The 71,205-nt window shown below is 46.8% G+C and overlaps 2 protein-coding genes across 11 annotated transcripts in view; one reads left to right on the forward strand and one right to left on the reverse strand.

The window, feature by feature from the left end:
- Nucleotides 1-30,256: 30,256 nt before the first annotated feature.
- STEAP3 (STEAP3 metalloreductase) lies at nucleotides 30,257-55,890 on the forward strand. 5 transcript variants are annotated; one of them, XM_054829155.1, is made up of 6 exons: nucleotides 30,979-30,993; nucleotides 38,483-38,566; nucleotides 43,128-43,611; nucleotides 44,075-44,602; nucleotides 46,149-46,313; nucleotides 52,435-55,890. In XM_054829155.1, exons 2-6 carry the CDS (start codon nucleotides 38,487-38,489, stop codon nucleotides 52,723-52,725), a joined length of 1,548 nt encoding a protein of 515 aa, XP_054685130.1. In that variant the 5' UTR covers nucleotides 30,979-30,993; nucleotides 38,483-38,486; the 3' UTR covers nucleotides 52,726-55,890. The 5 variants fall into 5 exon arrangements, with proteins under 5 accessions (XP_054685129.1, XP_054685132.1, XP_054685130.1 ...); XM_054829154.1 differs by lacking the exons at nucleotides 30,979-30,993; nucleotides 38,483-38,566 and adding an exon at nucleotides 30,257-30,408; XM_054829157.1 differs by lacking the exon at nucleotides 38,483-38,566 and having other exon boundaries at nucleotides 30,875-30,993.
- A 4,839-nt stretch (nucleotides 55,891-60,729) lies between these two features.
- Nucleotides 60,730-71,205, reverse strand: part of C6H2orf76 (chromosome 6 C2orf76 homolog) — a 13,793-nt gene continuing 3,317 nt past the window's right edge. For all 6 annotated transcript variants that reach the window (XM_054829160.1, XM_054829161.1, XM_054829164.1 and 3 more), the window contains exons 3-6: nucleotides 70,155-70,205; nucleotides 66,742-66,779; nucleotides 66,547-66,628; nucleotides 60,730-63,545 (exon numbers count right to left, since the gene is read on the reverse strand). In XM_054829160.1, the coding sequence (XP_054685135.1) occupies nucleotides 63,469-63,545; nucleotides 66,547-66,628; nucleotides 66,742-66,779; nucleotides 70,155-70,205 (248 nt within the window). In that variant the 3' untranslated portion in view covers nucleotides 60,730-63,468. The remainder of the gene's footprint in view (nucleotides 63,546-66,546; nucleotides 66,629-66,741; nucleotides 66,780-70,154; nucleotides 70,206-71,205) is intronic.

A 71,205-nucleotide genomic window follows, 5' to 3' on the forward strand; every position in this document is an offset into this window, starting at 1 on the left:
AGGCTGCAGCTGGCCATCTGTATTTCACAGGGAGGTTGTCAGCAGGGTGACAAGGAGGAGATCTGGGTTCAGCTCAATTTGCTGCCTGAGAAATCCCAACCTGTGTTCCCTGGGAGGCTGCCGCAATCCTCCAGGGTGCAAGCTACCCAGGGGAGATGAGAGAGCAGGGAGGAGAGCACCGCACACTCTTATGATGAATCTGCTCCTCTTTGCATAAAAGGAATTAAAGATTCATTGAGCTAGAAGGAGAGGAAGACCAAAGGTGAGTATAATTTTTAGTTTAGCGGTGAGGGCACCTACCTGATCTGGAGTTTCGCTCTTCCTCCAAGAGCTGTTTGTGAATTCCAGCCAGGAAGGTGAGGTACAAATGCAATGAGAAAGAGAGCGAGTGGCTCTGGCATGCACAATTCCCCTTACTGAAGGACCATCCCAAGTGCTGAGCTAAAGAGTCTTCTGCACTGTGTCACTTTTCTCTCAGAAGATTTGGGTTTTTCTCCCCTTTCTGAGCTCCTCAGCACAACCTTAGCTCATAACTGAAGCATGTGGTTTTCTCCACAGTCAACAAGAGCTGGACCATCCCCTGATCAAATCTGTAACGCAGGCAGGACCCACTGAGGTGGTGGGGTTTCTGGGCACATGTGCAAGTTGACTACTGTACATTTGAGGTTCTTGGCAGTTGAAGGTAGGTATCTCCCCAGTTACATGCATCTAGGGTTGGACAGCAGCTGAGGGAACATTTTTATTTCAAATTTAGGTGCTTAAATTCTTCCTTAATCCCTTCTTTCAGTTCCTTTTTGGATTTGGCCCTTAACTTGAAAATGTAAGAAGAGCCGTACCAGCTCAGACATCTTATTTAGCAAAAATGTCAAGATCAAAGTAAGTCTATGGTGACACTTCCCTGGTATTTTCTCTTGACCTTCAGCAATCCATGGCTTAAGGACTTCCTGAGCCATAGTAAAATACTTTTAAGAAGCTGAAATCAAGATTACTGTGAGTAAAGGCACATACCTTGGGTCAGTACCCTCACTCATCCCAGTGAGTAGCTTTGGTTTACTATCTTTTGTCATGATTGATGGAAGTTATGGATAACATTACCTTCTGATCTTCCAAAGTGCTTCATTCATCGCCTTTCTCACATCACAAGACTCACAGATATTTTTCATTGCTAGAATTAACTATCTGGAACTCCCCGTATTCAACAGCTAGTAAAACATAATAAATATAGTCCTTATGCTAAAATGTTCACATTTCTTGTTGAAAGCAAATTTGACTCTGTTAATGTTCAGAATGCATATAATATTATTTCCATTCACAAAATATAAAAGATAATGATACTGATTATTTTCGCTTAATGAGGGGAAAAGTTTAGAAATGGTTAGGCTTATTGTATTAACTGCCATCATTCCCCGCAAACACTGTGCACTTCTTCTTGACCTGAGCTGGGATTCCCAACAGTACTTGTCTTAACAGCACAATGCTGAATTTACTCCCACTTGATGGACCCAGTGGGTACATGGAGTCCTGCACAGAAGAAAAAGCATTTTATTACATAGAACAAGGACAGGAGCTGGCTCTTGTCTTACTGTCTGTAAGGCAGAGTTGCGATAGCCCACAGAAGCTTGTGCTGCTGTAGCAATACATCAAATTTGGTCCATACAGCCAGAATCAGCCCCCTTGTACTGAGATAGTATGTATTACAGATCTTGCACAGGAGGAGTTTGCGTACAATCCAAACAGACATTGCGGTTGGATAGGCTTTATTGTATGTATTGATCACTGTGAACTGCTCCTATTTGTACTTTACCATATCCACTTGCTGTACATGGAAGACAAAATCTGCTGGCTCTCTCTTTTCAAGGGGGTGGTTCGGCAAATACGTTTAGCTGTTTACCTGAGAGTGGTTCACAAACCCCAGACCTGCCTTCAGGGTGCTGCTTGCAGAAACACCGAAAGGCGTGGAGAGAATCAGTGAAAGCCAAATAAAGCCCTTGCATCTCCCAAACAGGTGCTGTTCAGCAAACTCAGGAGAACTCAACCTATGTTTTCTGGAAAAGATCAGAGTGACTGAACCTTGCTTCTCACTTTTGAGCCAATGGGACTTTTGCCCTTCCCTTCTCTCAGAGCAGGGTCACACCCTGGAGTGAATTTATCAAAGCTTAGATAAATTCTGTGGGACCAGAGAAACCTCACACACTGACTGAAGCTGGTGCTGAAGATGCCTGATCCAAACGTACGTGGCTGCTCACGTGCCCAAGAAACTGTTAGGAACAGTATGGGAGCAGCAGCTGCTACCTGGCCCCGGCAGCCGGGGTGATGGAGGAAATGATACAGGAGCTCAGGGCTGTTTGGGAGCTCCCCGTACCCAGAGCAGGTCTTTGACTGGACCTGAAGTAGGTTTAGAGAGAAACAAAACTGTCCTTAACAAAAGGCAGGATCTAAGCAACATCACCTATCAAACTATCAGGTTTGAATGACATCTTGCTTAAAAACGGTAAATTAAAATGAAGCGAGAGGCCAAGTTTGCTTGCCCTTAACCAGCTGAAGGCTGGAATTTGGGTCACAGTGAGAGCAAATTCAACTTTCCTTTCCTAATTCTCTGCTTCTCAGTATGTGTTTACAAACTGCTTGAGGAGAAACAGGTTGGCCCTAGATTTGTCTTGTTCAATTTGTCTCCTTAGATAACTAATGCTTTTCCAGTGTGACTGCTGGAATAACTCTGTGCTATCTATACAACCAAGCATCTGCTTTTTTAATTGAGCTAGGGCTTTTCGTACAAAATATAAATAATGAAATAATAATTTAGCACATTTACGGTAAACATAAGAGTAACCTGAATTTGGAGGTCTAGTAGAAGAAAGAGATCCTCCCCTTGCCTTCTGAATATAACACATGTGCGCTTGGCCAAGCTGCTCAGCAATGTGTGTGTGTATAAACCAGCTGAAAGTCACCCATCTCCCTTCCGAACTCTCTGACATGCCCGGCAGGACTCAACTCTCAAGCCTTCATGACTTCAGAAGAGGGAAAGAGGAGGGTGGAAGGTCAGAGAGCTAAAATCAGTCCATTTATGCAGATCCTTTGTCTTAATTTAGCAAAAATTCCACACCCAACCATGAGGCTGATTATTTCTATTCTGTGAAGGGAAAAATTGCTGCAGGGAATTGATGTGCATGGGCAGCTGGTTTCACCAGGATGAAAGACACACATTAAAAATTCTTTTGAAGTGCATTTGGGCTTCCCTCTGGGAGTTTACTAAACCTGCAGTCAGGTACCAGAGAGAATTTGTTCCCAGAAGGCAAAGACAAGAATAAAATTAGTAAGAAATAATAGCCAAACCCACAGGTGTGACAGATGGCACTGAATGGACATCTGTTGGAATAGCATTCAGTTACCATGATAAACTTTCACCCTGCATTCCCCAGAATGAAATATGTTCCTCTGTTAATCATATAGCATGAAGAGGAAGGTGTGAGGATTGGAGATCCAAAGCTAAGGACGTTAGGAATTGGCTTTACACCTCCATCGGGTGTAGGAAACACACAGCAAGGAGGGTGTAAAAGCCGGAGGAAAGCATATGGACGAGGTGGGGCAGATTGTCCGGCTTCATAATGCTTTGCTGTGGTTTACTGGTGCCCAGTGGAGAGGAGTTGTTCCGCTGAGCAGAGGCAGCTGTAAGGTTTGTGCAGAGACAAGTTGCTTTGTTGTGTTCAGACAAATAGCCCCAGATTAAGAGGTGTGACTGCCACTTCTAGAGTAAGGGTAATTTGGGGTATTGCTAGAGAGGAGACAGAGAGCTGGAGACAAAGGTCAAGGAGAACCAGTCCCGGCGCAGTGGCACGGATCAGCCGGACAAGGTCACGTACCTCTGGGATACTCAGGGAACTAATAACCAGACTAACTCTGACAATTCTTTTTTAAAAAGCCTGGTTAAGCTGAAAGAAAGAGTAACCATGAGAGAAAAAACACAGATTTCTGTAGAAACGAAGCTTCAAATAAGCACCAAACAAAAGTAGGCAAGATGGCTTTGTGAGATTAAAAAAAAAGTTTGATTAAAACGTGGTGAAATTGTCCCAAAATATGTAGCCATCTATGATGACTTTTGAATATAAACCCAAATTAAAAGCCTGACAATAGGCTTTATTTAGAAACATCCTGACCTTTCTCGTATGACTCTTGTCCTGCCTTCTCATTACTTGTCATTCTCAGTCACTGTATCTTGCTTAAATGAAAAGTGTAAGCTCTCCAGGGCATAGGACTACATCTCTTTTTTTTCATCCGCTCTGTACAACAATACACACAGGATGGAGACTCTTAAAACTGTTAAATAAGACACAAATAAAACATTTAATCTCCCATTTTGCAACTTTACTGAATTTCTTTGCAAGAAAAAAAAAACCCTCTAGTGTGGATATTAGTAAGAAGTTATTTGCTCACGTAAGTGAAAGTTAGGCTAAATAATAATCACGGAAAAGCAGTGCTCTCCTTGGTAATGATGTTTATTAAATCGCAGAACGGTTCCTGGGGGACAGCAGTGGAAGCCCATTGCTTGGGATTTTGAGAGCAAGGTTGGGCAAAGCCAGAGACCGCACTGCAGGGCTCGGTGCCCCGCTGGCAGGAAGACGAATGAGAAGCCCTAACAGTCTTCTCTATTTTGTTCTTCTATGATCTTTATAAGAGAGATTGATGCTGACAGCATCCAGGTGGTGCGTCCATGACTCAGCTGTCACGTCACTGCTTACGGCTTAAAGCCAGTGAGTCAAGGAATGAAAAACAGGTGGAAGGAGGAGGAGAGCCCTCCCGAAGTGCTCACCTCCAGCCATCTCTCGCTAAGCGAGTGGGGCCAATTGCAGACCACAGGGACACGGAAGAAGGAGAGGCAATGACAGAAGGAACGGCTGGTCACCCTCCTCCAAGGGCAGCAGGGTAGCAAGCTATTCTCCACGCCTTACGTGGTGTGGAAGAAAAGCCTGGTGTGAGTTAATGGACTTCTGCGAGGCAGGAGTGTCCACGCTGTGTGGTAGGTCTGAGGCCTGCTGACTCTTGTAACTGTGCTCTGTAGGCAAAGCTGTAGATGGAGTAAATATTAAATCCATCTAGTTTAGTTCATGCTAGACAGAAAAGGTAACATCACAGATGTCTGGCCACGTATTTCCATCAATACAAAGTTCAGTATTATGGATCTCATTTCAACTGACACTGTAAATCCTGTTCTGAGAATGGGTCCTCAATGTGCTAGTGACTGTGACAACAGACACTATTTCTCTGAAGAGTCAAGAAGTCCTAGAAGACAGAAACAAGACTCCTTGGAGGCAGACTCCTAGGTTCAGGTGGCTTCTGAGACACTGCTGCCTGTCTGGAAAGGTTAACAAAAGAAATCTGCCACACCTCAGATCTAAACCTGAATCTAATTTTTTTGCCACTGCCTTGATTGCAAGGCCAGCCTCTTGTACTTCACAATAGCAGAAGGTCAATGGCATCTGTATAAGGTAGGTACTCCACTTCTGTCTCTGCCTTTGGGCATGATCAATGTCTAACACATGGAAATCTCTCCAGGGATGGAAGCTTCATAACCTTCTGTCATGGTTTAACCCCAGCCAGCAGCTAAGCACCATGCAGCCAAAACCACCATGTCTCCCCAAGAAACCTATTGCAATGCTTCATAATCTCTACCACTCACAAAAACATTTTTCAGCATCTGATTTTAATTTCTCTGCTGCAGTTTAAGCCTCTAATTCCTTGTCTTATCCATCACAGTCAGAGAGAGCAGGTGATTCCCTCCCTTTTGGTGGCAGCCTTTCACACACTCGACAATTGCTGCCTTGCTTCCCTGGTCAGTCTGTCCTTCAGAAGGACTTCTTCCTTAGAAGTTTTTTTCTAGAGCTCTGGTCATTCCCACTGCTCCCCCTGGATTTTCTCCCTCCCATGATCCAAGTGTTTTTTGATGTGCAGCGCTCAAGCCTGGCACAGGAGTCTTTGGCCAAACCTTTCCATTCATCTATTTCATGACAGCACGTCACTGTTGACTTGTATCCAGCTTGTGATCCCTATCAGCCACAAATCCTTCTCCAAAGAGCAGTCAGCGCCCTGTACATCCCTGACTGTGTCACCTCCCGCTTGTCCCTGCTGAATGACATTCTGGTCTCCTTCCCATGTGCTCTTTGATTTGCCACTATTATTTGGAGTTCTCAGCCTCTCCTTCAGCCTGCCAGCTGTCACCACCTGCTTGTAAGTTTAATAAGTGTTCCCTCTCCCATCGCTGGTGTCTTTACTAGTGATGTAAGTAGTACCAGTCCCCTAGAGTGTCCCATCTTCCCTTTTGGCAATGACCAGCTGACACCTTCTCTGTCCAGCTCAGTTTTGTAGCCATCCTACAATGTTTTGGATGTTCCTGCAATGTGAGGGACAATCTTCCCTAGTTCCCTTACAAGAATATCCTGTGTAACAGTGTTAAAAGCTTTTTAAAGGTTGAGATATGTGATACTGCTTTGCTACTCACACAAAGAAGAAAATTATATTGGCGTGACGCAATCAATTCTTGCCAAAAAGAGAAGTGTGCTGGCTATCATTTATCCCTTTATTATATGAGTATTGCATGTTTTGGTAGCTGCCAGGAAGCTCATCATGCATCAGGCCCCTCTTGTGCAAAGTGCTATGCAAAGTCAGAACCAAAAAATGGATCCTGTACCAAGAAATTCACAATCTAATTAATCTTAATTTTTTCCCCAAAAGAAAATGCCAGCTCCTTCCTTAGTAGACTTCACATTGAAACATCTAGGAAAAGGAGAGTATTCATTCCGAAAAAAAAACAAAGCAAAACAAAAAATACCCCAAAGCCCACAAGATGACGGCTTCTTTCCAAGGAGTCCCAAACAAGTAGTTATTACTGGCATCATCAAGACTCATCTCTAAGGCTTGATTTTAACTGCATTAAGCCTTGCTTAAGGCTAAAAGACATCATCTGTCTGCATCCCCCTCACTTTGCTCACTCACTGTCTGCTCCACCTAGGATGCAAGTCAGGCAGTTCTTCGGTTTTCAAACCTGACTGCTTCCAGTGTGAGTGACACATCTTATGGTGACACAAGTGCTGCAGGGTCTGCAGGAATTGTCTGAAAGCCAAGAGCTCTGTCCAAAGGAAGGAAAAATGGCAAGGATATAGTTATGTGAAGTGAATGAGTAAAAGGCATCAACTGCAAGACTGCAAGGCACAGTAGCCGAAAATGTGGCATTTTGCAACTGCCCCTGCTGTGCAGAGTAAACCAATTTTTAAAAGTGCTAAATCATGGCACTGGTTGTGGCGAGCAATGAAACTTCATCTTATTTTATGGAGTTTTGATCTTCACAGACACAAGGAAGACCATTATCAAGCTAAAGTATTCCAGCCAGATAGTCTCTGACTGTATGTTTGCAGATCACCTGTGACAGAAAAACGTGGGCTCTGCTGTTGCTGCTGGAACCAAAGAGTTAGTAACAACTAATGTTTTTTTATACGTGCAAAGCATTTGGAATTAATTACAGGTTTGTGCTCTATTTAAGTGTACTTTTAATTATCTTTGATTAGGATAAAGAGGATCATTTTCTTTTACCAATTCGCAGGATATTCAGAACATCTGGAAACTAAAGTAATTCTTTGCATACCAGTTTATTAGCATAAACTTCAACACTTCCACAGAAAATGCCTTGTGAGTGGGGAATGGCTGAGGCATCTGGCATGATGTGTATGACCTGGGACCTTGGTGCCATGGAAATGGATGGACATGCAAACCTTTCCCTACTGTAGACAGACAGGTCTGTTGCTCCACCACACACATTTGTCCAGCTTCTAGGTGTTTAGAGGCCAGAGTGCCAAAAAGTCCAAATTGGAAGCACTTACGTTACCCATCCATCTTGCCTTCTCCCAAGCAGCAGCTTTCTGAGATGAAGTGCTCATGAGGCTGCTGTCAGGCCTGGCTGGTACCAGCAGGGAATGGGGGTCTGTTCTGGCTTGGCATAGCAGGTGCCCGTGCAAGGCAGCTCACTCTCCATCTGCCTCGCAGCTCTATTAAATCACACCTTCAAAGGCTGCTGTTCAGGGCGCTCTGCTCGTTTTGGTGGGGACTTCGCTGAGGTAGACCCCAGCCTGCCTGAAGATGGAGCTCACTGCTTTAGCAGCTGGCAAAACCCAGCTCCCGAGAAGAGGCGGAGGTTATCAGCCCAGAAACTGGCCAGTGTGGGTGGTCCCACAGTGCGTTGCTCAGCTTTGCTGTCACATCTACAGCTCTAAAACTTCTCCTCTAGCCAGGCCTTTGTGGCACATGAAGCACACACTTCCATAAATAACACTAAAACAATTCTACTTCTCTGTGGGATGGAGAGGAGAGGAGAGGAGAGGAGAGGAGAGGAGAGGAGAGGAGAGGAGAGGAGAGGAGAGGAGAGGAGAGGAGAGGGGAAGGGAAGGGAAGGGAAGGGAAGGGAAGGGAAGGGAAGGGAAGGGAAGGGAAGAGAAGAGAAGAGAAGAGAAGAGAAGAGAAGAGGAGAGGAGAGGAGAGGAGAGGAGAGGAGAGGAGAGGAGAGGAGAGGAGAGGAGAGGAGAGGAGAGGAGAGGAGAAGAGAAGAGAAGAGAAGAGAAGAGAAGAGAAGAGAAGAGAAGAGAAGAGAAGAGAAGAGAAGAGAAGAGAAGAGAAGAGAAGAGAAGAGAAGAGAAGAGAAGAGAGGAGAAGGCAAAGCCAGGACAATGAGTCCAGCATCTTTGTCATGGGATCACAGCAAGTATATTATCTTTTATCATGGAAGGACCGCACTACAGCCAGGGACGAAGCCCAGGCAGGCTGATTTTGCAGCTGAATGCAGCTCTGAGGCTCCACGCGGGACCTCTCACCACCACGCTGCCCCAGCAGGTCCATGCTGATGGAATCGGGAAGCAGGCATGGATGCCGGTGATTTACTGGGAGTGCAGGAGGCTGCTCACTTTAATATATGGCACATATGGCATGAGAGTGTTAATGGAATTTATACTGTAAAAAAATTATCTCCGCACAAAGTATGGAATTACTTGGGAGGATTTATGCAACAGACATAAAATCCAGTGGAAACAGTCTAACCTTTCTGAGGCTTATTAAGTTTTGTCTTTATTTATGGAAATGTCTTAATTTATGCAAGGTCAATGCCAGAAAAAATGCTATAGATTAGTCAGAACCTAGTTCTTGCTATTTATAGACTTTCACAGATATATTCTGCTCTTGTTTACATCAGGAGTAAAGTTATTTGAAGTCACTGGGCCCAATCCAAAAACATCTACATAACTCTGTTGAATGGGTACCAGCACTATGCTATCAGTTGCCCCCCAAAAGATGCTAATAAAAAACAAAAAGTGTGAAGAAAAAAATGTCAGTAACCAAGAATATTAAAAAAAATTGCTTTGTATCCTGCTTACCCTTGTTGTATAAGTTATATTAAATATACATCAAAGTAACACTCTTCCATCCTTGCCTGTGTGCAGGCAGTTAAGATGCAGGACTCCCTCAGGACAACAGGGTTTCCCTGGAGCCCTGAGGACAGGATGGTACTTACTCCTTGGTGTGAGGAGGATCTTTAGCCAGGTTACTAAAGATGACACTTCAGTAACCATGCTGTCTCTCCGTTAGTGCTTACCCCATATCCACAGTTTCAACCAAACTGTGACAATGTCCTTCAAAAACTTGTGTTCCTACAAGTGTCATGAAAATCAGAGAGACGTAAATCGGTGCTCGGTGAGAGGTGACAGAGTCTCCCCAAGGGTTACACCACCTCTGGTAGGGCTGGCCAGCCAGGTAGGACACTTTCAGCCAGACACCAGGAGTGCCACACACACAGGGCAGTGTTTGTGGTACAGAAGGAGGAGGTGGATGGAGGGGAAAAAACTGCACAAATCCATCGGAAAACAGGCTTCTGTCCTTCATCAGTCAACACATCTTACTCATTGCATCTAAATCCTGCACAAATTTCATCCTGTACTTTTCCACAGCTGTATCACTGAAGCATCTTAATTTCTTACAGACACTAACGAATGCGACCTTAAAATACCCGCCCTGAGGTCTGCTGGGGTTATTAACTGGAGGTGGCAATAAATGAGCTCCAGCAAATCTTGCTCCGGTGGCTTCCAACGCCATCACCCCACTCATCTGCTTCAACTTCTCCCCAGAGCCACCAACAGAATCGGGGCTGGCTTCTCAGCGCCTCCAGTTCCCAGCCCTCATCCCAAAACCAGGCAAAACAGCACCGATGGGGGCTGGTGTCTTGTAAAAGAAACTTGTAAGTCAGCATCCCCAAAGCCCAGGAGGAAATCAAATGACATTGGGCAGAGAGTTTCTGGCCTGGCCTTTGGAGACCTTGCCCCTAGAAATGAGTTTGAAGTGAAGCAGTGTGTCTTTTCTTTTGATTTTTAAAAGTAAAGGATTTTTAAAGCTCCCTGATGAGGAACTGTCCTTGCCCCATGGGGCAGGGGAGAGTCCAGGGTGGGGCAGCCAGCAGGAGGGGGAATTTGGACCTCAGAGCCCAGATTTTGCCACTCTGGGTGATGGTGAGTGCTCCAGTGTATCCTGCTGGAGAGCCAGTCCCTAGAAGGAGGCATAGACCCAGGCTTTCTCAGCGGGTTTCCCTGTTCTCTCCAGACAAGGCAAATTAAGGTCAGCTCCAGGCTTTGGAGGAGCATTCTCTACCAGGCTTTTGGACCACCTCCTCCACCCTCACCAGCACCACTTCTGCTTTCTTTGTTGCTGCCCTCCATCTGGTGCCATTTTGCTCACCTGAGCTGCGTCTCTTGTCCTCCCTTCTCCATCCTCTGCTCCACCTCCAACTCGGTTCTCTCATACCCCAGTTCCCACCCCCATTCTTCAGGCTCCGCACCTTTCCCTACTGTGTGCAAATTCACTGAGGTCTGTCCCCAACGCCAAATCTAACCCGCAACTCTGATTTAACACTGTCATCCCTCCACTCCACACACCTTCCTACGGCAGCATCCCAGCATGGTCCATCCCTCCTGCATCCACCCCGGCAGCAGAGAGAGCACCAGGAGACAGTTCCCAGGCTGTGCCCAGCATCCCAGAGGGACGGACAGGGTGAGTAAAGGTCTGTCCCATCACCCTCCAGAGCTGTGCACACAACGTACAGGGGCTGTGCTGGGCACTGGCAGAATCCCTGGGGAAAGGAGCTGCTGGGCCCCCCGTATGTCTCTGCTACGCACATGTCAACCGAGACTTCTCAGGCTTATCACTTCACCCAGTCTGGGGTTTTAAATAGGGGTGATACAGCCCAGAGAGCATCTCTGCCATCAAACTTGGAGCTTCTACTCCAAAGCGTGGAGTTTCTTCTAGGCAAAACACCCATAGCAATTTCTATAATATAGTTAAATTGCCTGATTTTCTCTAAATTTATTCCCAAGAATAACTGCGTGCTGTTAGCTGGAAATTTGTATTGCTACAGACAAGCAAATAGAATATGACCACGTGTATGTATCACTCGCAAGCTGAAAAACTTCTCTGGAAAGAGCTAATGTCTGATAAAGTTATAATCAAATCAAAACCAGAATTTTATCAGGAAAAATGTTTAGAAGTCTTAACTGTAGCCATCACAGTCTGAATTACAACAGGATAAGGACTAATTTCTACATCATTCTGTATCACAGAGAAATCTGGAAACAATGTTCATATTTTGTTTATTCTTCGCTCCACTGAAACTCCCTTTCAAATCAAATCAAAGTCAGCTGAAAGTAATGTTTTGCCACAAAAAAAGGTTCTTCAGATTTGTTCTGTTTCCATCATTTCAGTTATACTTTTCACATTTTTTTGGACGATGCCCTGCAGATCCTACCCTGTGCTACAAAACTACCTCAGCATCTCCCATCTCCTGTCTCTCTGAGCTCATCTGTTTGCTCTTTGCTGTTATCTCATCAAACTGTGCAACGTCGTCATCTGTGCCTCTTCTACGCCACATATTGACCCAGAATAAATAGGGGCAAAATATTAGTAAATGTGATTCTTTTAAGTAGGATCTTACACATGCTCTCTAAACAATATCCGATGTGGTGCGTATGTAGATCTGCCTTTGAAAGCATCATTTAGGGGATGATGCCTGGAGGATTCCCATCCTCCAAGTTTGCCAACACCACGGGCATTTCACTACAAACACATTTAGACAGATGGGTGGGCAAACGCTGGGAGTGTTTTACAAGTGGAGAGTTTTACAAACTCCCAGCCAGGATTTCTGCAAAAGCTGTGTTTGCCTGCTTAACAGTTATAAAAATGGAAAAGAAGAGGGTGAAAAATAATAAGGGATCCATCTGCGTTACTGAGCAGTTTTAATTGCTTGCGCATTGCAGCTGGCGCGGTGGTACAGCCCCGTGCGGGGACAGAGGGGGCTGGTTACTGCAGAAGCACCGTCACTGAGCCCCACAGAGCCACCACAAAATCCCACTTCAATTCCCATCCCCATTAACAGCAAAATATGTAGAACAATGGTCCTGAAAGGATATAGTGGGCTTTTCTTGCTGACCTGTCAGAGGGGTTGTGTACTACACGGTGTAAAAATGACGTTCAGCCATTTCAAGGACGTGGGATCAGATCCTCACATCAAGTCCATCTTGTCCCAGCTGCTCTGCTCCCAGGTTCACTTGACGTCTTGCTCATTTGGTGACAGCCCAGTGGGGTCCATGGAGACCTCTTGGCTGGTTTCAGTGTCATCCTTGTTATTCATTATACACAGTTTTAGTCCTGGGCAGTGTTTTACAGTACAATTAAGCCAGGGCAGGGGGCCTGCCCCAGTTAAGGCAGGGGCTGTGGCCCTGTGAACGCCGAACCCCATCGCTCAGTGGCTCCAGCGAGGAGACAGGGAGGTGGCACTTTGGGTATAGGCTCTATGGCACAAGGACCTGACGCCCTGACTCCTCACATTCCTATTGTATATTCATATATATTGTATGAAAATACATATTGTGTATTCATATTGTCTTATTCTCCCATGCATGAGTTACCCAGCCCACTTCTGCCTCCATGGCAAGGCATGTCTCCTGCCTCCAGTGCCAGGGCTCCCAGTGCCGGTGTTGATGCAGCCATCTCCCAAAAATAACAAGCCAGAACTCTCTTCTGACTCAGTGTGGAGTTTCCCAAGGAACTAGAGGGGGAAAAGTATCAATGCAAAACCTAAGCATGGCAGCAGGGTTTGCACCAGCAGCCGTAATCGCACCGAAGGGCACAAATGAGGAGCAATTCAGCACAGCCAGAAGAATAACAAAGCGCAGGACAACACCGCGCTGCCAGCAGCAGCTCACAGAGGGATGTAACCGGTGCCTTCGGCTCCTTCCAATCCCCAGGCTCTGCTTTGCGCTCCGCTGCAATTTGCTGCTCTTGGGTTATTCAGCTCCCTCCCTGCGAGCATCCCAGCTACCGGACTGCGTTGAGATCCCGCTGCGGCTGCTTGCTCGTAGGTACTGTAACACGAAGGGGCAAAACCTCAGTGTTTAGTTCTTCCACATGCATTGCTTGTGGGTTTGGAGTGGTGAAGGTATGATGGGTGAAATTCCCCTTGTCCTCAGGGCAAACAAAGATCCAACTCTAGTTACAGTTCTCCAGGCAGGGGGATGTACGTGCTTGACAAATCTTGGTTTAGGCCCCTCAACATCAAAGTGAGAAATAGCTTTAATCAATCACCTCAAGTAATGATGGAGAAATGGGAAAAATTAAAAAGACGCCCCAAATTTGAGAGTATTTATTTCCAAGGCAGTATTTTAAAATAAGGATCTGAAGGTTTAAGCACCTGATCATTTAGATAGCCACTCTCTTTGCAAATCTCTTGCAACAATAAAAAATAGGAAGTTGAAATAAAATAATTAAAAAATCCCACAAACAAATAAATGCTGCTGCAGTGACAAGCCACTTCACTGGGCACTTTAGTTTTGTGAGCTCATGCTCAGCCCCACGACCAGGCAGACACAGGAGACACAGCTGGGACTCAGCCAACAGGAGGACCCTGAGGAACAAAGGAAAGGAGGTTTTGTGGTCCAAACCCCCCATATTTTGGCCTCCTGGCACACCGTTTGTCAGCGAGGTGGCTGAGGGGCACAGGGCACATGAAAGCTGCTCCAGTGGGAAGGGAGCTGGGCACAGGTAAGCACGATTCACCGGTGGTGGTTGCAAGGTGCCACAGAAAGACAACATCCTGCTGTTGAGCCGGCACTGGAGAACAACTCCTGGACTTGAATGTTGTTTGAAGAAAGCAAAACCCCTGTATGGCTGCTCAGGAGACCGCGACGTGTCTGAATGCTGGCAGTGGCACTGGTTGCACGTCACTCAGCCCGTACGCGGAGCCGCGCGAGGCTCCCTTTGAACAACAGCTCTGCAGCGGGAGCCGAGCTCCACAACCCGTCCTCGACACAGACACAAAAAGAGAAACACAGTGCTTCAAATTTGTCATTGCCTGTTCTTCATCGGTGCAATCCGGCTTGTGCTTTGCTTTAGCACAGCAATATCCTCCAGGTCTCCTTATAAACCTCCGCAGGGACCACGTGCACCGTGGTTGTTCCCACCCCTCGTCCCCAGCGCTTGTGGCAGGGCCACTGCGGGGACCCTGGCCCCAAATCCCCCTCTCCTTCTCCCCATTTCCCATATGAGATGTTTGCCTTAAATCAATGCTGACTTAAATGTTTTAATCATCGTACGGCATTCCTCCTCCAGGTTTTAATTCATCGACAATTTGGGAAGCTTTGCATATTAGCATCAGCACAACCTTACACAGTGGCCATCAGAGGTTGAATTTGTCACAGCTGCATCCCAGTGTCACACCAGTAATCCTTTTCCAAGTTAATTGGCCCAGGCATGCTGCACACACCATTGCATAAAGCTCTGGTTTTACCTCTCCGGCAGCATGGACCAGAAGCCAGCTTCGCTCCTGGGCTGATGTCCTTACTCTGGCAGCGTGGAGCCTCCTAAGCTCGTGTCAGACCCCCTGACACGCTCACGCCAACCAAGCCCGACATGGCATGGGCAGCCCGGAGGGCTGGGTATCAGGATGAGTGCACACAGCTAAAAAGAGTTCAGAAACTGCGAAACCAGGGCATCCACCTGGACACCAAAGAAACGACTTCCTTCCTTCCAGGGATCACATGCAACCAGTGTCTCTGCCGAGTCTTGGGGAGAAGCAGGATAATTCAGAGCACCCGCATCGCTGCTGTGCTCTGGGGGAACATCTCTCTCCATCACCTATAGAGAGACTCAGAAACCAAGCCTTTAAATCAGGCGCCTGAAATCAGACAGCATGAATAGCCCCTATGTATTTATTTACTGTCTGCCACTTTGTTATTCAGTAAATAATTTTATTTAGTAGCTCATATTAGAGAAAAAGAGTTTTATACAAAAATAGAGCCAGAACACCTCTTTACACGTCAGGCTACATTGCATGACAAATTTGGCTGGCCAAGCCTTCGCCTCCAGCTACAGAGAGACCCCAGCCCACACACGGCCTTGCTGTGGGGCCCCTTGGGGTTTGCCCAGGGGAACTGCTCCCCCCCCCGCCCCGGGGTGGGCTGCCAGGGTCCTCACTGCCCAATGAGATGCCCCTGGCATCACACACAAGTGCTGTACTTTGATGTCACACCTCTCACCAAATCATGCTCAATTTCCTCAGTGTCCCCAAATCCCTATAGTACCAGGCAAGCTAATTTAAGCTTTAAAGTGTCTGCCAGAGATGGTTTCCTCCTTCCTGCCCTCAGCTTTGCACCCCATATAAAGGCACAAAATTTTGAACACACTGATGCACATCTATAGGTGAACTGTATATTATCCTATAAATTGGGAATTAAAGATCTCTAACTCTAACCCAATAGCTCCAAGACAGCAAATCCACGGAGATGCATCCTCTTTTCTGTTTCTCAGTGCATTATGCTTGCTTAAATCCAAGACAATGCCTGGTAGTCCCCCCAGCCATGTTTCCAGTGGTACCAGCACGTACAACGTGGCCATACAAACCCGCAGAGCTGAGCTCTCCAGAGCTCCAGACGTCTGCAGAAGGCCTGACGGACTCCCCTGCCGCTTGGCCAAGCAGCGACGTGACCCAGCGACTCTGCCAGGGCTGTGGTGGGAAGGAGGGGAGCTGCACGACAGGGCTGGAAAGGGCTGCATCGCATCCCATCCCTTCCAAACCCATCAGGACTTCGAGTGAATCCCCTGATCCCCATCGGTGCTGTGAGAGCCGACGCAGGCAGCTGATACCCATAAGGGCGGCTTCAGCTGCTCCGTGCTCTTGATGCTCAGCCATGGAGATCCCAGACAGCACATGTTAATGGGCTGCCCACATTTCCTAATCCTCACGAGCAAACTCTGCCAGGAATGATTACTAGTCCCCGACAAAGGTCACGCTCTATCAGGGCTCCCTGCTCGATGCATTGGGATGGATTTTCTTTACACTTGCATGTAGCTGCCGAGGCCCCGTTATTGCCATGCATTTTATTTCTGACAAAGCATTTCTGTTGGTAAAGACCCACTGCTTGCTGCTGAGCATGGTTTTCAACCACCCTCCCTGCAGCCATGGGAGAGGAGAGGAGGGAAGAGGAGAGGAATCAGCTAAATCCACATCCAGCCACCTGACCGAGTGGTTTCCATAGACATTGGGGACCCCTGGACCTCAGAGGAAAGGACCCTCAGGAGCTCAGCCCGTTCTCAGACACAGCATCCAATACAGGCAGCACACGCTTGGACTGTTTGCTTGATCTAGTGCTGGGAAGAGGAATTCATCAGTGAATACACTGAGTGGTTTTGGTTCTGAGCAGACAAGGCTTAATACAAGCAATCAGGAGGAGAAACAATCCTTTACAACTGCAAGCAAAGATGAAGAAATGAGTGCTTTTAAGTTGCAGCCTGCAAAGCCCCGTGCTGGGGTGCCAGGGCACCCCGGGGACCAGGACGGCTCCTCTCCTCGCACCCATGCAGCTCCATGAGCAAGCAGGGCATCTCCCACCTGACCTGCCGCTGCCCTCACCTTCTCTGCAATCATGTTTTGAGGAATCGCCGTTTCCTCCCTTATCATCTTCCCATCAAGTCTCTTCCCCATCCTTTGATCCTCTTTCTCGCTCTCCCAGCCGTGGGATGTGATGCTTTCCCTCTTTGCAGCACAGAGGCCCCGTTCTCCGGCAGTAGCGGAGCTGCTTGTGTGGAGTGCTGGTGACATATTGTGGCTGGGCTGGTTAATCACATGTGTTCCGAAGAGCTATCAAAGCTGGCTGGATCTGAGATATGATCTAACACAAAATATTCATACTGCCCCCCAAAACCTACACAAGCCAGCGAGGGCTGTGGTTATCCACGTGCTATAGGCTCAGCCTTTCTGCCCAATATGGTTACAGGTTGAAGTCCAAAGGCTCCTACGCTATTGATGTATAATTACAGACATGCACGGAGTATTATTTAACACACTACCTTGACTTCAAAAAATATTCGGATTTAAGCTTGAACCTGATGATATTTACATATAAAATTCTCAGCTTACCACTGCTGGCAGGCCCTACAGTTCAGTAACACTCTTAATTAAGGCCCTAATGGGGCTTGATGTTTAAGGCTATGCTTAAATCTATTGACTTAATAAAATTAAATATGCATAATTATTTACTGCAATTAGTGCAGACACGTGTGCATAACCTATTCCATTCACACTCACCCTATGCACTTCTGGCTTTGTGTTTAATTTGTGTATCATCATACGGAATGCTGGGGCCAGGCTCTTAGGCACTAGAAGCAAGATAATCGTTTAACCGACATCATTATACTGAATTAAGGCAAAAGGATTTCTTGCATGCTAAAGCACGTGCATAAATTGTTATCAATTTATTTATTAGTTGTTATCAATTGTTCAAGCCTGTGTATGAATTTTACCAACCCAGAGCATAAATACACCCCGTGTCAGCAGGTCGAGGGTAGTTGCAGCACCTGCGAGTGCTTCCAGCAGAACGTATTCAGGCTATGGTACAGCTGCACAGCGGTACCCACAAAACATTCAAGTCCTTCCTTGTCCCCTCATGCCAAACTGATGTTTCAGAACTGTGATATCAAGTCATTTAAATACTGCCAGTTTATGCAGCATCTCAATTATCCTTTAATAGTATACTTACTTTTTTCTCAGAAGAGAGTGGTGTCTAATCACGTCAGGATTTTCTTAAGTAATTCTGCCTCAGGGTAAAGAGTATTTTTTAATACAACAGCAATGGATCTATATGGCTTTAAGAGGCAGATTCTCCTAACACTCAGGGCCTGGCTTAGAGGAGGCTCCTGAACTGATTCTGTCAAAAAGCGTTTGCATTTTCTTCAGGGCGAGTTAGAAAAGGGAAAAAACCTAAATGCGTTTTGACATTTGCATTTCGAGTGCTATCTGTCAAATACGCCAGGACCAGATCACAAATTTCCAAAGATTGTCGTGGCTATCCAGCCTATCAATAGCAATCTGGAGCTCATATATGTTCCAGGCAGAAAGGCACACTGATAGAGTGCAGTGACAGATTCTGCATTAGGACAGAGGAGGAATAGGGGGCAGCTAACGGCACCTTTAAAATTGCACATGGGTCGTCTCGGTAAGTGAGGTCTGACAGGCCAGTTTGCAAAAACCAGAGAGGAAACAGAAACCAGAAGCTTGCCCGAGGCCATGGCCGCACCACCTGGAGCTGATCAGTGGCTTCGTCACTCGAGTCTTTCATCCCTTACGTTTTCTGCTGCTGTGGGCAAAATTACTCTGTAGGAAGCCTTGACCCTTCACTTCCTATTTATATGTTATTCTGGAGCAATGGATGTCTTCCAGTCCCCGTTTCTCTGAAACCAGCCAGGGGCAGAGGGACTATGCAGGGAAAGGCAAGCAGTGCCACCGGGGGCTGAGGGATGCTGAGGTGCGGAGCCGTCCCAGGACGGGCATCCCCACCTCCTGCAGAGCCCCGGCCCTGGGACCGGCTGCATCATCGCCCTGGGTACCCGCTCCGGCAGGACAAACAGCACTTACAGAGGGCATCCAAGAGCAGCCTTGCATATGCCCGTTCAAAATCAGTGGCAGCAGAGGACAGAGGCTGCTTAGATTTTACATTGCTTCATCATTTAGTCTCCCAGGTTCATTATCGATTCCACCTGTGACACTACACAAAAGCCCCCATCGACTACAGGACGATTTAGGATGATTTCTGATACTCCAGCAGCATCAAATTAGATCTGCTTCAAGGTGATCTGCCAGCTCCGCCTCTCCATCACACAGCGCACGGCTGTTTCCAAAGCACCCTATTCTAATACTCCGTTTTAATACCGTGCGGAGAGGAGATCTGCAGGTCTTGTTATCATATGAAATTAAAATTCATTGTGCTGATTACATTTCTAGGTTTAACGTATTGGCACCGCCAGCAAAACAGCGAGAGCCCACCGAACGCAAGGTGCCACGCATTGTATTAGCTACATTGATTTGCAGACGAGGAATGCACAAATTGATGGCACACTGTACTCTAACATTATAAATAAAACACCAATGAAATGTAATGCTCTGTACAGAGACGTGAGTTGTTCCCGTGTGTATTAATAGTCAGGCTGAACTGGGGGAAAAGGTGTTGGCGTGTTTGTTGCTGAATGTACTTGAGATCCCGTGCGGTAAAGCGATGCTGATCTGTTTGACCACGGGCAACATTGTCCTTACTCAGAGCATGCTTGTCCCAAGGTTTTCCAGGGATTGTCAATACCCTGAGTCCTGCTACAGATGCTGTCAACCTTTTAATTATGGATGCTTAATCACTGGTGGTGGATTAGCCCCCGGTCTCCTCCAAACACAAGCACGTACATGCAGCAAAACCTGAGGTTCAGAGCTCAGGCAGCAAGTTCCCAGGTAGCTTCAATTTCCCGCAAGGTTGTCCCTGCACTATGAACACCCTTCAGTCACATCCAGGTGGATGGGAACAAGCTGCAGCAGGTCTTTGCTTCTCACATAGTGAACCCTTCTTCAGACCCAGGACGGGGCCTGGCCCGCAGGAAATATTCTGCAGCGGACTGCATTTTTGCAGGGTTTGAGAGATCACTTGAGTATGCGATGTGCTGAGGGACCAGTTCCACATGCAATATTGCAGGAGGCACCACAATTCCCCTTGTACCATATGACATGGAACGTATGTGCCATAGGCATCTCGCCTCCTCCAAGGCTTCCAGAGGGATGCTCTGCAAAGCACCGAATCTTAAAACCAGTCGACGCTGAGCACCAACCTCTCTTTTCCCTCCCAGTTTAATTCCAACCTGGTCCTGGTAGCTCCTGCCCCCACAGCCTCCAACTTACACTGCACACAAACACTAAGCTTTTGTAATCCTTCCTCTCCAGTGGGTCAAGATATTAATCACTGACACCGCAAACAGGAATCATTGGCCACTACAAGATTGATGGAGTCCCTGGAGAGTAGGTGGGATGGCAAGATGGTGCGCAGAATGACTCTTAAAATATAGCTACCATCTATTTCATAGTATTGATAGATTTGAATATCAGCTGTGTACCTGTTATGAATAGTTTACAAAATTTAAGGGACTTTTAATACCCACGTTTTAGCTGTAATTCCACTTCCCTACCAAAATCTAATGTCTTCTGAATCCTGTGTCACTGCTGACATAAACAGCTCCTGTTTCTCCATTCAAAAGAGGCAAAAATAACCCATCAATAGTAAGGGATATAAAGGGTAGATTCATTTTTTAGCATCATCAGGATGCCAGAGCCAGGATATAGGAACAGATGTGAGTGCTATGGCACAGCCCCATCACCTGTGCTGCTGGGAGGCATCGCTGCAGAGGAGAATAGAAACATTTCTCCTTCTTTTTATTTATTTACTTTGGAATCAGAGGGTTTTACAAGCATCATAACCACTAGGAATAAATCATACGGGGCAGTAATGCGCAGTTTGGTGACTTAGCAGGAGCAGCCCTGGAGAGCAGCAGGGATGCTTGCTGGAGCAGTAAGCCAGATCACCCTGGGCAGGAGCAGCCTGAGCACTCAGCCTTGGAACAAAAATCAGCGCTCCTGCTCCAAAAAGGCTCCCAACTCATCCCAGCACAGTCAGAAACCCCCAGTCACCCCTGCACCTCCCAGGGCTGCCCTGATATCAGCCCAGCACCGGCCTCTGGGCTCACCCAAATGTCCCCACAAGATGTGTGCTGACCTCCAGAACACATTTCCAGAAAGGAAAAATCAGGGCCAGGGCTGAGCATTTTGGGACATCTCACTGTCACCGTACCAAAATACCATCTTCTCCCAGCTGCGGAAATGTCCCCTTGCCTGAGATCCCAGAGTGCAAGCCCTAAGGAGCAGGACCGATCCCATAAGTTCAGGAACTCCCCTCCATCAGAGCACCAACCAGGCAGAAAACAATGCTGACCACCATAAACACTCCGGGTGTCCTTCTGTCCAGCTGCAAATGCATAATGCCAGTTCCCTTTGGAGATGAAATCACGTGAATAAGACAACTCGGAAATCCTCAGCAAGGTCATCCCAGGACACACCATAACCACCTCCAGTGCCTTGCTAATGGGTTGGATAAATACGTAAATCACATATTGGCTTTCTCCCTAGCTACTTGCAAAGCACCCGGATCAGCGGGAAATTTGGGCTCTGCAGCCCACCAGGGAGATGTCAAGCGCTGGGCAGCACAGAGCTCGTTCCTGATGGTGAATAGGAAGAACAGACACCACAGGGGACGAAGGGATGTCCAGCAATGAGCTGGGTGCTCAGCATCTTGTGCCGGTACAGGACCAGCCTCGTGGGCTGGGACATGGTCCCGGTCTGCTCTGCCACTGCTGAGCTGAGCCTTTGACTTGGAGAGGTACTTCAGTATCTGCTTGAAAATACATGAAAGCCCTCCCTCTTGATGGACACATTTGCAGTATAAATAGTTATGTCCTCTTTATTTCACTCTGAGGTTTAATTAATATATAAATCAAACGCTTATAAAACTCACAAATGCTTGGGAAGATGTAAAATTTAATTAGTTTGCCCACACAACTCCATATGTCAACTGTTAGCTCAATTACTCTTCGCCATGAAATACTGACTGCACTTTCCCATATTAGTAATTTCCCTCTATCTTGGAGTCACGGTTAATCAACACCCTGAACTCAACACACACACTTGTGTTAAATTAAATATTGAGCACAAGGAGCAAGAGCCTCCTTAATGAAATCACAGCTGGATTTTGCTCAGAAATGAGATCCTCATGCAATACTGGGGCAGAGGATAATCTCCAGGGTGCGGGGCGGGTTATTGCCCTGCTCCAGGATGTTACCGGACCAGCTCGCAGGAGGTGCACCACCACACTCATGCTATCACATCGAGGGCTGGAGGAAATACATCTCTGTATGGGTTTTCTCGGGGTAGGAGAGGGATGGGGCAGATGCCGGCCAGGCAGGGACTGGAGGAGCCGAGGGGAGGCTGGGGATGAAGCACACGGCAGCGATGGGTGCAAGGGGCAGGCAATAGCTACGCTGCAATCAGCTCATGCACATGCGAAGCGCAGGTGTGCGGCAGTTAAAGACGGCGACAAGCTACCAGTGTATATATTAAATACACATTAAAAACACATTTAGGTCAGCCCCAGTCTGGCAGTGAGAGTCAGTACAAATGAGCACCACCGCTGCATTTATTCCTATTTCAAAATTTTCAAGTGACGACAAAATGTCAAAATTACCATCTAGAAAAGGGACCACAAACACCACGCCCCCGAGGTCTCCCTCCTCCCCGTCCCCATCCCTGGCATGAGGGCTCCGAAAGCCCCTTGGCTCGCGCACCCATGGCTTTCTCCCCGGCCAGGCGTGCCGTGGGGTGACTTGGAAGGGACCTTTGCTGGCTCAGCCGCGGCACCCGGCACGCTTGGCCGCTCCCGGCACAATAGCCGGCCCGTGGCATCACGTGGGCTCCTGGCCGGGCCTGTCCCGATCACGCCGGATCCTGCCCACTCGTGGGAAGCGAGGGGACGTGGCCGTGACCAACGGGACCGTTTGGTGGGGAGGAGATGCCAGGGCTGGTTATGCTGTAGCAGAGGGTTCAGCAGCCAAGAGGAAATTAAGAAAGCTGGAGGATTTGCGCTAAACCATTTCGCCGCCTTCGGGAGAACTCCCTTGGAATAAAGATGTCTCTAACTCTAGAAAATACTTTAAATTAAGCTCTTATTCTTCCCATTTGTGCCGCTTGCCTGTACATAATTTTCCCATTTGTGCTGTGAATACAGACTATTCATTTTTCCCTAAAACTATTTCCTTACCCATTTTGCTTTGAAAACCTGGTGGCAGGAGCAGAGCCCGGCCACGGCCACCGTGCATGAGCCACCAGCGCTGCCTGTCCCCATGGCTTCTGCTTGGAGCCGGACTTTTACAGTCCTGGAAACGTTCCCACCCGTTCTCCTTCCCAAGGCAAGACCCTGCTTGTCACTAACTCCTTGGTTTGCCCCCAGGGTTTGGGTTTTGCTCCCCTCCCTGTAAGAGCCGCAGACCTCGCTGAGACGATGCCGTTAGCCTTGGATCAAGCCCTCCCATAGTTCAAATCTCCCCTAAGCCCATGAGATCAGATGAGAGCCCCACTTCCCCGCACACTGTGACTGTCTCCAAAAAAAATTATAATTTCAAGTGTAAAACTACTTTGGCAGGGTGGTTGTTGGGGGTTTTTTTAAGTTTTCCTGATATAAACAGAACTGGAACCCAGATGCAAAATAAAATCATTTTCATCCTCTTCTTTCTTCAGGCAATCAGCTTGTTTCTTTAATTCAAATTAGCTCTTCATATTCAAGTCTCATTTTATTTAATCTTCTTTTTCAATTAAATTCAATTGTCTGTGATCTTCTTAACTTCCTATGCTTTCCTGCATGGCTAATACAGACAAATTTTGCATTTGTTCCTTTCACTTTCTTTTTTTTTTTTTTCTAAGCTGGTGACGTTTTACTTAACAAAACCGTCTTCCGGCAGAGAGAAGGAGGTAGAAGCAGACCCATGGCTCGCTCCAATCCTTAAGCTCGTCTGCGTTGCCCAAACACAAGCAATGACTACTAAAAACCTCTACTGAGAGGGGGAATATGTTTTCCACTGGCCGGCTGCCTCTGCTGGATGTCAGAGCATTCGTGCTCCCCGTGGCAGGGAGGGCGCTGGGGCAGCATTGGTTAGAGGAAAAGGAGCATCCCTCTGCTTTTTGAAGTGTCCCTTCAAAACCCAGCCTTTATTTCTTTAGCCTTTTAGAGGGATAAAAGGAAGCGCTTCATGAAAAGCATGGTGTTAACGATGGGTTACAAGCACCTGGGGAGTTCAGACCAAGTTGGACTCCTGATTTCAAGTGTCCAATATTCAATGCATCGCAATGCCTGCCATGGAGCCGCAGCGTAGCTCCAAGCTACATATAAGATGTTTCTTTCTTAATGAACCCTTTCACAGAGCTTTCCCCAGGACACCCAGCACTCCAGACACACGAGCACAGCCCACCGCCCCAGACTGGGTCCAAACTCATCTCTCCTGCAAGCCATGCACCAAGTCTGAAGTCCCACCCAGGTTGCTGCAGCCAGAACCTACCCCTGGTCAGGATGGGGGAAACTGAGGAAAATTGGGGCCATTCAACAGAGAGGGAAAGCAGCTGTCAGAAGGAAGGAGAATTTTTGGGATGGTTTTGTCCACGGCTATGAAGCACCCAGGGAGCAGAGTGAGGAGGCGATGCTGGGATGCCCTTCCCTTGGAGGTGGTGAAGCTACCACCCATCAAGCAAATGGTTGGCAGCAGGTAGACTTGGGATAACACCTGGGTAAGGGATGAAGTCAGGAAAGCTGCAGCAGCCAAAGGATAAACCTCAACATATACAAAGGTGCTGTAAATTGTCAGCCACATCTTTATCCAGCCACTTCTCCAATGCAAGAGTGTGAAAGGCAGCTGGGAGCACCCTGCCCTGCCCTGTGGCCACCAGACCTGGCGTTTGCAGGGAAGACACTCCTGTGGGATTTGCTCGGTTATTGCATTAGGGGTGTTTTGCTGCTTTTGCGCTGTAGCAAAGCCTGGCTGTTTCACCATCGGTGTCGTCACGATGCTTTCAGCGCTTCTGGAAAGGTTACAGGAACCAGAGGACCAGTGCTCAGGTGAGAAATTCAGTTTCCACCGTCTTTTTTAAATACTAATAAATGCTTAGTCTCTCTGGTTATGATAAAAAGCTAGAAGCAGCCCCCAAGTGTATTTCAAAGACAGAAAGACCAGAAGGCAAAGAAAAAAAGGCCCCAAATTTTATTATTTTGTATAATTGGAGAGCAGACGCTGTCTGTAGCACGCTGCCATTGGGGACTCTGGATTTCTAATAAGAAATCCAGGGGGGAATTAGATGCTGTTTCAGTGGTGGTGTGGCTGATTTACAGGGATGCACCTGGAGCCAGAATCCATGCCCCAAGTCATTGTACTTCACTGAAAGCAAAAAATTTAGGTGCCGTTTGTAAATCCCTGCAAAAACTGGGTCTGCAGTGGAAACAGCGATAGTCCCTTAATTATAGCAGTGCTTGTGGGAGCTGTGATAATTAGGAGTTTCTGGTGTTCTGGAAATCAAAGTGGTTTCTATCCTCTTTTTTAATTAATTCAGGCTTTTATCTATAAAAGTGGAAATGAATTAAGGTTCTGCTCTGTGCAAAGTGCAACGATGCTAGTGCTGTCCCTGGCAGGGTGAAGCCACCGGACCCCAGGACTTGGGCGATGTTCCTCGTGCTGCAGCACCCCCGGCCTCCGGTTCTCAATATTTCAGAAAAATGAAGGGGAAAAGCCAGAGGGAGACGTGCCCCAAGCAGGACTCACCATGTCACACACATATTGCAGGGACCTGCTGCACAGGGATGTGTGTCCGTGTATCCATGGCAGAGGAGAGACCGCCTGCCAGCGGGAATTCATGCACGGCAGATAACAGACACCCAGCATTATCACCTCCCCACACTGGAAAGGGTGAGGCAAGCTGCGTAAAAATCATAGGATTGGTATAAAATCATGATTTTTTTGTTGTTGTTTTTTGTTTAAAGCAAATTAATGTTATAGGTCCTTTTTATTTTGCCCTGGGAATGGCTGATTTTGGGACGTTTTCTCTTGCAAACCCCTAGGGATGGGAAATCACACTGAAAATTCATGTGACTTAAAAGATAATGATAGCAGTATGGGATCTGTGGTAAAATCATGCGATATGACCAAAGCGGATGCCTTCATGACATGAAATCGCAAATGCATGGATGACAGAAAGAAGTTTGAAGCTGTAAGTAAAGCCTCCGGCTGATGGGATGACCTCGGTGCTGGAAACAGGAGCATCTGCCACCCACCAGAGCTGAAGGCAGCAGTCCAAGCCAGTATATTGCAATTAACCCACACAGCTAATTAATCAAATCCAGTCCTGACGACGTTATCAAGAACCTGCCTGGAAATGATCCTTTATGTCAAAGTCTCTTTTTATATCCAATAAAGCAGGACCCATCCTGGACAAGCCGGGCTCCAGTTTGGGGCATCTCCACGCCTCATCATTTCCCATGCAGCGAATTGTGCTGCGGGTTCCCAAACCACAGGCTCGGCACTAGAGCCGTGCCCCAGAGCAGCTTTGTGTTGGATTAAACTCTTCCCCCCCCGGAAAGAAACTGCATTTCAACATCCACTTTGTTTTATTTTTGGTCTGTTTCTCCTTTTCCTACTAGATGGCGCCTGCATGACAGGCGGAAACCAGCTCCAGCAGCACCAGCGCAGAGCATCTCTACCAGGTCTTCTCCGTGAAGGGCTGATAAATGACAATTTTCTCCGAAAAGCCAGGCAGCTGCGAAAGCGATAACCTGCCGGGAGCTGATTAGCAGCAGGAAGCCGTTTTCTGGTAGGGCTGCGTTAAACCGTACTTTCCAACCAACTTCCCCAGGGGATGCTGCCAGACCCCTGAGGGGGTGGGGGGCATGGGGCCCAGCCAGAAGCTGAATCTGGGGTACTCCGTGTGTGTGTAAACCCTGTACGGACACTTTCAGCCCGAGCATCCTCCTGAGCACCCTGGCAGCACGGCCGTGCTGCCAGGGTGCTCAGGAGGATGTTCGGGCTGAAAGTGTCCGGCATGGCTGTGCAGTCACCCACACTCAGCCACATCTCACCTCAACAGACTGGTCCAAAATCCAAAATCCACTGATACTTCTGGATCATCCATGGAAGACATACAGTTGACGGCAGGGAGTGGGCAATGGGCGTGGGTGTGGACTTCAATCAACTTTTAGCACCGTACAGCCACTATCACACACACACACACAGAGCCCCCGGGTGGGAGAAGGGTTGTGGGGGTACGGCACATCCCTCCCCACCTGGGATACTCTGGGAGGGACATGACAGCTCTTTGTCCTGCCTGCAACCTGCCCGCAAGGTGCTCCCCTCTGCCTGCTCCCTCCTTGCAGTTCCATGAGGATACAACCAGGTCCCCAGCACCGTCAGGATTCAGCATCACCCCCAATACTTCCAGATAACCTTAGCAGAGTCGAAGGACAACATGAGCTACTACTTCTCCACCCAATAAAGACGCTGTTTGCCCAACTCCAGCTTCACAGAGCCATTGCAGCTCCCCCTGCACCCATTTTTGCAGCCCCCAGCTCATTCCCCCTGCACGTGCTCTCTGTTTCACAACCACGCCACACTCATTTCTGGCCTCCGCTCACTGGCAATAATTAACCACATGTTATCAATTCCACCTCGCCTGCATTGTACGTGCACCTTTCCAGCCTCTTGGCTCCTTTCTGGGCTCGGCGGTTTCAGCACCGCTGGGCTACGTGCCAGCCCAGAGCTCTGTGCCGGGAAACCTGCGTGACACTCCTGTTGTGCTTGTAACCCAATTTCCGAATCTAAATGGTATCACTGGACCCCAAGAAAGCAGCTTCCAGCCCAAAATGCAGCTCTGGAAAGGCCGGAGGAGGAGCTACATTTACCAACCACCCTGCCAGATAGGAGTGGTTTGCAAACAGTAACTTTGCCGCTGACTGTCCCTGGATTTCAGGGGAAAGCGGAGCCATTCCTTTGCTGTGACATCGTGGGTGGCAGGGTGAGACAGTGCTCCCGAGTTCTGCTTTTGTCATGGTATTTCCTCAGGTGCCGGCCTCCGGTGCACACCAGCCCTGGGACCGGCATGTACACCTCTGTGATGCACCCAAGGGAGCTGGCAAGGGGGAAGCAGCACAGAGGGGCTAGGAGACCACCGCCTTGGTGTCAGGGTACAGCGAAGCCTGGGCATGTCCTGGAACAGGGGAGGGCCACCCACGTGTGGGGCAGGAAATGAGCTGGCCTGGTTCTCCCCTCCACGTGGCCACCTCAGATGTCTCGAGCATCCCAGCAAGGGTCTTGAGACACAGTGTGGGAGGTGGGGGCTCCCCACGGCTCCCTGGCCCCGCAGCCAGAGCTGCCGAAGTTCATCTGCTCGCCCGTGCCACGCTGTGCCGGCACATGGGCACTGGTGGAGCCTGCCAGCCCCAGCCCTGAGCAGATCCATAGCAACTGTCCATCCCCATGGTGAGGAAGGACAGGGAGGAGGGGGTGCAGGTGGCACCACGGCTGAGAGGACGGTGGGGGCATGGCCAGATGGGCACAGGGACGCAGATGGTGCTGCCAGAGAGCTGTGGCTCTGACCACCGAGTGACGGGCCAGCAAAGATCGCTGCTGGGAGAAGAAGGGTCCATCTGACACAGGGAAAACCCTTGCTCAGGACCAGCAAGGAGAAAGGTGGAAAAAACCCCCAGATAAATACACAGAAACACTGGACAAGTCCAGCACAAGCCTGGCACATTGGGTATCTTTGGGTAGAAGAGAGATGAAGCCACCTTGCAAGCCCACATCAGGTCACCTCATCAGAAAGACAGATCCCAAGGGCATTTCTTGAGCAACCAATGAAACCAGCCAAGGACCAGCAGCTGGGGAGGCTTTAGCTACCTACTGACATGGCTGCAGGAAAAATGGAGCTGTGGGACTCAAAGCATCCAGCAAATTGGTGGCCTGGACAGGTTTGAGAAAAGGGAGACAGATATAAAGTGTGTGTTCATTTTGAGGTGCTTCTTTGTGACAGAAAGGTGGAAAAGCAGAGGGATAAAGGAACCCCAGAGGGCTGGCCATTACCCAAGGAAATGATCATAAACCTATAACAGTAGCCTTGCCTTGTGCAAGGGAAAGCTACAGAGAGAGACCCACACAGTGCAACCGCGGCTTTATAGACACCTGAAAGATCAAAGAGGAATCATGTAAAATGAATCACCATGACCAAGGCAACAAGGCAATAACTAGGGGTTCTATAAGTAAATTAAAAGGCAAAATTTGTCCTTGACATAATGCGGGAGTGCAGGTAACAAGATACAGAAAGCATAGGAATGTTCAACCATTTCTTTCCTTCAGTCTCCACAAAGGGCTGATTGTGGCAAATAAATTAAGTATCACTGAGATATGCATGAGGAGGCAGGGGCCACAACTGGGAAGAAGGGGGTAAGGAGTAATCTGCGTCTCTCGGCTGCATTCAGTCACAGATGGACTTCACAGAGGTGTGATGAAGTACAGATATCTCAATGATCCTCCTTCTCCTAACCATGCCAACAGGTTTTCTTGCTTCTCTAGTATTCCCCAATACCCAGGGAACTCGCAGCATCTGGAAGATTGCAGCTCAAACAACCCTAGCCTCTGAAGCTTTCTCTTATCCAAGATCCAGTCACCTGGAACCACCAATGCAAGCTTTCCCCAGTGATCCCACAACTTCGCTGCAGCCTCCCTGTATTAGCAGGTTTCTGCATCTTTCACCCCATGGATGTGAGAGTGGATGTGAGAGGCGGTGGGTACCCCCGAGCCAGGACGGCCCTGGCTGGCAGCTGGTCCCATTTGCAGGCAGCACAGAGGCAGGAGAAGGGGACATCCTCAGAGAACAGCAGTGAGAATGGGCTCAGATGGTTAAAATCATGGCCTGCCCAGGAGAGGGGAAAGAAGTGGGGTTTGTTTCATACCAGGAGCACACATCCCATGTGCAAGGTGGGCACAGAGCGGATAGCAGTCAGCAAAGATCAAGAGATTAGGAAAACCCTCCTGACTGCAGAGGCGGTGAAGCACCTAAGGCTGGGTTCAGCGGGGCTGCACACCCCTCCGCACAGGCTTCAAAACCAGATTGCACCAGCATCTCCCCAGCTATGCCCAGTTTGGGGACGGATCAGACAATCCCTTTGGGTCCCTCCCCTCCGTACGCCTCTCTTCTACTGAGTGAGCCAAAGCTCCAGAGGGATTTTTTTTTTTTTTTTTAAATCCCTGTGGGTTTGACCCAATGCTTTTGCCTGAAGACACTACTTTTAGTGCCAGCTCTCGGCAGCCCAACAGCACGCTACCGTCGGTCTATCGGAGCGGGGCCGTGCGGCTGTGTGAGGGGTGGCTGCAACAGGCCAACTCTTTCCCGGTGCGGGGGTAAGAACCATTATCTGCTCCGCACCCTGTGGCACAGCTTTTAAGAGCAAGTGCACGGCCCCTGATAGCACGGAGAGAGGCGCACCGAGCCGCACCCTCCCATTAAAATGAAACACTGGCTGGCTCTGAAATGCCCTTATAAATAGAGAATTAAGGTCTGCCTCCGACTCCTGCCGCTAATGGATACCGCGTCCGCTGCAGCCCCGGCGGCGATGCCCTCCCGTCCGCGTGCGTTTAACCTCGGCGTGGCAGTGCCACCCGGGTGGGCGCAGCAGGGAGCGGGGCTGCCGGTGGGGCCAGGGCTGGAGGGCTCACCGGGCCCGCACCCTCACCCCCGGGCCGGGCAGTGCTGGGCCGTGCAGTGAGCCGGGCCGGGCTGTGCTACGCCGTGCCGGGCCGGACTGTGCGATGCTGTGCTGGGCCGGGCCGGGCCGGGTCACGCCGTGCCGAGCGGTGCCGAGCCGAGCGGAGCGGCGCGGCCGCCGGCGGGCACATGGGCAGGAGGGCGGAGCCCGCGGCCTGACATCACCGCCCCGGCTCCCCGCTACCGGACGGCTCCGCTCGCCCGCCCGCCGCCGCGCAGAGGTGAGCACCGCGGGGGGACGGGCACGGCGAGATTCGCCCTTGCGGGGACGGCGCGGCGCGGAGGGTGGGCTGCCCCACGACCGGGGCCCGGCGCTGGCGGCGGGGCTCGAACCGGCAGCCGCGGGGCCGCGCCGGGCGTGCAGTGCAAGGCGGGGGCGGCTCGGCTCGGCGCGGCGCGGCACGGCAGAGAGGCGCCGCCGGGGGTGCCCCCGCCCGGGGTGACCGTCCCGGGTCCGCGGGGCCTCGCCCGCCGCGGAGCGCTCGGTCCCGGAGCCCCGTCCCGCCAGCACCCCCTGGCCCCGGGAGCCCCGCGGCGGGGCTGGGCAGCGGGGGCCGGTCTCGCCCCGCGGTCCGCTCCGCCCCAGGGCTCGGGCAGGGGGGTCCGGGCCGGCGGCGGGAGCGGCCCCCGGGGCCGTCTGTGCTGTGGCCGCCTCGGTGCGAGTGTTGGGTTTGGGGCTGGGGCCAGGTCCCGGCCAGAAACTTCCGAGGGGGCCGGTGTGTCCCAAATCCGGGTGGTCACTAGGAAGAGGCCGGCGGGATGCCCGTCCACAGCAGGTCCGCGGGGCTGCGATGAGGGCTGTCAGCTGGAAGTGCTTTCCCGTGGCTGTCGGACACGTCCGTGCAGGTACGGGAAACTCCCTGGCACCGGGCAGAAACCCGCCTGAAACGGGGCAGGTTTTGCTCTGCGAAGTAGACTCGTGGTTTGGTCCTCGTGAGCGCGGTGGGATGGCGAGGGATAGACAGATGCACAGGTCGGGTTGTGTACTTCAGAGAGCAGTTTGCGCTTGGGTTTCACTTTTTCATTCTTAGCTCTCCAAATGCTTTGAGGAGATGAGTGGCTTCTTCCAGCAAGGGAGAAATCAGCACTGAGATATAAAAAAGCTTGGGAAAAATCTCGGCCAGGGCCCACGGTCCCTCAGAGGTGAGCGGGGAGCGGCCGTATGGTTTCTGTACTGATGTAGGAGCTTTATAAAAGGTACAAGGGTTGGATGCTCTATGGGGGGGACTTCAGCATTTGATCTGTGTCTGAGTAATGAAGGATGAAAGCTGCAAAGGAATTGGAGGGGTGACTTCGTAGTAGGACCATCCCACAGGTGATGAGACCTGGAGTGGGACTGTCCCTGTCCTGTGACCCTGGCCAGGGTGTAACCTCTGCCCGAGGGGTGTGTGGGGCCGTGAAGGCCCCTTTGCTGAACCACGGGGAGCTTGGGGGAGCATTTGTGTTCGTAATGCCTGCAGCCCGCTGAGCTGAGCGGAGGACGGACGGGTACTGAGGACCCCAGATTATTTCCTTCGGTATATTCTAAATAAAACCAGTGCACAGAAAAATGCCTTCCATGGTGAGAAACCAAAATTGAGAGACAGCAGGAGAGGAAGGCCATCGCCTACAGCATCAATACTCCTGTGGGCTGAGGAGATGGAGGACTAACAAGATTTAAATACTATATCAAGCTTAAATTTTCTCATCTTCTAGAATCTCATTTGCCATGAAACAAATGTACAGTAATACAAGATCACATAGTCACTGCACATATTTGATTTCCTCTGTAATTGTAAAGAAGAAATTGTTGATGACTCAACAAGTCTTTGTTTAAAAGAAAAATATACCAAACCCCAGGAAAACATGCTTTTTGAAAGCATAATATTTTTTTTCACTTTGCTTTGCTTTTTTATTTTTTTTTTGTTTGTTTTGCTTTTTATTGTTAGGAACGATGCTTTGACTGTGACCTTGTAACATCTCACCCATAAATAGAAGCAGGTTTAGATTCAGGGGAAACACATTTTTTCCCATGGTGGAAGAAGTAGGCCAGCCACGCCGGTTCTTTCAAGAGGTGGGAAAGGCACTAGCAGCTGTGGTAAGAGATGTCACATACCAAGAATTAAAACCGTCCAATTTGTTATCTGTAAGTTTACCATCGCTGATTAGAATTAGCTTTTCTGTCAACTCCACAATGGAGGAAAATGCTAATTATTTCCAAATTTTAAGTTACTGCTTCTTCATAGGGCAGTTTTCCCTACAGTGGGTTAAGCAGCTTCCCATCTTCATCTATGTTTAAGTGAAATGTAGCTCAGCTGAAAGGATAAAACATTTTGAAAGCATGTCAGTGACATGGGAGCTTACGTCCCATTTCCAAAAGCCCTTAGGTACTTTGGGGCCTAAATCACTTGAACATTTTGAAAATTTTTCCCAGGGTTTAAGGAACTGAGACAGAAATTCCTCCCATCATTTTTCCAGGTTCTCAGATTTTCAGTGAGTCTCTCTGAAGCATTGATTGTGGTAAAACTTGCGTATGCATTTCCATTTAGTTTGTATGAATACACCACTGTAGTCTTTGGAAAAAATGTCCTAAGAGCTCCCCATGCACCGTAGGCTTCAGGAATCAGGGTCTGTAGATAACGTGTGTACCACAAAAGTGTGCTGATACCAGCATGTGCAAGCACTAATAGATACCAACATGCGTCTCTTCAGGTACTTGGAATAAATTAACTTCTCACTGCGAGGATGTGCGTGCCAAAGGTGGGTGCGGGAGATGTTGCTCCAGCAGAGCTGGCTTAAAAAAACACATTAAAGCCCATCAAAGAAGGATCCACGATGGGCGGAACCAAGCAGGCAGGCAGCATCAGTTCCCTCTGCAGCAGCCAGCGTAGCTTGGCACAGGATGGCTCTCTTGCGCGGCGGTGAAATACACGGTATTTGTACTCATCCAGCACACGTGGATCTCGCTAAGTCGTTGAGGTCCTTGGGGGAAGGCATGCTGTGCACACCCACACGTGCACATGTGCACACGTATGCACCAGACTTCCCTCGTCCCGGAGAAGGTACCACTGAATTGGTACCTTCTGCTGCAGCTTTATACCGAGGTGTTCTCCTTCCCAGACACCTCTCCTGCCCACCACAGCTGCTCAGTAGAGCAGGTATGTCCGTGGCATGTCTTGAACGTGCCCCAAGGAATATAGTGTGTTCAGGCAGAGCAAGGGCTGTATTCACAAGGCAGCATGATCACCATAGTCATCATCATCCTTCTGTGATCCTTTCCTGGTGAAGCCACCTGCTGCCTTCTCTTGCTTTTCCTCCAGCACCTCCTAGGTCAATAATACTCCCTCTTCTTCCTCCTTTCCTGCTGGTCTCATCACCTGCTTGAAGGAGTGAAGAAAAATAGAAATGTAAATTAGATGGCCAGAACAGGGCACACACAGCAAGACATTAGCAGCTCGGTGTCCCTCAACAGAAGGCACCAGGTGAATTTGCCTCCCCGGGCCGAGAGACCTGGCTCTGCTCTCTGGGTTGTCGGACCAAAGGCACGTTTCTGCCGGACACAGGCAACCAGCCAAGGGCAGGGAGGGGAAGGCAGAGTGCTGTGGGGTCCCAGCATCTCAGGGCAGTGAGCTGACTTTTGGTGGAGAGCATCTCTCTCCCACCCATCTCCCACCCGTCTGGATCCTCGAACCTGGTCAGCCAGTCATGTTTGCCCCATCTCTCCCAGTAGCTTCCCAGGAGCTGCTGGGAGAGGCAGATGAGGCAGAGCGTGGCCCTACACCAGCTTAATTGCCTTTCCTGGGCAAAGCACCCCGTTTTCATGGCTGCGCGTATTCAGGGCTGGCTGAGAGCTACCTCTGTGCACTGCGTGCCGTGCCTGTGCTCCAAGGCAGGAAAGCAAGAGATCAGCAGGAGCCAGGCTGAACCCATGCCATCAGTTGTATCTTCCCTCCACCCCAACCTGCCTCCCGGGCCATCTTCTCTCTCTGTGTGGTCCTGTGCATCCTCTGAGTCACCATGAGAGGCAAAATCAGAAAGGTGAGGTAGCGCTGCTGATTTTGGAGACCCTTCTAACAGGCACTGCAGTGCAGGAATAGCCAATCCAAATATTTTCATGCACACACAGCGCAATTCCTGCGCGTCTTTCCTGGAAAGAAGTAAAGAGGTTTTAAACAGCTGGAGCCTGCCAGCTCCCTGCAGTGACTGCTGAAGTTCACCATCTCCAAAGCCCTCAAGCTCCCAGCAGAACGGCACAAGCTGCCCAGAGAAGAGCGGAAGAGATTTTCCCCAGCTCGGTTCAGGCAGGAGCACCTCCTCCCATTGTGTCTGGCCGTAGGGCATTATTAGATCTACCTGAGAAGCTGCCATCATCTGGGCTTTTGGCTGCTTCCCTGCTCTCCCCAGACTTCGGGAGGGGAAGGCTGAGTCACTGTGAGATAGTCATTAACTTGGTAAGAGCAGCAAGCAAATTAAGACCCCAAAAGAAGGCAAGAGAAGCCACGTGGGACTTCAGTACAGCACCTGCAGTTGTTGTAAACCATCACTTTGTGTCACTTAAGAACTAAGAGATAATAAGCAGGGAAAAATAACCTTCTTATCCAGATAAAGTCATGTGTGCCATGTCAGCATCAGCACTGCTCTACCTGCCTGTCTTGCTTCAGGTCTGTGCTCTCCATGGTCTTACAATGAAACCTCCGGGTTTCCCAGACTTTCAGTTTCCCATTTCATGATGTTTTATTACAGGGCAGGTCCTTCTCAGGCCTCTCATTACTCTATTGACACAGCAGGCACAGGCAGCAGGATCTTTTGGCAGGAGAGCAGAGGAAGCTCTTCAGACAAGGACTTTGCTGCAAAGAAGTGGTAACTGCGAAGAGGAGCCCCTTGCCTTTGGTGACAAGTTTGAGAGAGGAGAGTTTGGGGCTACCTATAGCAGAACCTGTTGGTAACTGTGCTTAAAAGTACATAGTTTTGATGAAAAGAGCAAGCCAAAAGTTTGTTTTCCAGTTCCATATTGTAGGCGGGTGATTTTTCTGCTCAGCATTAATGTTGCCTTGGGAAGGGAAATTGTCCCTGCAAAGTGACCACAGACTGATGTATTTCTTTAGGAAAACTGTAGCCAAAATGTCTGAGCTTGTGTGGGAAAAAGAGACTATTTTGCCCTGGTGGGAAATTCTGGTAGCCCTTTCTCCCCCACTTTCCCCTGTTTTGAAAGATGTTTTTGAATCCTGCTCATGGTGAAGAACATCCTGTGGTCAGAGACATGCCTTTGGCTTCACCGCTGGCTTCCAAAACCAACAGCCTCAATAATCATCAATGTTTAAACCAGGGGGTGTACCAAGTGGGGAGGGTCAGTGCCTGTCAGCCTGTGTTTTCATTAGCGGGTGATGGAGTCAGGAGGCACGTACTGAATTTGTAGGTGACACTGAGCGGGAAGGGACTGGGAATGTTATAGAGGAGGAGAGACTAAGAATTGAAGATTGTAACACAAATTGGAGAGAAAAAAAAAAACAACAAACACCCAAAACAGGGCATGTGTCATGTCCTGCGTGGTAGGACTGACTGACCGCATGGACATCAGGTCAGAGGACGGGGTGATGGGCACCGTGGCCCTGTGTCAACAGTGTCACACAGTTGTGCAAAAGCAAACAGCATGCTGTTTGAAGATGAAGAAAGAAAAGCGGCACATCCAGGAAGCGGCATCTCTGCTCCGGCCAGTGCATTTTAGGGGCTTGATTGGAAAATAGAGTTCTGGGCATCCTCCAAGAAAAATGAGAGGAAGGAAGAGAGGCTGAGTTGTCAGACACTCAGCAAATAGCAGGTCTGAGGAAAGAGCTGGGTTTCACTCATGCTGGAAAAACCGAAGGGAGACGTGAAACCCGTTCTCAAAATGCAGAATGTGTCTGCAGAGAAGGATGGGGCAAATCGTTTGCTGTGTTCTTTGGGGGTAAGAGAGGAAGCAGTGAGGTTAATTGGATCTCGAGATAGAGGGGAGAAGGCTGGGCTCTGCAGGAGCTTACAGAAGTGGTTTTAACAGATAAATACCTGATAAATGAGATAATCAGATAAACACCTGCCCTAGGGCAGGGATGAGGACCTGTGATTGCAAAGTGCAGTGGAGTGAAGAGCGGTGGCAGGGGGACATGCAGCAACGCCGGGAGTCCACGGCAGGTGCAGGAGTCCACAGCAGCCCCGCAGGTCCCACAGCAGGTCTGGGGTCACAGCAGCCCCGCAGGTCCCACAGCAGGTCTGTCCCCACCATATCGCAGGGGACAGCCTCAGCACCCAGCAGTGCCTGCTTGGGGTAGGACCATCTCCATCAGGACAGGTCCCTGTCCCACCTCCCCACCCCGGTGGTAGGGGTGCAGGGTGAACAGCCCCCCCGGACAAAGGGGCTGAAGGAGCCTAAGGACGGCAGCGGGGGGAGCCTGGCTCCCGGCATTTCCTCATTCTCCTGGCCTGGCTGGCGTCCCGGGTAGGTTTGCAACATGGCTTTTCTGGCTGAAGTAATACAGACGGTTGATTTACTCCCTTTGCCAGTTCCTGGTTTCACCACTGCAGAGTTAACTCTGCTTCGGAAGGAGAAAGAAGGAAAGAGGCAGTGAGCCTGGTTTCCCCCCTCCTTCCCTCTCTTGCGGAGCAGAAGGGTTATTTCCAGTCAGCCTGGGCAGGACTGCAAGGTCTCCTGAAATGTGCACCAGAGCTGGGGTTAAAGCAGCTTTGGATAAGCCCTTTTCTGACTTAAATCTGTACCAGTCCCAACAGGGACGTGGTACTCGCTGTGCTCCTCAGAGGGACACTCCCGGTGTGGGAAGGAGATTTAAATGTTTTATTTTCCCTGGAAACAAAATGGCTGTAGCAAAAAAAGTGAGTATTTCACAGCAAGACCTGAACGGAGACATCAGGTGCTGAATGCTCCTCTCTAGCTGGGGCTTCTCGAGGGTTAACGCAGCAGGAGATGCGGGTGGGCATGGCACTGAGCAGAGGGCTCTGCAAACAGAAACTGTAGGGCTTCGTCTCCATGGTACAAAGGTCCCTCCATGCTGATTGAAAGTCCCCTGGGGGCAGAGATCACCTTTGTCCCTCCGGTGTGTATGTTTGTGGGACCATGCTCCATGGAGCCAGGTGGCAGCCGTGGCCCAAAGGGACCATCCTGTTGCAGAAAGCGGGACGTTCCTCTGCCATGACTTGACCAAGGGCTCTGCTACATCAGTTGATTCCTCCTGTGGTTTGCTGGTCTTTCAACCCACGTGCTCATTAAGGGATGTAGATAATAATCATGTGCTTTATCTGAAATAACCCCCAACACAGAAGCTGAAGCACAGAGGAGGCTCTGTGATGACCTGCACCGGGTTGAACCCACAGCACTCGAGACTCAGTTGTGGTCAGTCTAAACAAAACCTGACCTCAGGGAAGACAAAAAAGTGGTTGTTTTAGCCAAGGTACTGCTGGCTTGGACTCCATATGTGAGGCTGAGCTCAGAGATGAGTTTTTGTGCAAGCAAGAACCAGTTTGGTTGCACTGGACAAGACCATTACTTGGAGCTCCTTATGAGATCGCTGCCATGTTCTTCAGCACAGTTTGACTCAGCGATACATTTTAGACATTGCTTTTTCTATTAGAGTTATTGTAAAACTAAGTTGTTTTTTATCTGATAAATCTGAATACCAAGGCAGTGAAATGGGTCTTGATTTTTTTGGCCAGAACTGAAGTGAAGCTTGTGCTCCACTACAGGTCCATGTTTCTTCAGGGTTTGCAACTCGAACACAGCCAGACTGCGAGTCACAGGAACCAGCTGGGCTATCCTCCTGTACCAGAGTAAGTGAAAGGGGCCCGAAAAGATGGTCCTGTTGTTAAAGACATGGTCAAGAATATCAGGGTCTTCCCAGGCAAACTTGCTGGAGTCCCGTTATCGTTAGTATCGCGGTCCCCCATGTCTGTTGAAAGAGGATAACTACTGAGCCGGCTCCCCGTTAGCGGTGGGGGATGATCTGCTTGGCAGATTGACTCTGCTGTGAGTCCAGAGACACCTGAAGGGGCTCCTGCAGCCCGGCTCTATCCAGAACGGCTGTCTGCTGCAAAACCTGAACGAGGCTGCTCAGTGCGGGCAGAGAGGCAGAAAAACCTTGTTTGCCTGGCACTGAGCCTAAGCTAACAGGCTTTGCCAAGCCTCAGGTGCAAAATACGTTGAATTATCCGTGTTTTCTTCTGTGAGAGCCCCTCCCTCCCTCTGCCTAGGCAACAGAGATTTGACTGCTTCATTTCACCCAGCTTTTGCCTGCCTGATCCCATTCTTTGGGACAGGAGTGGCCTTCTGGCCAGTTTTGGTAGGGTGCCCGGCAGAGGGGACCTCCCCGTCTTGCTTGTTGCCCATCACTGCTATTGTCCTGCAAATAATAGCAGCAATTGCAATGCAGTCAGTGAACTGCGTGCAGGAATAAGCGTGCTAAAGCTAGACATAGCATCCCCACACAGTGATATGAGGGTGTCATTAATAGTCTAACTGAAGAGCAGCTTTACATTGTATTAGATATTTTAATTAGGGAACTGCTTCCCGCTTAGGATTGAAGCTAGTTTACTTCCACTGGGCTGGGCTTTAAATCATCTTGTAGCTTCCTCAGTAAGAAACCGATCTCCTTGATTTGTAGGTGCCATAACTCAGCAGGGGTGCAGTTTCTTGATAGGAGAGATCAATAGCTGAGGTTTAACTAAGGCTGCAGCCTGCTACAGATGTGTCCGAGTGCTGCGGTACTCACGGTGCTCTTGGTCTCCTTTGTCTCCGGGTGACTCCGCAGCATCCTGGCCACGGTTGCTTTGCACTGACTTTGGGTGGGTTGACCTTGCCATGAAGAATGAGCTTTGGGAGGGAGAGTTTTAAGCAAGTAACACATTGTTCACAGGTGCAGAAAAAGCAGTGTGAAGATGGCAAGTCAGGGGAGGCAGCGGGAGAGGGGGGGTCTGCGTGCTCCACAGAGATACAGAAGTGAAAAAAAAACCTGTTGCCTAATCAGACACTCCATTTCCAGGCATCTGTTAGGCAGAGACCACGGTGTTTGTCTTGTTGAAATGCTTTTATGGTGAAAGAGGGATTTTCTCCTCTTCTTTTGGGGGGATCTCGGTGTGTGGCAGTGATGGCAATGTCCCCACCAAGGGCTGTGCAGCGGGGACGGGTCCTGCTCCAAAGCCCCAGCAGTCAAAGTATGACTAAAATAATCACACTGAAATCCACAGAAAACATTTTGAGGCTTCTTACTTTTTAACTATCCTGCTGACTTCAAAGGCCATTTAATTCTGTCATGCTTTTTAATCAAAATAACCGGAGACAGCAAAGCTGTTTATCTCCAAACATTGCCAACATCTCTCTACATGTTCAGTGGCAGTTACAGGACAGAGAAAACACACTACAAGAAAATTTGCTAGCAGCAAAATTTGCGTCTCTATGTGAGCACAGAGAGACCTTTGGGGTGCTTTAGATTGACTATAAAATGAGTCTGCAGGTAACGACCGCTTTGTCACTCTGAAAGTTGATTGCTGTCCCCTTGGCTGAGAGCCAGAGTGCGTCTCTCTATTTTGGGATAACATTTTGTGTGTACAGGTGGTGGGAAAGGGGGGGGGGGGGGGGGGGATAGGAAAGAAAGCTTGTTAAGCTGAACAATAGTGTTGGCCCGAGAACAAATAGTTCTGTCCACAGATAAATTTAGGTGGAGCAAGAAGATTTCTAAAAAGTAAAGCAGTGAGCTTTTGATAAAGCGTCGGATAGGAAGGGGCCAGGAAAAATAAAACCAACACCTTGTCAGATTGAGCTGCTTTACTTTACATCAAGGGCTTAGCAGAAGCCAGCTGGTTGTGGTCAAAGAGGACTGGTCCGTCCGTATTGCCCTCCAGCGTTCCTGTTGACTTGGGCTCCACTCGGGAGGTTGCTCTTCACCTCGAGAACTCCCAGGCGTTCCCTTCTCCCTCCTCACCGATGTGTTCCTTTTCCAAGCCGAGAGCCCTTGTCATTTCTCTCACTCTTTCCCTATGTCTCTCTTCTAGTTTTATTCCCTCATTTTTTGCAGTGGAGTGAGCGGAACTGCACTGCGCAGTTCAGTGCGTGGATTTGTACAGCGGTATAGTAGTGTTTTTTGTGTTGTTTTTCATGCCTTTCCCACTCATTCCTGGATGAAACATCCTAGTGACTGTGGTGCACATGGAATATACCTAAGGCAGGGGTGTGTGCACAGGCAGCAGCCTGGGTTAACCCAGCTGACACAGCCAGCAGCACCAAATCAGCCTTGCAGCACACGAACCCTTCTGCAGGTCTGGAACAGAAGCAGAAACCTTCAGAGTAAAGTATGAGTAATTCTAAGGACTCTCTTACTCACCTAGAGCATGAAAGAAAGTCTATGAGATATGTGGGGAGCAGAGGAAAGGTGTAATTAAAAGGGGAGAAGTCATCACACCTTTCTTTGGCACTTGTTTTCTCCTGAGAGCACTTCTTCCATGAACACGTATCTTTGGTCTCTGGGACAGGGGGACGCTTGGTGGGAGGCAGGGAGAGCAGAGAGACCTCTGCCATAGAAGCAGTACTGTCCCCATAGCCATGATTTTTTGTATTCAGAACAGTGAATTATAGTTCCAAGGTCCATCTGCTGAAGGTGTTTTGCAGGCTTCCATGAGGAGCAGAACTGAGAGATCGTGGTTGCTGTGTGAGAGATCTTCTCCCCCACTAACTCAGGCTCAGTTTGATGTGTGCCCGTCAGGGAGCACTGAGCTGGTATTTTCAGAGTACTATGACCTTCAGATCTTTTTTTCTGAGTGTTTTTAACAAATTTACAGTTCATGAAAGTATACATATAGTTGGGGGGGGGTTATGCCCATAGGCAGCACTTGGCATGTGTCAGTAGTGAATTTTGGTGCTCAGGTACTTTGAATGAGGAGATCCTTCTGCAGAGTCTTCACAATAAAGATTGACTGTCCTAAACGATCATCACCCACAAGCTCCATCTTCTCAGTATTCACTCCCTTTCCCAGATCACTTACGAGCATGTTGAACAATGCAGATCATCAGGAAAATCCCTTGATAACCTCTTCCCATTATGAAAATTATTTATTTCTCCTTCCCCTTTGTTCCCCATTGGTAACTATTCATGCAGAAGTGCCCTTCCCCTTTGCACCACTACTGCGCCAATCCCAGAAAAGCCTTGGGTGAAGGACATTTTCAAAAAGCCTATGAAAAACACAGCCTGCACCAGGGACCAGGTCATCTCATCAGAGTGGTCACCTTCACTTTGAAAGACCTTGACTAGCTATAAGGCAAGACTCTACTCTGCCAAAACCAGGTTGTCTCAGTCCCAAATGTATCACGAGTTTGTTAATTATGGTCTTTATTATAATCTCTACCGGTATGCCCAATGCAAAAGCCAGATCTCCTGGCATGTACATTCCCTGGGCCACCTCCTGAGCCCTTTAAAAATCTGCCCTTGAGGAATTTGCCATTCCTTAAGGGCAAATTTACCGTTCCTTAAGCTGGGAGGCAGATTCGAGCTACCGGTGGCACAGCCCATGAGCAGCCTGGCAGTTCCCTGCCTGAATTTCATCTGCCCTCCAGGGCTGGCTGATGTGCTGCCCATGAATTTATTGATCTGCTTAAAACCTCTCCATGGCCTCAATATCTAATCCATTACAGACAGCAGAGTGTTACAGGGCAAAATTCATTAACGTTTGTAAAGCTCATCAAGATCTTTCATAAGCAAATCCCACCATGTTTTAATATATTTTTTAAATGTCACAAGTTCTCATTACTCATTGAAGAGCTGAAGCAAACAGTGCTTGCCAGACCCAAATATTGGAACAGACAAAAGCTGCAACTCTCTTCATCTATCACTTTTAGGACACTTTCATTTCAGCATAAACTCCCTGCCTTGATTCTGCTCCTCCAGATCAGAATCCACCCCCCCCGTTCTCCCAAATGTGAGCTCAGGGATCCCTATAAACCCCTGGCCCTGGGCTTTTCAGAAGATGCCTGCTGGCTTCATGGGCCTCTAAGAGCTGCTGGTCCTGGTTGCTGGTAGGATTGCGCTGGCAGCATGCGATGCCAGCATGAAGAACAGCAAAGGATGCATGACTGCAGCCAGCAGGTCTTGGATCACACAGATAAGGGGAAACCTTCCTAAAGCCCTTCGCCTCTGACCCAGCGTGGTGTTTTGTCCCCCTCCAATGGTGCTTGTACATTACTGCACACTTGCTGGTGAGTTTGGTGGATGGGTCCTGGGCTACTGGGACAAAAACCACGTGCATTTCTGTTCAAGTGGCTTTTTCCCCCACGACTGCAGATGTGGTCTGGGTCTCTGCAAGAGCTTCACAATGAACTTGCATTTCCCCTTGTTTTTCCTGCCAGGATGTCCGGAGGAGACATGGCCAAACCTCTCCTGGGCCATCGGAGCATGGAGGGTGACCCCAGCATCACGCCTGCGGCCGGACGCACTATCGGGGTGCTGGGGAGTGGGGACTTTGCACGGTCGTTGGCCATCCGCCTGGTGTGCTCCGGGTTCAAGGTGGTGGTCGGCAGCCGCAACCCGAAGCGCAAAGCTGGCCTCTTCCCTTCTGCAGCAGAAGTCACCTTCCAGGCTGACGCAGTGAAGAAGACGGATGTCATTTTTGTGGCGGTTTTCAGGGAACATTACTCCACCCTCTGTGACCTGGCTGATGTGCTGGTAGGCAAGATCCTGGTGGATGTTAGTAACAACACCGAGATCAACCATCACAAAGAATCCAACGCCGAGTACTTGGCTTCCCTGTTCCCAGCCTGCACTGTGGTCAAGGGGTTTAACGTAATTTCTGCGTGGACGCTGCAGTCAGGTGCCAGGGATGGAAATAAGCAGGTATTGTTTTCTTCTGACCAGGGCCAAATCCCGGCGGTTTCAGCAGCTGAGATCTAGCAGCATCAACAAATGGCCTTAGGCTCCAGGAAAAGGGGTCTGAGTGCTGGCTATGGCATCCAGACACCACCCCATAGCTTCTGCATGCCTTTGCTCAGAAATGAAGTACCCCAACTTGCTTCATGCTTAGACTTTGGAGCCTCTGCCTAAGTGAAAAGTATTATTTAATTGTCTGTTTATCTAAACACAGCCAGTAAAACAAACTGGTGGTGCACACATGAAAGGAAACCCGTCCAGGAGAGAGGTCTTTGGCAGCCATGGTAAATCCCCATCAGAAAGCCTGCCAGGAAGCATGATGCTCGGTGGAATACTGTAGGCTTCCTTTAGCACAGCATCCCTCCCAACGCACTCGTTCCTAGCAGCCTGATCTCTCTTTGCCCTGTGTGTATCTTTCTGTTCGTTGCAGGTTCTGATTTGCTCAAACAACCAAGAAGCCAAGCGCACTGTAGGAGAAATTGCTCAAGTCATGGGATTCACCCCTGTGGACATGGGCTGCATGTCATCGGCCTCTGAGATCGAGAACATTCCCCTGCGCCTCTTGCCAGCCTGGAAAATCCCCATCTTCTTGGCTCTGGGGCTCTTTCTTTGCTTCTTCACTTACAACCTGATCCGGCAGGTCATCCACCCTTACATCAGGGAGCAGAAGAACAAGTTGTACAAGATCCCCATCGAGGTGGTCAACACGACGCTGCCTTGCGTGGCTTACGTCATGCTGTCTCTCGTCTACCTGCCCGGGGTGCTGGCAGCCTGCTCGCAGCTCTACTATGGCACCAAATACAGGCGCTTTCCAGATTGGCTCGACCAGTGGCTCCAGCACCGAAAGCAGATTGGTCTCCTCAGCTTCTTCTGTGCGGCTTTGCATGCCGTGTACAGCCTCTGTCTGCCCATGCGCCGCTCCCACCGCTACCAGTTAATTGAGATGGCCGTCAAGCAGGTAATGTGGGTACTCTTCAGGTCAGCACCTGTAGCAACCTTCTACGCACATCCAGATGTTGGGTAGCAGGCTTAACGCCTTGGCCTTTGCATTCACTTTCCAAAGCACGTGTAGGGCCGGGGGAATAAGCTGTTGTCTGCATGAGCACTTCTTCCACAAGGCAACCACACACCACGTACCAGGCAAGGAGGACCAGCCATCTTAGCAGGGTGTTGCCTAGGAGCTGGGATCAAACCCCCCCATGCCATTGCTCCCCAGAAGCACAGAGAAGCCTTTGAAGCCAGCCTTGCCCAGCACCTGGCGTATCTGAGACGAGGGCAGAGACAGGAAAAATGCTAGGAGGGGGGAAATCCAGTGCTGGAGGGAGCAGAGTTCCCCTCACCTTTTCTCCCTAGATTTTGGGAGATCCCCGTTTGCTCACCCTGATGTTCGCAGTAGGTACCTGCTGGTGTGACCAAGTCATAACCCAGGGGGGTTGTTTTGTAGGAGGTGTGTCCTCATCACAGTGTGCCTCCAGGAGTGTAACAAAATGATGGTCATAGTGTAAGAGAACGAGGAGATGGAAAAGGACTTTATTGCCTTATTGAGACTCTCAGCAGTGTTTATCTGATGCGAGGTTGCTACCTTCAGGCAATTCAGCCAGCTCTGTAACCCGGCAGTGCCTGGGAAAATGTGATTCTGCCTTCTCCTGTCCCTGGCTTCTCACTGCTCCACCCCACGCCTCCTGGGATGGCACGAGCTTTGTGCAGCTGAGTGGGGAGCCTGAGCAAGGAATTGCCCCAGTCTGCTTTCTGCACTGGGATATTTCCTGAGTGTCTCCAAATGCTGGTCCCAGCACAGAGGAGGGAAGGGGCCATGGGGGCAGCGGGGAGCCGGACAGCTGGTTTCGGCAGCAGTGCCTGTTCCAAGCATCCATCAAACGCCATCCCCAGCCTCTCAGCTCCAGCCGTGAGCAGGTCCTTCTCGACTGCCGCAGTCACACATTAATCTTGGGCAAGCATCCTGTGTTCATTTCCCCTCTACCTCCTGTTTTCTAGCAACATCTTTGTTTAGTAAATTAAACCCATTTAATGGGCTAAAGAGGACGGTTCTAAATGTTGCTCTTTCCCATGCAGCATAAAACCCATCTTCCCTTCCATTAGCATGAACAATTTCCCCCCTAAATGCACTTAAAACAAAGGTTATTAGGAGACTACTGCATATTCAAGCATCTCTATTTGTTTTCATGGCTTTAAACTGACTTCTCGTTCTAATTACCTTTCCAAATGCGACTTTGGGGCTTGCTGCTGTGGTTACGGGCTGTGGGAGCTGAGAGCATTCAGCAGTTCTGTGCAGCAGGCTTCAAATCTGGACTAGCTTTGGCCAAATGGCAGTGGGATAAAAGAGCATTTTCACACCTCCGAAATAGGCAAATAGCACTGGAGGTGTGCATAGGACCCTGTGTTCATCCAGGAAACCTGCTTCCAAAACCAAAACAAATACAGATAAAATTCAGTTCCTCTATTCCTAAGCGCTCCGTTTTAACAAACCTTCATTGTCATGCCAGGCTGTGGAGAAGAAGATGAATATCTGGGTAGAGGAGGAAGTCTGGAGGATGGAGATCTATATCTCTGTTGGAATAATTGCCCTGGGCTTGCTGTCGTTACTTGCCATCACTTCACTTCCATCCATCGCAAACTCTCTCAACTGGAGGGAATTCAGTTTCATTCAGGTAAAGTTGACATTTGCCGATGCCAGAGAGCGCTTTTGCAGTCAGAGTCAGACCCTCACGCAGACCATGGAGCTGTGCACCGGTGTCACGGGCAAACCCTGCCACTCCACACCTCCCCGTGCACCCCGGGGCCGTGGACCCCCTGCCCGGGAGGCGATACCGATACGATGGCGGGGCAGCGGGATGTGGTGTGACCCAGGGGGGCCGCGCCGCTCTCACGCAGGGCTGTGGAGGGTGCTGCTGCCTCAGGGGGAAGGGAAAATGTAATGTGTCATGGGCACCCACGTGAGGATTTGCGTCAGGCTTTGCGAGAGGGAGTCATTAATGTCTTGGCTGAAGTTCTTTCTCACCCTGCACTTAGCAGCATTACTTAGAGCTTCTGAGAAAAAAAACAGCCTGGGCTCTGCCTGTGACCCCCCCCGCAGAGTCCTCCTTTCCCCCTCGCTCTGTGCCCGGGAGCGGTGCTGCCCTTCACAGCTAAAAACCTCCTGGAGTCACACAAGGCAGAAAGCCCTGGGGTCATTTTGAGAGCTCAGGGTAGTTCCCTTCCGTGGGCAAGATCCCCCTCAGAGCCGTTTGCGTGTCAGTCATGCACGACACGTCGGAGGTGCTGCGGGGAGCTTGCACCATGGTGGGGAGGGCAGGCAGGTAACCCACTCTGGAGAGAGCTGGCTGCGGGACGCAGATCTGCCCTTGCATTTCAGGGAGAACAGCTTCTGAAAAAACAAGTTAGGAAAGCACCTGGGAGGACAGTGCAGGGGAAGGTTTGGCAGAGCTTGCATATACCCAAATATTGAACAGACAGGTTTGAAAAGGCCTAGACTGGTCTATAAAAATGTCAGAGCTCAAGAATCACAGAGAACTGGGTGGGATTTCAATGAAAAGTCCATGTCTGACTTTATTATGAGTGTCATTTTTCTTTCTCCAAAGTCATGCAGTGGCTTAGGAGTCATCTTCCCACTTGCAGCGATGTCCAAGCTCCCAAGGGCCAGATTCCCTTAGTGACGTGAGTCCACCACGCGGGACACTCACAAACCCCAAACTCAGGGGCTGCAGCGCTCTCAGGGCTGCGCTCGGAGCCAGGCTTAGGGCTAAGGGATAGCAGGGAGCAAACCTTCAAGCACTCCCTCCACATTAGAGCTGATTTTGAGGCCAAATTCCACCCACCATGTCACTGTCGTATCCCACAGTCCTAAAACCCGTTGTTACTTGTGGCTCCTGCATCACTGCTGCTTAGCGTGCGTCAGGCTTCAAGTCCCGCTGCAGTGACCCCCGTGGCACCCTGACACACGTAAGACCCCGTGGGACCCGTTCCTCCCCTGCGGAGCCTCCCCCGTGCATCACACCTAACCCTTCAAAAGGGGAGGGCAGGGTTCAAGGATGCGGAGATGAATATCTATCATCCAGCCTCTCCTGTTGAAGCTCTTCAGCAGCATATAAATAATTCAATATTCATTAGAGCAGGAGTTTGAAGCCTGCTCCCCCGCTTCCCCCACAAGTGCCCCGATCACCAAATGAGCGAGTCAGTTTGCCTTTTTTCCTCTCTCGCTGTGAGCTAGCGAGTAATTATTTACACTGAGTAGAAGAGACTCACCAGGAGAGCTTGACCCCAAGAGATCGTCCCTGGGGGAGAAGGGAGACCTGGCTTTAAACCTCTCTTTCAGATCGGACAACGGGAGCATATTAATTCTCACCACCATGCCTCAGGGGAGGGCTGCAGCCGCTGGGATGTTGGATAAATCGATCCTGGCTTAGGCATCTCATACCAGGAATCCCAAATGAAGGGAAGTATCTCCTTGCAGATGGAGGGAGGCTTTGAAACCCCCTGCATTTCCCTTTGGCTCCCCAGGCAGCCCGGCAGCTCTCCTGGAGGGTGCTGGCGGTGTCATGTAATATATACGTTGTCACGGCAGGCAATGCTGCCATCTCCTACCAGCGTACGTAACACGACCGTCGCATCTGCCCTTTGGGACCCCTTCCCGCGTCTTTCTAAGGGTATGTCAGCGCTGGTACCAGAGGTGATGCTCAGCTCCAAAATAGCTCTTGGCTGCCCCATATGGGAACTGGCTGGTGTAGTTCGGAAAGATACTCACACATATTTCTGTCACACGTATTTGTGTCCGCATGGGATAAGGCATGACAGTGTGACACGAGCTCCCAGCTGATCACATGCAGGAAAAGCACGGCTGAAATCGTGCTCTACTGTGGTAAAATCATCTAAAAAGAGCAGGCTGCAGATCTCTTAGCACGTTAGCTTCCTTTTTTTTTTTTTAATGAAGACTCTTTTATATCATTTACTGTCTGATAAGTTGGTGATGCCTTTCTTGAGGAAATTAAGAGCAGATACAGCTACAGCTCCCAGGCTCCAGAAATTAACATTCATGCAGCACAATGTGATCCTCCCTGCATTAATACACAGTGGCACAATGTAAATACAAGGGGTGAAGCTTTCTCAAATATTTGGGATGTCTAGCACTTGACCCTTTTACAGTGCATCAGAGGCATCATGGCTTCCCGTGCCTGGGGAAAGTGAAAGAGAGGGAAAATGGGGAGCACAGCCGCCCCAGCCAGGTGTCTCCCAGAAAATGCAGCAATTTGTTGCCATCGCAGTTGAACTGGCTGGTGTGTTTGAGAGATGCTCTACCAAAAGCCACATTGGAGAGAGGGCTGGGGCTTCTTACAAAGCCAGGAACCACTTTGGTCCCCTCCTTACCCGGAGCTTCCCAAGTGTGACATTTTCCAGCAGCAGTGTGTGTGCACCTGTATTAGTGTCACGGGATACTGCCATGCTTTTAAAATACACATCTGTTGACTGATGGGCCGAAAATCCCATTTGGATTGTTGCTAAGCTTTTAGAGGAAAAAAAACCCAAACAGTTAATTTTTATAGTAGTTCCTGCACATATACAAATTTCAATTAAAGATAGTTAAATTGGATACAAAGGTCCCCTATATGTCTAGTTTTGATTAACAGGAAATGTACAGGATCTAGACACTGGATAACAGAAATGATTCGTATGTAATTCAACTTATAGGAGACATTTTTAATGTTCCCTAGTGATTTACAAATCAACTCTAATTAGCTGAGAAGTAAAAATGTGTATGATCGCCTTTACCTTCCCACTCTGAGAAGTCCTCCTGGAATTTGAAGGTTGAATTGACCTGGTTTCTTTCTTAGCTTGGGTATCACAAGATATAAAGAATCTGTCATCAGACCTTTTCTAACCCTCCTGTTGACGAAGTGCGAGCCAGAGCCGCTTCCATGGAGCTAATGACTTCACGGGACTGACAGCAGCAGAAGTCAGAAACATATTTGGGTCAGGAAGGGGCTGTTGGCTTTGGACGCTGCCCAGACATTTCTAAATGAGCCACATGCGACTGAATCACCGTCGCTGATGCATTACAGGGAGCCTCGCAGACACCAAGGCGAGGGGGGAGATAGGAGAGTTAATACAGAACTGAAAATAGGTGCAAAGCCTGCATTAGGAAGATACCATCTTCATATAGCCATCCTTCAGAGGGCTTTAACACCTTATGTGGGTCGTGGCCCCATATTCCCCATGCTGTGGCAGTGGGGAAAAAAAAAAAACAGCCACTGTTTAAAAGAAGAAACCCCAAAAAGCTTCATAGCCAGAAACTGCATTGAGAGGATAAATGAGAATAAAGCTTCAAAACTCAGTGCGGCATCAGGGCTAAGCGCGTTGGCAAATCAGCCCCCGTGGGGCATTCAGTAGGCTCTGCATTGTGCTATACTGAGTATATATTAAGCTGTATATACAGAGCTAAGCTGCCATCAGCAAAATTTTTGTCTTTTGTGCACTTAGAGATCAACCTCTATCTGGCTGACAGCTTGTCTGGTGGGTGCAGCCACAGGGCCTTGCTGACCACAGGTCCTTCAGCCAGCCGATGGCACTGGGACACCCCTGGGCACCCTGCTTATCCCCAGCACCGGGGCTCTCACCAGACAGCCCCTCATTTGTGTCAGGAGCGGATCTGTGCGTTGCTGCGGTCTGAGGAGCTGCCAGCGCTGCTCCCAGCTGCCAGCAGCTTATCCACGTGTTTTTTTGCCAATTAGCTTTTTTGTTTCATGTGACCCACCACCCACATGCAAAGGTGGGTCACTGAGCGCCTGTGATGGTTTGTCACCTTTTGTCCTGCTAATTTCCATTCCTGCTCTCCCCTGGTACCAGCAGCGGTTGAAAGACAAACTGTAGAGGAACAAACTAATTATCTCCAGCTCCGACATCTCTGCCGACCATAGAGCCCCGCTCGGGCTGACTCTGAAAGCACCCTCTGCCCACGGCAGAAAGTGCCTGCTGCCCTTGGACTTCAGTCTGTCCCCTTTCCCCCTGCCCTGCTTTACATCTCTGTTCTGCCAGACAAGTCTCAAGCTGGTACTTCCACCCTTTTGCCACCCAGGGATTTTTTTGCCTGTTGGAGAGAAGCTCAGATAAATGATGGATGAGCTATGGGTTGGGTACTGCTGTTAGGTTCAACTGTAATCATGGCATATCGCAGCGAAGTCCTCCTTGATTTTCCAAGTGAAACCAATCTTGACCCTGGTTGGGTTTGCTGCTTGTTACCACTTCGGCTTAGGAACCATACGTGGCTTTTGGTAAGAAGGATACCTGTCCCTGGGAGAAAGGACAGATGCGGGGATGCACACAGGACTGAGGTTACGCTCGCAGGTCTGCTCCCAACTCCTGGCACGACCTTGAGCAATGCTCAGCTGTAACACAGAGAAAAGTTCTCTAACTTGGCAGGGTGTTGTATAGGTGAAATCTTGGCAGGACTCAGTGACACCCACACAACTGCCTGACAGGTGCTGCAAAAGTGAAGTACCTAGATCTGGTAGCACGTTTTAGAGCTCTCCTCTCCCCTGCCCAGCCCTCTCAGCTGCTTAAGTGATTAGCTCTGAAGGTTAGAGGAGTCTTGGTCTAGTTTGTTGGTAACATGGTACATTTTAAAAAGTTCCTGGGTTTTGAAATGGTTTCCCAGCAATCAAAATAGGAAGGGATGCTTTGAATGGAGTAGCTTTCCAGCTGAGATTTTTTTTTTTTCCTTCAAGACAAAATTGAGCTCTTCCTCCTGTCTTGCCCTGGTCCCTTATTTCCCTGCTGTGCCCTCTTTTCTGGACATACCTTCAAGAAGACTGTTTCTTGCTGATCTCTGACTAGCTGCACCAAGCCAGATATTTTGACTTGTAAAGGCTTCCTTCCCTGAGTTAGGGACACCAGCAGCTGCTACCCCTGATGCAGGCAAGAAACCACTGGTGAGGGGACCACAGTTTAGAAACCCTCTTGACAGCAACCCTCACAGGGAGGTGGAAATATTCAGACAAAACATCTCTGTGGGTGCTTTGGAGCCATGACCTCAGCTGAAAATGGGGGAAGTTCTTGTCTGCAGAACAGGGGGCTCAGTTCTTGCTGCCTCCCTGAGTGGATAAAGGGCTCTTGACTCCTCATTTCAAGGACTTAGTCCATCAGACAGCCTGATGGTCTGGCTCACGAACCAACACGGATCTCTAGGACAGAGAAGGAAACCCTTCAGGGCTGTTGCTCACCTCAGACCAGAGTATTTCTGTCTCCGCAATCTCATTTTCCTGTAGATGACAGCAGTTACCCGAAGGTGTCCTTGGCTCTGTGCAAGGCTCCAGCTTCACCGACTTCTGACAGTGCCAACTGCTGGTCCAGAGCCACGATGCTGATGCTTCACCCCGGCGGTCAGCAGCCTCTCGCCAGCCACGGACCAGCAGGCAGCGGGGCTGGCAGCTGCGGCTCGGGAGGAGCATTTGTGAGCTGCCTGCGGTTACGTGCTCGGCAGGGGCTGGGGGCTGCTGCCTCGCACGGAGGCAGGAGCCCGCCTCTCAGCCGAGTTGGCAGCATCTTCTGGGAAACTCCTGCTGAGTTTCTAATATCACACTTAACCTCTGATTAGGAAAAGAAAAATGCAGTCTGGCACGTTACCCAGGAAAGGTTTCCAGTTGCATTTTATTCTGTCCAAGAAATGCAGGAATACTCATTGCTTTCTCTGTACACTTACAGCATATAGTAAAAAAAATATAGGAAAATAGACAGGCAGGAGGTGCTCTGCTAACTGGCATGTGTTTCTCTTCCTTTTAGTCAACCCTTGGATTTATTGCCTTGGTAATCAGCACTCTGCACACACTCACGTATGGATGGTCGAGGGCCTTCGATGAGAACCAGTACAAATTCTACCTGCCTCCGACCTACACCCTCACGCTGCTTGTTCCATGTACTGTGATTCTAGCAAAAGTCATCTTCAGTTTGCCCTGCATCCAACAAAGACTTCTGCGAATCAGGAGGGGCTGGGAGAAGGGGAGATATGTGAAGTTTGTTCTGCCCAGCGCAACAGGGGAATATTCAAGTGGGGAGACCTCTAGCAATGTCTAACAGAGCCCTGGCTGTGACAGAGGATTTCAAAGCACTATCAACATTTCTATAAAGGTGTTTCTTTTTCTTAAATGTATGTGTGTTTTGGTATAATTGTATTGTGGGTAAATAATAAAATTCGGTGACTTTAGAAAATGGATGACCATGAAACTAGTTTAGACAGTAGTAGTTAAATTAGATTGCTGATTTGCTAGGACAATTACTGCCTTAAAAATGACCATGAAAGCCAAGCTAGCAGCACCAGTACATGAAAAACTGATGGACTCTGTCAGTCAGATCAGTCACTTGAGGTGCTGGCTGGCAGCTCCCCAGACCAGTACTTCTCAAATGCTTCCCTAGCTGCTCTCAGAAATTTCAATGCCTTTTTATTTTTATTTTTTAGTATGAAGTAGCACAGATTTTCTGGTGTTTAGGACAGCAAACATATCCTGCCTCTTGAGTATCTGGATCAATCAAGGCAGTGAGGTTTAGAAAGATGAATTGTCTCTGGTTTTGGTCTCCTCAATGAACTCTACAGACAAATAAGAACAGCAATATCCATGTTATGTAGCGTCTGCAGATTGTACTAAAAGCATCCACACCTGACAGCAAGTCCAAGTATCCCTGTTCTCTCAAACACAGACAGCACTTCTGGTCCTGCAAGCTGTGCCTGGTGCACATTTATACGCTACGGAAATAAAGCACCTTTTCCAGCAGTATAAAAGCATTTGGAGAGAAGGATGTCCCTAACATCACACATCTGGTCTGCACTGCTGTTTCTGAGATGACAACTGCTGCTGCTCTATGTTCTCTGTTTCACTAAGCCAAAGTTTTAAGCAGTATATGATGGAAACAGAGTGAAGATAATTATCGGAAGGATCTGCTGCTTTACAAAATTACATGGAGAGAACCCAAGGCCTTCCAGCTGGCCTTACATCAAATAACAGGGTGAAGCTTTTAGAAATCATTGTCACCTGAACATGCCCATTTACGCAGACAAAACAGCAGCTCTAAAACCATTGGTTTCACCAGCAACGATAAGATCTTTGAACAGTCTTGCAAAGGGATCAGCAAGTCTTGAAAATACAGCAATTATGTGTTTTGGGCACAGTCCTTCATTACCTTGCGCCTTAAAAAGTCACTTGCCAGATTGCAAAGCAGGTATCAAATGGTCTTCTGACTTCACACCCACTTCGGACAAGGTACAGGGCAATGAAGAGTTCTGTCCTAATTTCATTTTCCACCTGTCACTTCCTATCCCTTCAAGCTCTTGCTCTTTATCAGAATAATTCTTTAGGTTTTGGACATCCAAATCACCAGAGAATGGACAGCCATTCACAAAAGCTCATTTAAAAGCAAGCAATCGGGATGACACAAGAAGACTACCTCAGCAAGGTCAGATACAAGGACATGGCTGGAATAGCTTCATTTTCCTACAGTTACGTAGAAGACGCCACTTGGTGTTCAGTATTGCTTTGAAAAACAACAGCTGTCAGCATCAAATGAGGTACGGTTTGTGGGACAAGAAAGGACTTGTTACTACACCACAGTTAATATAAATGGGGAGGGAAACGATCAACTTTGGGGCACATAAACCCTTCTACAAGCCAACATTGCTTCTGTAACCTGGATGATTTCTACACAGATGGATCTTAAGAATTCCCTGTTTAGCTTCAAATAACTACAGTGAATAACATTCTCCAAATATTGCTCAAGCTGCCAGTGATGATATTGAGGGATTTCAGTTCTTGCCTAAGGCTTACAGCAAAGTCTCCAAACACCACTTCTTTTCACTGAATAGAAAGAAAACGGCATGAAGGAAATGCCCAGATTTCATCATCAGCTTATTTATTTATTTATTTTTTTAGGCAGCACGAAGAAGGTACCATTCTTTCCCACTGTCTCCTTCAGAAAATTGCGGTTATTCAGGTTTCCACATCCATCTGCACAACCTAGCCCAGATCAGCACCTGATCAAATCACTCACCAAGCAGACCGATTACCTGGCACTATTTATTTGTGTTTGACTGGTGGGTTAAGTTTCCACATGCATTTGAGACAGTTGCACCTGAGTACAATTCCACCCACTCCAGTTTAACTCATCCTTGAGGGAAAACTGGATTCAGCAAGATTGTTCTTTCAGTCTTCTCCATTTCACCATCAAGCAAAGTCAACATAGAAGCACCAGTTTACATATTGTCTGGTTACTATAGAGTATTGCAATGCCCCTTTTTCCTACTTAAGCTTCTTTTCACATCTTTATATGTCAGGCAACAGGACTGCCTGGTAGCAAAAAAACCCACAACCAAACAAACAGGATTAGGAGGCAGGGAAAGAACATTACACAAACTTGCAGGCTTTGACTTCAAGGGGAAAGGTGTGGTTTTACTGTGAGTCGCTGCAAGGTTAAAGACTCACCCTTCTGCCCAGCAGAAGTAAGGTTTGCACCTTTGCTTTGTTTACATAGCTTTGGCGCCCACATACCCTTTCCCACTGATGGCAAAGGGATAGTTTTCATGAGCAGAAGCAGAGTCAGGCACCCAGACCTACCCGAGGAGCTGGCTCCGTTAGCAAGTCGCACGGTGCTTTTCAGATGGACGCAAGCCCAGACGGACAGACGAGCCAGCTCAAAATGCGCACAGCTACCGCAGCTCCACAGCATCTAAAAAAAGGCTGATCAAGTGTCTGCAGGTAATGCCTGTGCCAAGACGCTGCCCAGCCAGTCACCATCCCTTTTAAAGACTGAAAGAAATTCCTATACATGCAGAACAGCGTTTCAAATGGTGCCCTCTGTAGGCGTCTTGTCCTTAAAACCTTTGACACAACAGTTTGAGTAATTTCTTCTGATTCTGGAATGCTGAAAAGTAGTTTGAGGAATTTTTCAATTATCTTTTCCTTATGCATTTTCAATGTGGATAAGGGGTTTAGTGAGGTTAGCTTAAAATTTACCAATTAACTGTTTTTGTACTTGGAGTTTCTCTCTCTGTATATATGTACACACACATATATTATTGCAGAATATATAACTGGAATGTAAATTCTTTATATTTTTATTTTCTGTATTGCCTACTATGTGCCTCTGGGATACGTAAGAACCAAATGAAAAGCTGTAAGAGTAAGGCCAGTTTTAATCACTGGCATCTGTAGTTATATAAAAAAATATCCTGAACATGTCTATATAATTATAGCAGAACTCGTTTGAGTCTTTTTTTTTTCCCTCCTCCTCCTAAATAATACTGTTACTTTAATGGCAGTAGTAGTGTGATTACCTAGAATTTAACCATTAGGAAATAAAACCCACTACAGTGAGCATCTGGTAGAGTCTTGTCACCAAGGTAATAAGTGAAAACGATCATTGCTGTGACCCATGGTGCCAGGGCCTCAATTACGGAGTTGAGTCAATGCATGTGGGAGGGCACAAGTGTGTACAGACATATATTTCAAGAGGCTAGTGATATTACACAGCAGTTGTATCACAGGATCAAACAACCTTAATTCACTAAAGAAAAAGCGCTGTTGATACAGAGTTCAAGGAAGAGGGAGTTCCAGATGAGGGTTTATGGGACTGGAAAGAAAAAGGGAGTTTTAATACTATCAATTTGCTCTCTGTTTCTTAAGTCACTTCTTCATAGAAGTGGCATGCCAGATCAACCAACTTCTGGATCTGCAGCATTGCATTTTAATGAGCTAATTTGTAAGTTGATTTTAATGAGTTCATTTAAATTCCTGTGCTGAAGATTAACCTCTGCAGGTACAGTTCTCTCCTTCTGTTCTATAATACAAGGCTCAGTGCACTTGGTTTCTTGCTCTTCAGGGATTTACTTACAAAGTGATATATCAAACTACAGTTAAATCTTTAGGGGGGTGCACTTGCTTCAGCACCTCTATGCAATATATTTCCTCCAGGCTCTCCAAGATCACCAGCGCAGCTGCAGGACCTGCTACAATCAGCAACAAAAGTCTGGTGTTATCCTTGAGCTCAAAATTTCATGCACTGAGCTAGCGGGATCTGTGGACTGTGCCTCATGTTTGAGGAATGAGATTTGTTACACCAGGGCAGTTTTCTTTTATCTGTTTATTGTGCCTTAATAAGCAGCATCAGTTTTGCAGAATTTCTGCACAAGGTTTTTTAGTGCAAGTCACCACCATGCTTGTTTTAAAGTTAAGCATGCAATACACAGCAGGAATATACCATCTATGATTAAGGACAGTTCTTGTTAGCAGAGAGTGTGCAGGACTTTCATAATCAAAGACTAAAAATAACTTGTGTGTGGCCAGTCAGGAGGATCACATATTACAAGCCATAGTATTAAAGGAATATTTCACAGTGGCACTACTGCAGTCCTCAAGAAAGATAATCTGCTTTAGATTTAGAAACCTCAGCGCTGGAGGATCCACTATAGCTGCTGTTCAGCTGGTTAGTTCCTCTTGTTATGTGTTTCCCATATCTGATCTGCAATTAGCTAGCTTCAGCTGCTGCATGCCAGCCTGCTGGCTTAAAAAGCTATCTACAGTCAGCTGGCTGCTTTTAAGTAGCTGTCTCATTCAGGCTCTAGAAAACAAAGTTACTGTGTAAGATTCAAGTCTGCTTTCCGCAAAACCAGGTTTATTTGATTTTGAGGGGATGGAGCAGGGGAGTAGCGTGAAGAAATGGCCGTGATACTAACTGCTGAGACATAAGGCTTTCATTTCTAGATTGCTGCTTTGACTCTAAAACCAACTGATGTCCTCCAGTTGGATGGACACAAATACATGCACAGAGCCAAAGGTGTGACCTCAAAGTAGTGTGAAAAACAGGTTGATACCCCACCTTCCATTTTAAAAATCTCAGTTCACTAAAGAAAAGGGGCCTCCCAAACTGGCCTTAAAGAATATGTTCCCTGAGCCTCAGGTTAGAAAGCAGAATTAAACCTTCTCAAGATGTGAAATGAAAGCAGACAGCAGTAGTTCTTACGGTACTTGCCAACATTCCTGGTACACAACACTAAGTCACCTGCCAGACATCAGAAATGGACATACAAAGGTAAATTCTTATAATAATCTGTCATACTGAGCTCTTGAATGTATTTGCTACCAACTGAAACTCACACTCTTCTGGCTAGCTGCTTTTGGCCTGCTACAAAGGAAAGAATCTATCAGAGAGAGGATGCTAGCAAACAAAAGGTACAATCCATATCTCATCAAAAATACCTTATCTACAGGAAGATGAAAGCTCTGTGTCCCATCCTGTCCCCTACTGCATCACTAGCCCAAACACCCATCTGTCCTCTCAGCTATCTGCCAGGCATGCCATTCTTCAAGAGGAGGTCCTGGTCTCCAGTGAAGCAGAACTGGGTGCTGCGCAGAAGGAAGAGAAGCAAGAATAACACCTCCCAAAAAACCTTGCACCACTGTGCTAACTGCACCCATGCACACAGTAGTCCTCCCCTGCAGACAGCGCAAGACTGCACTGCTGCAATCTCCCATGCATCACCTCCAGATTGTGTGTGAGGGTTATAGCAATAGTTTGGAATTGATAAGCAGTTCTCATACACAGCAAGTTGTGGTAAACCTCCAGCACAACACCAGTGGTATGAGACTAGAGGAAATGAAATAAGCAGCAGCCCAAAACAGAAAGAAGGAAGGATTTAGGTCAACCCAGGCTCTACCTGCCACTTAACTTCCCTCTCTTTGATAGTATCCCTGGCATCTGCAAACTGCTGCAAGAAAAGTGACAGGAATCTCAGCAGAAAGCTCCATCGCACCTTGTCCCTGTGCAACAATTCAAGTTCACCCTTTTAACCAGGCAGCATCTACACGCATTTCAATCACTGACAGCGTAAAGCTGTGCACAGTGATTGGGTTTAGGTTCCGAAATTCATATCCCATCTCAGCTCATCACAGCTCAGAAAGCATGGCCCAGAGAACGCAGTGCCAGGTTCTCCTCAGCCCTTGCACTACAAGGAAGAAATAGGAGCTTAGGGTCAGAAGCATGGAAGATACATTTGTTGTGTGTTTAAGCTGTGTTGCTGAAAATGTTTTGCTCTGCTTTGCATGTGTCTCTATTCTGTGTGGTTTTCCTTGTGTTTAAAAAAAAAAAAAAGCATATTTAAAGTCTACTTTACAAAACCTCAGCAAATTAACACTGATCTTTTCCAGACAATTCTTCAAATGAATGTTCTGCAAATGCCTCCTCACAGCATGCAAAGATTTAGATACGCTGGAACTGGCTCCGCAAAGGATGCTTTCTAACAAGAGGAATTTAAGCACTGATACCAGTTCAATTTGCCGCTTTTTGATTTTAATATAAAAAGAAATACTTTCTGCAAGGAAAGATTCAGCTTTCATCACCAGAACCCTAGTACAGACTTTGCAGGCTAAACCAATTCACAGATAAGCACCTTTCATAAACATTACATATTTCTTGGCTTACACAGGTTCTGCAGAATGAAAGAGCAGGCTGTGCTGACATCTGGTGGCTTTTTCTGCAGACAAAGACAGCTTATGGCAATAGGGCTTGGCTTTTTGCTTTTTTGTTGTTGTTGTTGCATTCCTGATGTAACTTCTCTCATTTCCTTCCAACTTACAAAGCATTATGATAAAAACATTTTTGCTTCCACTGACCAGTGGACAGTGCTGTCCTATGCAAGTCCTCCTGTAAAACAACAAAGGATCCTTTGTTGTCCACTGTTAGCAACAGTATAGAAAAGGCCGCCTCTTTATTTCAAAGCGTATTTCTTCATGAATACAGAAAAAAAAAATGTACATTCACTGCCACAGGAAATGCCACTGTTGCATATCAGATGAGGTGCAAACCTAACCATTAAAGCACTGCAAATCAGCAAAGATGGCAGCAAGAAGCAAAGGGAAGAGGCTGGGAAAACATGCAAAGGTATGTCTGTTTCTCTAACTCAACGGGAAAGGTAGTAGGAAAAAGTCAATATCCTGGTAATATGAAAAGTAGCAAAGCTGTCTACTGGGCATCGTTGCTTGATTCATTAATCATTTGCAAATCTGTGCCAAGCAGCATTACAAAAAGGAAGTCATGGAAGGAGGACCAGGTGCCAACCAGAAAGACGAGCTCAGTCTGAACTGTTCAATAAGCACAAGTGTGCACTAGCCTTAAGCACCTGTAATGCCTCCAGCCGGCTGAAGTTCCTCTGAAGCCAGAATCGTGTCAGTCATATCAGACAAAGAATGAATGAACATCGCATGTTCTGTTCTCTCACTCTTCTCTGGACAGTCAGGATTTCTGTAGCTATTAGCGTCCAAGGATAAAACTCATGGATGTCCTGTCATGGCTACGGTAACTCTTGGACTGTTACTTGCCAGCTTGTTTTTAAGGAAATGATCTGCCAGGGGATGTGCTGAATACTCCCAGGGAGTGAAACACCACAGCTTACAACTTATCTCTGGATCACCTCTAAGACAGAATGTTTAGATCAGATAAAGCAGTTCCCCAGCTTTAACAGTGGTGCATATCAGATCTTTGAGGACTCCTTTATGCCACTGGTAAATGTCAACATTTAACTCAGCTACCTGTGTCAGCAGTTTTCTTAGCTCTTCCTTCTTCAAGAGGCAACATAACTATCTCTGGACAGAAAAATACACAAAAACTGTTGCACGCAGAAAGTATAACATGACAGAGCCTGGGAAAAACAAAATGCCTATTCCAGCAGTTTACAAGTTCAACTCCAAAAAGTATTAAAATGCACCCTTTTCATACCTTTAGTGGCATAAAAAGCAACGCTACTCCAGTATTTCTGTGCCAGGAAAGAGATTTTGTGTGTTCATTCAGTTACACCATTACCTCTTCTTCTTCATAGTAACTCCTTTCCTAATTTCCTCTCTTCTCCTTTAGTAGCTACTCTTCCACACCTCCTAACCAAAACTTCAGGCTGTTCTTTCTCCAAGAAACATCCAAGCCCCACACACATCCAGCTTCCAATTTGACTGCCTTTCCCTGCTACAGTGCAATAAACCAGGAGGAGTTGCATCTTATGTCAGCATCCACTCTGGATGCTGTTCTTTTTGTTTTTTTTAAAAAAAAAAAAAAAAAGGCTGGTGAAAGGCTCCAAGGACATCATACTGAAAGATAAATACTTATTAACCCCACAATGTCTAGGAACACCACCAGTAAAGCTTTATGATTTACCCCACTACAAATTATGGAGAAGCCACCTTTGATTAACAGTAATTGTAAACCGATGCAATTCACGACCCCTGCCAGGATAACAAACCATGGTACTAACTCTGTAGGTGGTTTCCTTCAATAGGAGAAGAATTTCAAAACAACATAGGCAAAGATGTCTCAGACTTTAGTTAGTGTTCACAGATTTTGTTTGGTACTCAGTGATCCTGGAATCAAACCTACTTTGAAACAAGGCTTTACTATATCCTACCGAAAAATGTTGGAACAGCATCTATCTAAACAAGTTCTCAGTTATTATCTATAGTTTTGTGGGGTTTATTTGAAAGAAGTATTATTAAAGGTCCAATTAAAAAAACCACAGTAGAAAAACACTTCAGGAAGAATCCAGTTTACAAGTGTGGTCATTGAGAGCATTACAAAAGGCTCTACTGTGCTGCTGTAGAAAGGAGCCAATGAAGTGCCACTGCCAAAGTGAACCGAGCTCACAAAGCAGTAGTTTAACTCTTCCCTTAGAAAGAGAAGCTAGTCTGGAGTCCCAGCCACATCGTTCTTGAATATTTGCATTAAAACATTTACTGCTTTCTTGTTGATGCTGTAGAATTGCTCTTTCACTGTGCCACACTAGATGTACCACTGAACTGTACTAGTCCAGAAAGGACAGTTATTAAAATTTGATGACTCTTTCAAACATAAATGCCTTAGAGAAAAGGTATCACAAAAACAATCCAAATCTGTCTGAAAGGGCTGGAGACCAAATTAAAATCCCCAGAACAGGAGGAAGAGTATGAGTGTTTGCTCAGTCTGAGTGCGCTGACAGATACCAGTTACATGCCTTGGAAGGACAGTCTAAGACATTGATCTTTCCGGTATGCCATCTACTTCTTACAAAGCTACCTTCATCACTGTAAATTTGGCTGAACAAAGCTGGTGTGCTCTGGAGGGCAATGTATTAGCTTAAACTGTCTGAGAAGATGAGTACAAACTCCTATCAGCCAGATTAATCTGGCAAATATGACAGGCAATATAAGAAAGTAACTGAGACATGGGCCCATGTTTGGGGAGCAGGTACCAGCATCAGAAAGGTGACTTGGACAGAAAGAGGGAAGTGGTAAATTCTCCCCACAAATTTATCAGAGTATGCATAACCACATCTAAATCCCAAGAGACCACAGGTGACTTCAGTGACACAGGATGACTCCTTACAAGTTAAAGATACAATCAGCCTTTTAATCGCAGATGAAAAAGTGGTATGCTACTTTCACAAGAGAATAAAACTCTGAAGCAAAGCTGTAGGTGAGTAACATCAGCTACTGAAACCAGCCTAAACCAGAGAGTTGTCAGGAAAGATGAAGAAAATGAAGTGGGAACTATATAGAGAGGTTTCTTTGGCCCTACATCTAAAGTAAAGAGAACTTTTATTTAGATATGTTGGAAATCACACATCTGCTTTCACTGTCACTTGTCAATAAAAAAAAATCATCAAAGCTCTAGGAAACAGTAAGCTTACTTGTCTGGAAAGTCTCTAGTGGAAATGGTGGTGTCACCTCTCACCCAGAGCTGAGGGTAGATGTGTGGGTCTAAAGCAAATGCACATGAGATGTCATCTGATTTAGCAGAGCCTATGCCCAAAAAGCCTGCTAAGGCAGAGAGCCAGCATGACTTCTATTTCAGTGAAGAGAGGCTCAGAGGTGCAGTGAACCATCTTGGTAACCCCTAAAAAGCAGTTTCATAAGCAGTATCTAGCTAAAGGTACTTTATTGGATGCATAACTAATTTTTCTTATTCTTGATTTAGTTAATGTAGTAGGAAAACCAGGAATTACCAAGAACTAACATATAGCAATGCAGTATTTGGCTCTTGGAAGGCAGGAAAGAATCAATTCCAGTTTTGAACACATGTGGCTCACAGACTGGGCCTCTCCTCTCAAAGATGCAATATTCAGGTTTTATTCTTAAAACTGAAACCATGAGCTTTCACACCATTTGGAAAAATGCCCAATTCCTACTTATACACACTGATGTCCTGGCAGAACTCAGGTTACTACCTCTTATGTGAAGGTGTTTCCATGAAGTAAAGCTAAGAACAGGCAAGCTTCCACACTAAAGAGGGCTGGAAGAGACTATAAAGGAAAGTGAAGAGCACGAAACACTTGCCAGTCTGCACCACTTAAACAAAAGAGACCAAACATAAAATGAGAGGGAAAGCTATGACTTGAAACAGAGATTCTTTTCTCAAGCTCTCTAAAATACCAGTGATTTGGACATAAAATGTTCCTATTTTCATTAGAAGTTGGTACCGTGATAGGATTTTACTGTGCACTGTATAAACTCCATACGTAGTTAATGTCCGCTGTAGGATCACACCAAGAATGTGTGTCACAGGACAGATTTCACTGCCTGCATTGTAAGAGGCAAAGGAAAAATAAATGCAAGAAAGAAAAAAGTCATTTATGTTCCCCCAGTTTTCCTTCTCTCAGTCTTAGCATATTGACAGAAATTAATTTCTATAGGAAGGGAATTGCACTGTTTGCAAAGCAATCCTCTAGGATTTATTGATCTTTAAGAAAAATCTCATTAAGCAGAATAAGGAAAATTTACAACAGGTATGGGAAAACAAAACAATCTCTTGGGATCTTCACCAGGCTGAAACAGGATTAGCTTTGTAGTTTCTGTAATCTTCCTCACAGAAGAATGCTAATTCAGTCTCATTTGCTAGAACAAATAAAAAATTAAATATTTAGCACACCAGTAAATGAACCACCCAACAGCCAGCTCTTCAGAATCTTAGAAGACAATTGGCAACTTTTTGGTCAAAGACAATTATAAATCACCACAAACTTTATTCTCCCCCCTCGTATTTTTGCAAAAGAGATTCCAGTATTAAATAGGTTGTTTAAACTTGTTAAAAAACCCCCCAAAAAACCAAGAACCTGAATATATAGAAGTAAATATGTACACAAGACCCCTCCAGATTTAACACAGCCTTCAGAATTGTTTGTATAAGCATTCAGCAAATTAAGTGACTGCATTTCTAACACCTTCAAATGCTAGAAAAATTATGAAGTATGATTTTCTCTTTTTTTGTGCATTTTTCTGTTAGGAAAGGGAAAAAGAAACTATTTTTTCCATTAAATTAGCCTGTAGGTATAATAATTTAATACTTAGAGGATCAGTAGAATATTTTACAGATCACTTTACATTCTCCCTCATGACCCATCAAAATATGTGTCTGAAGAAGTTAATTTTTTGCCCTGCTGATGATTAATTCATGAGGCTTCAACAATATGCAAAGTGAAAGACACAAATTGGCTTCTCCAGCAATACCTTCAAATACCTCTAATTATTCACAGGGGATATGGCAGAGCTAAAGGACCCACAAAGGTTCAGAGCAGTCACAATTCTTTCAACCCAGTAGGTCAAGGACTTCCTCTTCTAAAACAATAAGTCAGCAACATTACTAATTCAGAACAGAGACAAATCTGATGGAAAGCCTTCACAATTATTAAACATGGAATTCTTTAAGGTGCTGAGCCAATAAGTTCCACATTCGTTTTTTAAATTAAACCTGAAGTTAATGAAGTCTGCTTGTCTTGTAAAAAAAAAAGAGCAGAAGGGTTTTTAGAATCTCAACTAGAAAACAGACAAGACTGTTTGCAATGAATACTGAACACTTTATTAACATACACTCTGCTTTAAAAAAAAAAAAACAGGCAAGCATTAACTTTGCTGACTAGATAATAACTGTAATAATAATCACTACCACAGAGGCTTTCCTGAGGATACTTATCTAATGTGCTCATAATTTATAAGTCTCTAGCCCAACCCTGTAGTGCCAAGGGCAATCAACTGCAGCTTAGAAAAAATGTTCTGCTTGTCTCAGAATTTCCCAGATTTTCTAACAGTAATTCTCTGTTTTATTCTAGTAAATCTTTTCCAGACTAGATATTGGAAAATGTAATATGTCAATAGGAGATTTCAAATCTTCTTACTGATTTAAATGAAACTGTACAAAATGAGAACTAGTGGTATTATGCTATCATACTTCACTTCCTTGGTTTACTCTTTTCCACTTCTTGAAGAAGAAAAGTAAAATCAAGATTTTACTACAAAGACCCCACTCCCACCTTAGCTAATTTTCATATCACGATACACTGAAACATATCAAAATTCAAAAAGGCATAATGGCATGCTGCATTTTACAAAGCAAGAGTTCTTCTTTTCTATCACAAATACCCACCATACACTAATGACAAACTGCTGTTAGTTATTCTGAAAAAAATAAAAAGCACCTTTAAATTATTTTCTGCCCTGAATAACCCACCCCTCTCTTTGCAGAGAGACACAGAACAGGCTGGTATATTCTGATTTCCTTCCACTGTAACATTTACTCTGATGTTTTGACACCTTTTTCAAAATCAATTCTGACTGTTTCACTGCTGTAGCTACAAACCTAGTTTCAAAGATGGATAATGTATACAAATATTTATCAATACCTTTTTGAAAGAAGGAAGCTCTGGACAAAGTAATTTCTAATTCAACATTTGGCACTGTCATGAATCCCTTTCCTGAAGTGCATTGCCTCTTATGCATTAGGCAGATAAATATCATGTTTAAATGAATCTTAGAGATTCGTAATTTAGTTAGCAGAACACTTGAGTGTCAGTAATCCTCCTTCCTGAGGAACCTTTTTTTCTTCTCCAGATAAAAAGACCTGGTTTAGTACAAACAGCCAGAGAATAACTATCATTCATATTACAGGAATGCCCAAAGACCTTTAGGAAAGGTATACCGAGGCCAGTAGTACTGCACCCCAGAGAAAAACATTAAAGAGACATCCCAAGTCACTTAAAACCAGAAAGCAAATGGCAGGAAACAAAAGAGCCAAGAAACCTATGAGAAAGAAATCCCATTCACTAGCTGGGGAGCAATCAGAGGGCATCAGGAGGGAGCTTTCTGTGTGAAACCCCTGCACTTAAAGTGTAGGCAGTTATGCGTTCCAGCTAGGCAAATCAGATTCAAATGAGCAAATGTCCCTATCAAGGTGGAATGCAACTACATCCCTTAAGTACCCTGCTGCCACAAAGTCATTCAGCCACGTTTATGAGAAGCCCAAAGGACATCCAGGGACCATCAATTTTGTCATGACAGACATTTCTTTACATTACCAAAAGACATGGCCTATATGTAGTTCCCTGTCAAAATGTGAGAAATCAGGTCAAGTTTCAACTCTTTGCTATGTTCAGCACATTCTCTAAATGATACTGCTGGAGCTTTCCTGAGCAATCTGGCTATCAGGCACTGTATGCTGCACATTAAACAAATCTAATCTTATTTCATTATTCCATGCTGGTTCCACTACTTACATTTCTAACCAAAACATCAGTTTAAATGTTACTGATAAGACTAAGCAGACGCGGTACTAATAACCTATCTGTCAATCATTTAAAATTACTCTCAACAGAGTTATAAGCCTACCCTCTAAAAATCACAATTTGCATTCTGAACATTTGGAGTGCAGATACCTGCTGCCCTCAGCCCAATGATTTGAATGTACATTATCCCCCCTTCTTCCCTGAATAATTATCAAGTAGTGTAAAGAGCATCAGGAATAGCATTTACTTTTCAGCAGGCTATCCAAACATAATCAGCCAGTTATCAGTTTAATGACAACCACAATGAACAGCACCTTCAGTCAATATAAATGTGCTCCTACCTACTCCAGCTGCTTTCAGCGTACTGTCTTCTTTCAAAATCAGTTTGTCATCATCTTCCAAACTCACTACAAGTTCACCAGTCTACAAATCAGAGAACCAGAATAAGGTAAAAATAAGAATGTCTTGTTTGACAGCACAGAGATCTGCCTGCATTAAAGCATGCAAAAGGGGAAGAACACAGCTAATAATCATACCTTAGATTTGTGTGCTTGGTGAATAATCTTCATTGTATCTGAAAGAAAATACAATGTTTTCCTAAAATAAGGCTTAACAGGCAGGTAAGTTCAAAATCTTTTATTATTAACAATTTTGTGTATTGAGTCTAAAAGGGGAGAAAACATCTTCATTTCCCAGTCCTGCAGCCACAGTCTTAAACCAGTCAATCCAACATTAAAGTATCACGTCCTATTGGGCTTCAGTCTGCTGGCTGAACTACAGTAACTAGCTAATGACCATCCCAATTGCCAGTCAAAACACATCAATTTAAATGCCAGTTAGGGTGTTTTAACCTAACAGGTTTTACACATGCAATTGGGGCAGGACAAACAGCATTTATGCACTGTCAACTACTAAAGTTAAGTTAATAGGCAGCAAGTGATTAAGACACAGTAATCTGACCACTTTAGATCATTCCTTGAAATTTTCCTTCTCACAAAGAAAGCACCCAGGGTAGAAATTTTATTAAGTCCATTTTCCATGAACATGTACAGCCTCTCCTCTTTTTAATGCTATACCCTCTTCAGTAATGTTTACCTCTGATATGTTTGTGCAGTGTAGCACTTTAAGAAATTATGCTATAAAAAAAAATCACTTTCCTCTGGTAATGTGGGCTGGGCTTTGTTAACAGAAGGGAAAAACAGGGGAAATAATGTGGTAACTAAAGCAACCAGATGAGTGCAAAGATGCAGAGGCAATGGAAGTCCGAAGATGCCCATGCAGCACTTAGAAAAACCCAAAGTGTGTTTGAACAGATTCAGAATAACACATCAATCCCTTCCCAGCAAAGAAGCAAAAGCCAGTTCTGTTCTGTTTGCCTGCTCATTTTCTGTTCTAGTTTGGTTTTGTGCATTAACTGAACACTACATGTTTAAATAGTCTAGTAAGAGAAGAATGCAAGAAAGTTAAATATATGCTAAAACAACTTTCAAACTACTGAGAGCAAGTATTGAGATGTTCAGAATAACAGAGATCACATTCTCATTCAGAAGTCTGCTTCCATACCACCCTGGCCCATTTTGAACATTTTATTTAAAATATTACAGAAGTTCAAATCTACTCAGTATTCCCACTGCAGAGGTCACTGAAAAGGCTGTCTTAGCATGCTGTACTAATTGCAGTATTAGAAGCAAGCCACATGTTACATTGCAGTTCCCAGATCCATCTTGCATAGAAGCATTGCAAAAAGACCAAGCAATCACAGCAAAAATATATTGCAATCATGAAACCTTTCTACCACAGCAAATACAATCCAGCCACTGCCTGTTAGTTTTAAGCTTCTCCATCTACTTTGTCACATCCTCTTTTCTCTAGTCGTTGTCGAGTCATTCTCTGAACTATTGTCTCAAATTTACTTCTTCGAAACTCCACGGCTAGCATCCAGCTGTTTACCGTGTCTTTATCTGAGCTATTAAATGACTTCCCTAACTCTGTTACAGAGATGAAACTACAGTCTCTTTGCATCCTGGCTAAAAAGCCTTATATCCTCTCAATTGCCTTTGCTATTTCATCCCAATTTAGTTCCGCTCAATCATATTCTCAGCTTTTTACCTTTCCTTTTCTGGTAATAGATCTTAAGTGACAACAGATAAGAAATCACTTTCTAAGTCTCATACGGTGAAGTATCTACCATATTGCTCCACATTCATGGGGAAAAAAAATAAATAGAGAGGCAGTTTATGACATAAGTTGGCACCCAGGCTGCCATCATCAGTGAAAAGATGGCAATGACAGGGTAGGAAGATGAGAAGATTGACTGAGAAGAGTTCTAGACCAAGGACAAGAATGAAATGTACAAGGAATGAAGAGAAAATGAAAGTCATAAGCTTTGATGTGACAAAGCAGAAGGAAATATCTGACTCTTAACTAGCACTATTCATGCAGAAGTTTCACTGCCCTTTCATCACCAAAATACACGACAGTGGAGCACACAAGAGATGCCAAAAACATGAACCTCGATGATTCACAGCCTGAGGGGAAGGTGAGGAACTTGGCTTTGATTTTTCTGTGTGAAAATTTCCATGCAGCTAGCACCATCCCACTAAAAGTAGGCCCCCACTAACTGGTGTAACAGGTTTTAAAGGTCTGTAGTGTTTCTCACCCACATTATGCTCAGTCCTACACAGCACAATCAGGTGCTCAGCCACAACATATGCCTTGGGAAAAACTGATGTTCTAAGTGATGAAAGAACTAGTAGCAGGGATAGGCAGCATCAGGAATACAAGTGATAGCAGCAGTCCTAGATAGGATCCCTCACCTAGCCAAAGCCACAGATATTAGGGGGAGAAGGGCACCTCCAAATTCAAACTTAGACTTCCTTAGATTTTAAGACCTTAAATAGTATATTACAAATAGTAATAATATTCATGTCCTTGCCACTGATGTATCGTAAATCTTAATCCCTAACTATTTTTCTGCTTTCATTTTGCACTATATATTTTACCATCAGCAAGAATACAGAATCAAATACTTGGCTTTTTTTTTTTTTTAATAGGCAAATAGAGTCTATTACCATTCACGTGTATTAAGTAGGTTCCTCATTCAATTCTTTGAATCACTGTAGAGGAGTTTATCAACTCCAAAAAAATGGGAGAGAGAGAATCACTTACAGCAAAACTCCAAGGGAACTTTCAGAATTGCCAAGTTTAGGAAAAGATACGTTACTGACATCCGAGTTAACAAACTCCGAGAAAGGAAGTAATTTAGTTGATTTTGAAAGTATATTCTGTCCCAAACAGATGAATTGCACATGTTCATACCAATCTTCACAAAAAGGCAATATACACATAGCTTTACATTAGAGGATAAAGTCAGCCTAAATTTCACACCGGACTATTTAATTCAGTCAGCTTGTATTTAAGAGCTTTCATATCTACTTTGAGCAAAATTCCCCTGCTTCTCTTACATAATGTAAATTATTTAAGCATATAAGTCTTCAGCATTTTCCATTTACTGTCTTCAGCTCCCGCTTCACCTTCCTGACTTCACAATTAGTAAATAGATACTGAAATACATAAGCACATAGAGAACTACAATTTCAAAGCTGTTGAGATCACAAGCTGCTTACTAGAATAAAAACAGAGTTAAAAAGCACTTTAAAAAGTAATAAAAAATTAATACCAAAAACCATTGAGAGCAATTAGCAAATAATGTATAACATGCAGCCTAATTCAAAGATTAATACAGAACTTCAAAATAATGGTCAAGTTCTGTAAACGTGATCTCAGTGGCATAACCCCAGCTATAAATGCTGAATGGAATTGCAAATGTAGGCAAGCAGTGCCACCACTATGAGTGTGCTATAGCAATTTTCTTCTAAATTGTATAGAAACTGGTGTAAAATATTATGTCTGCATTTTATGGGAATTAAAACAAGAAAACCCCACGTACCATACTTGTAATTTTTGAAAGGAGGAGGAAGTCCTGCTCTTGAAGGCACATCTATTAAAATAAAAGCACTAAGTTAAAGCAAAATTGTCTTTTTTTTTATTCCCACTATTTTATTTTCCATTATTTGATGCATCCATCCCGGACATCCTTTACATCAAAATAAATCCACAACACAGGAGACTTGTTTGAGCATCAAATACTAAAACACAACCTTTGGCTCAGATTCTATAGTTACTCCATATCTGATTAACTTCACTTGAGCATGAAGTGCCTCTGAACAAAACGATCCATGAGGGCAGTGAGTCAATGCAATTAGGATCTGATCACAGGAGCCTGATCCTTCAGAAACCTGCCAGGAACATCCTGTTAATGGTTTGCACAACATCTCTCTCTACCTTATACAAACAGCTGACAACTGTCATTCATAACTGAATTGTTCAGTAAACACAGCCATGCAGACCAGCCACAAAAAGGAAGCCAAACTGTAGAAAATTAACTCTTTAGCTGCATGTAGGACACAGCCCATAAGCAACTGCAAGAACATTAACACCTCTGGTGCCAGTGTTCCCAGTGACACCCAGGGATTTAACCAGGGCCTTGGAAGGCCCGGGCACTTGTGGGGTGCTGAAAGCATAATTTGATCAGTAGTTCAACGATTTATCTCAAACTCCCCTTCAAAACACTTTACAGTAAAGGAAGGAACATGGCTTTTGGACCCGGAACAGCACTATCCACCTGTGGAATGAGATTACAAAAAGTCTTGTTCAAGACACTAGCTTTGTCTCAAACAACAGTGAGTTGCAATATTGCACATGTCAAAGCAAATTTCTTAGCACTGTTTTTTATTTTATTCTTCATAACAGCAGCTATACCATATGTTCTGAAAGCACTTGTAGTTTTCTAAAAGCATCCCAAGATCTTGCCATGCCCATCACTGTCTAGAAGTATGAAAGTTGCTGAAAACACAATACAGCTGTGAGGCCCTGGGCAATGTCCTGGGAGTTGCTCAAAAGTTATCAGCTATAACAGTTCGAGACTTGTTTAAGCTGAC

The sequence above is a fragment of the Grus americana genome, chromosome 6 (assembly GCF_028858705.1).
Source record: "Grus americana isolate bGruAme1 chromosome 6, bGruAme1.mat, whole genome shotgun sequence".
In the NCBI taxonomy this organism is placed as follows: domain Eukaryota; kingdom Metazoa; phylum Chordata; class Aves; order Gruiformes; family Gruidae; genus Grus; species Grus americana.

Excerpts from the sequence above, each read along its gene's own strand:
- STEAP3 (XM_054829154.1), top strand. The coding sequence starts at position 30,272 with ATGCTTTTGCCTGAAGACACTACTTTTAGTGCCAGCTCTCGGCAGCCC. Across the intron at positions 30,409-43,127 it reads AACTCTTTCCCGGTGCGGGG|GATGTCCGGAGGAGACATGG; the intron begins GTAAGAACCATT and ends TTTTCCTGCCAG. Across the intron at positions 44,603-46,148 it reads TTGAGATGGCCGTCAAGCAG|GCTGTGGAGAAGAAGATGAA; the intron begins GTAATGTGGGTA and ends TTGTCATGCCAG.